A 70980-nucleotide genomic window follows, 5' to 3' on the forward strand; every position below is an offset into this window, starting at 1 on the left:
AAGTGTTAACAAAAACCTAGAAAGGGGTAACTGAGAAGGAGCATTTTCTTTAATAACCTGGGGAAGAGGTTATGCTTGTGTCTCCACAGGTCTCTGTCTCCAGTGGTCACCGGCAAGGTGTGTGCAACCACACCTGAGGCGTGAGAGGCAGCCAGCACTCAGGATCCAGCTGTGGGTGCTGTGAGTGCCCCTGTGCTGACAGTTTGCGGTCTCTTCGACTGATCATTCAAGCAGAATGTCTGAGTAATGTTTGCCACTGCAACAGAACAAACTACACTACAGTTGCCAATTCTTTTAAGAAAAAATGCTAACAGTAATTGCAACTCCTTAATGAAATATATAGGCTTACTAGTCACTTGTGCAAGATGTAGTTTAGACGAAATGTAGTTATTAATAAGGATAAGATGCTGTAAGAATGTATGTATTCCACTTTCTTTGTTTAGTAATATTAAGAATGAAGAGCTCAAGTGTTTAACCTTATTTAGAAACTCCCTTGGTTTTCCTCCTGGAGTGCTGGCCAGGCTCCAGGTGGAACCCAACAGGAGGATGAAATCAGATGTTTCCGCTCAAAGAAAGTTGCCAGTTATTTTGGCCTGTTGATTTAGGGGCTGGACCTGCTTGCAGCGACTTTGGATGCCTCACCTACGGATGGACGCATCACGTAGGGTTTCCAGTCTGTGAGGAAGGGCACTCTGAATTCTCGCTGTATCCAGGGTTCCCTAGCAATTGCGGATCTGAATGTTAGTACTGTACTTTCCTTACTGTTTATTTTGTAGTATTTAGTCATATCCCTTGAATATGGGTAGTACGGGATGCTTTGTCCTTAATAGGGTACCTTTGACAGTTTATTGCGGTGATTAGGAATAGTACTATTGATTGTAGTAATTATTAAAATAGCATATAGTTATATGGTGAGAAATATTAGTAAATTTATGCTTGTGCAGCCTGCACAAAAAGAAAAGGGGGAATTGCTGGAGAATGGCTTGCAGAGCAAGGCCATAGATCTGTGCAGGAGCGGATTACAGCCATCTGAGGTAAACAAAGGAAAAAAACCAGGGCACAGTTATGCTAACAAAGGACTGTTATGCTAACCAAGAGAGAAACTGAGGTACAGAGTGGCCTTGATTATAATGGAAAACAACCTTGGGAAAAAAAAAAGGCAGGCCAGAAGAGGGAAGATGTTGTGACATGCCTGAAATGCCACAAGGGGCTGGGATATGATAATGTAGCCTTTTACATGTATCCAATAGATCTGTGAGTAGTATGCATGATTATTGTAGAGTGCTTATATAAGGGGTGATTTCTTTCAATAAAGTTGAAGCTTGCTCTATCATTCACACTGAATCGGCTGCTTGCTTCCTCCGTCTTCCCCAATTTACCTTCATGTGTATTTCCTTTTTCTTTTGCATCAAAAATTCTTGTTCTCCATACACACAGCTTTCTATATATTGCTTTGCACACACATGACTTTAAGAAGTTATTCCAAGAATAACTCAATGAAAAACAGATACTGAAAGAAAATTTCAGAAAACAATTGGGTTTTCCCACGGATACTCTTTACTCTTTTCCCAAATTTGCCTGAAACCGTGAAAAAGTGTGCATGATTGTACACACATGGTTTGGGTCAAGCATGCCACCAAGTCTGTAGGAATTTTGCAGTCGACTATCCCTAATTGATGAGATCATGCAAGTGCATAATGTGATGCTGAAACAAAGAGTTGTGTTCTCTGGGCCGTGCACACTGGCAGAGCGTAACACAGAAGCAGATTTGCACCGTAGCTTCTGAGAGCCTAGTCCTTTAATTGCATACGGCACTCATGCAATTACGTATGTACGCTGGTGCTTCTGCAACCCCAACCTTTTTAAACAGTTACTGGTATGTCAGATCTTTATTTGACTAGGGGAGCTGGCAATCAGCAAGTCTTTACGGAGAGCTGGCAGGCCTTGCGCAGGCCGGCTGGGCCTCCCTTGCCCGCCGGCGGGATGTCTGGATGCTTTGCCCCCTCTCAGCCAGTGCCGAGCGCAGGGGGCTGTGCCACTTCCCGGGCATTGGCTCGGTGGAAGGTCGCTGAGGACCCCCGACCCTCCTGGAACATGGTTGCCACCGCCTCGTCGGGGGGAACCCGGGCACGGGATGAGGGGGGGGCTGGAGCCCGGGGCTCACGAGGGGAGGCGGAGGGCAGTCCCTGTGCCCAAGGGGCAGCCTTTCTCTTGGGCAAGCACCATGGCCGGTGGGTGGGAGTGAGCCCCGGGAAAGGGGCCCTCAGCCCCCGCGACCCTCCTGCTTCTCCCACCTTTGGGCATCTCTCAGGCCACAGGCCGCCACGCCCAGCCCCGCCACAGCTGGCCGCACCCCTTGGCCATAGTAACAGTTGACGTCACAATGTCACCAGCTGACGTCACGACGCCACGGAGCCCTGTAAAACCAGGGACCCAGCAGCTGAGCCACCACTTGCCGAGCTTCCAGGCCCTCAGAAGCCAAGCATGCTTGGAAGGAAGAGGAGCCGGAGCAGCGAGGCAGATGGCCGCCCACCTTTGCCTTGGGCAGCACAGAGCCGCGTCCCGCAGCCTCCCGGGATGAGGAAGCAGTGGCAGTGCAGGAGGAACGTCATCACCCCTCATGCCACAGGTGCGATAGAGCCCGCTACTCGCACTGACTGCAAGCGGCACCTGGCTGCAGGCCCGCCAGGGTACGGCGTGGGGGCCAAGCGTGTGTGCCTGCCAGGGAGCGGCCGGAGCAGCGAGGCCCGTGCCCACACAGCACCTTCGGCCGGAGTAGAGACAAGGTTCCCGCCACCGGCAAAGACGAGGGCACCTCCCAGGAGCCTGAAGGATCTTGAGAGGAGGAGGAGGAGGAACATCGTCGCCCTTCGCGCCAGGAGAACTGCTGTCCGCTCTCATGGAACCAGCGTGGGCCAGCACACAGCCGTGGGCACACGGGGGAAGAGCACGGGTGACTACCCGCCGAGACATGGTGTGAGGCCCAGCTGTGACAGCGCAGCCAGCGGCGGCGTGGAGCCCATGGAGGTGGATCCACCTCAAGAATCATCAGCAGCGGCCGTGGGATCTACCACAGGGGTCGTCTGCGAAGTACCCCAGCTATCCAGGACCCCTTGCTTCAGACAGCTCCAGCAGTACCTCAGGAGCACACGGCCAGCTCCCTCCCAGCCGCCCAGGCCTCACAGCGCGCCAAAGGACAGCGTGCAACCCACGAAGGTGGATCCAGCGGCTCCCTACCAGCTGCCCAGGCGTGACAGCCCACAAAACGACGGCGTGGAGCCCATGGAGGTGTGTTAAAGGATTTCACCAGACTCTGGGTATCTCTAGGCTTGCTTGATTAACAACTCAGAGTTGGACCATCACCTCAGTGAGTGGCAGCACCTGCCAAAAAGCGTCTTACATGATTCTTCATAACATGTCATACAATACTAACTCATCATCCATTTCAAAAGGCCATTATAGTCCACAGCTCCAACTTATCCCAAGTTAATCACTTATCTTTTGTCATGCCTACAACTTAATGCCTAAGGTGAATCTTGAATGATTTGCCTTGACTGGGTTTTAAACCAGGCATGATGAGGGTTGTACAGGGGACCAGTAAGCAGCATATGCATTAAATTATCAGTATTGTTCTGGGAGCACCTGTGCATACTGGGTTGTGCTGTCAATATTGTTTCTAGTGCACCTGTGCTCTATTAATCCAACCTGTAAGACAATAGCTAATTATTAATTATTTCTACTATTAATAACATCCTAAGGAAAAAAGAGCGTTCTAAAGCTTAATCCTTTTGCAGGTGGATCTACGGGCTCCCTACCAGCTGCCCTGGCCTGACACCGCACCAAAGGACAGTGTGGAGCCCATGGAGGTGGATCATGCACAATAAACAACAAAAGAATAAAAATGCTTCCTGCCTCTCTTATTTGGCACTTCGGCGACTACATCTGCACTCCTGTTACCTCTCCTGGCTTCTGCCTTTTAGTAGGAGGCTCTTTTTCGGAAACATTCCATGTCCGTGCCCACCTTCGTGCTTTGGCGGTGCCTTACCTTCTGGGTTTTTTAAGCTATAACATCAATAACGTGACGCTCCTTTTTTTTTTCAATGGGGTAAAATTATTGTCATAAAGGTGCTGAGCCCTACAAATGTATTGTTTCCAAATTATCGGTCTCACTTCAGTGCCAGGGAACGTTATGGCGGTCATTCTGGGAGTTACTGAAAAACATTTGAGAGACAGGGCCGTCACTGGTCATAGCCAACCCAGGTTGACAAGGGGAAAGCCCTGTTTAACCGAGAGCAAACTCTGTGCATGTCCCGCAGGCTCACCCGCAACATCTCCCGCCAATAAGCAGTTCTTTGGTTGATGGTCGAGGGTTGCGTGGGCCCTTCTTTCCCATCCCCCACCACCGCCCCTCGTGCAGAGGTGCCATCTCTTCTGTAGTGAGCCCCGAGGGAGAGGGGAGGAGGGGGCCTGGCTTCCATCGAGCTCCTGCCCTCCCCCGATGCCAAGGGACCTCCCCAGCAGCTGTCCTGCCTTCCCCAGATGGGAAGGGACACGCACCCATTCAGTTCAAGCCAACTGCATGCTCCAAAGTGTAAACTGGCAGTTTGCAAGTGGTGATGACTTCTTACAACAAACAATTCTCTTTTAGAAGTGTATCTCTGGTCAAGCTCAAAATACATTGGTATCATATGTCTTTCAGCACATTTTTTGCCTCTGTTCTGCCTGATAATTCTTTCATGTCCTCTACCCTCCTACCCCCAAAGTATCAATCAATTCCATTGGACACGGACCTCCTGAACTACGATGAATATTGGGGAAGGCAGGCCAGCTGATGTTCAGAGACCCACAGAGGTTGGGAGAGACTCTTGGAGGTCTCCAGTGCAAGCTCCTGCTCAGAGCAGCCCCTCTTGCACCCCGTTGCTTGGCTCTTTGTTCAGCCGTGTTTGGATGCTCTCAAGCACGGAGGCTCCACAGCCCCTCGGGGCCTTGGGGCCATGTCTGAGCAGCTTCATGGTGACAGGCTTCCCTTTATCTAGCTGGGATTTCTCCTAGGCCTAGTGCCGCTCGCTCAGCTGTAGTCACCAGTCAGGTCCACCCCTGAGCCTTCCTTCTCTTCGTGAGGCAGGCCAGAGGAAGCTCCTTTTGCCTGCCCTTGTACCATCTCAAGGGCTTTGGGCCAGGCCCACAACAAATCTCCTCGACTGTGGAGACCAAGAGGGGACAGAGGAGCCCAGATGATGAGATGACTAAATCGTAAAATAACAGCGTTGTCTTTTCCAGGAGTTTGCTCAATCAGTATTAACTAAGTTGGGGAAAAAAAGAATATCGGAGGCTGATTTCTATTGGGAAATCCATTTCTTCAGCCCTATTCAGCCAGTAACCAAGAGGGTGGATTTCCATCTGATCCTTTAATTGTGTTTCATTTTTACCTGTAAGTATGATTTCCTCAGAAAGAGTTCATTCTTCAGAGCCCTCTTTGCAATCATGTACTGGAGTTTTATTTTAAATAATGTTTCTGAGAGCACAGATCCCCTTTGTGAAGGCCAATTCAAATTAAGCCATTTAAAACTTATTTACCACATGTATTCTCCACAACCATCTGTGCATACTTATTACTTTGTCAATCAGCTGTTGTGTCCGTTCTGTATTACGGCCTTGTTTAACAGGTTAAGCAACTTATTCCAGCACAACATCACTATCTGACTCTGTAAAACATCTATCTGTCGCCCCATCTGGGAGTGCTCTAACAACAGCCTGTGGTGTGGTTTTCTATATGCAGTTAACAAAATCCATCCTCGTTTACTTGAATTTGTAGTCTCTTTTCCTCTTCCAGTAGGTATCCTTTTCATGTAATTTAGAACATCTAATGGTTTGGCTTCTTTTAGACAGCTCTCCCATTGTCCTCCAACCTGAGCCCACTCCTGGGCCTGTGAACTACAGGGAGGATTTTTCCATCTGGGAGTATCTGGTGGACTTGACAAATTACCTTTGAACTTAAATAATGGCATTTTTTGCTGGATCCCAATTCTGACACCAATTTATGTTCTACTTATTAAGGATACCAATTCAACTCAGACACCAGAATGAAAAGAGTAGGTGTATTTTACTAGTGATAACTAATTAATGTAACAGTGTAATACAGAAAACACGCTACTGCATCTACTAAAAGCAGAATAGTGCACTTAAAGCAGCAAACAGGAGAATACAGGGTGATGCATCAAATCATTACTGCATGAGAGAAAGAATTAAGAAAAATACATCACCACTTGCATATATTATCATCATCCAGATCCGCAGTGGCTGGGCAGCCCCGGTTACAGCGAGGGTTTGGAGAGCCTGTCCCGGCAAGTGGGAAATCCTACGCGGTGCGTCCACCCGTAGGTGAGGCTGCCAAAGTTGCTGTGAGCGGGTCCAGCCTTATATACCAGAGATCGACAGGCCAGAACAGCCGGCACCTTTGTTCTGAGTGGAACATTTCTGTTTTCATTCTCCCGCTGGATTCCACCCAAAGCCTGGCCAGGGCTCAGGGGGGGAAACCAAGGGAGTTTCTAACAAGGCCAGATACGTGGGTTCTCAGCCTTGCACAAGGCCAAACAAGGGAAGTTGGATACATTCTCTCCTCACTGCTGATTATATTTTGTCTAAGCTGCATCTTTCACTAGCGAGTTTACATAGTTTGTTAATGATTACACACTAAGCAGCTTCGGCTTGGGGCCTGTTGTTCAGGCTTCAGTACTTCAATGTTCTAGCACTTTTTACATCAGAATAGGTGGGTTGTTATAACTTAGTACTATACCGACTAGCACAATGGTTTTCAGTTATAAAATATACAGGATTCATCTGTAGGTCAACTCTGGCTTGGGACAATTGTCCAAGCCTAAGCACTTAAGTATTTAAAAACAAAAGCTAGGTGATTCAATGTGAAAATGGCAAAAACTACACTCCAAATTTAATCACAAGAAATGAAGAGCTCACAATGGCCTATACAAACATACTAGCTCCAGACAGTCAGATGTAGAACACATCACCAATTTAATTGTGCAGACCTTGAACCTACATGATCTAGAAATGATCCGACGTTATCTGTACAACACAAAGGCATTCAGGAAATAGTCCATCATGTCCAATATCAAACACGATGCATCACTAGGCACAGATACCAATATTCACAGTAGAACTGTGCCAGTGATGGCATTACTCAGTTTTCACTGTGCTGTGAATCCAATACATTGTCTCTACAACATATACTATGTCTTACTGCAAAACAGATTAAGTTAATGTTTGGGGAGATAAATATGAGGCTACATTGTTTAGAATTAAGTGCAACGTGTAGAAAAAAGTGTGAGATTGTGGTTTTACATACTGCTTTTGATGTTCCACTCGCTGGCTCGGTTCGAGTTCTAGAAGAAGAAATAAAGGTGATGAGAGCTTAGAACAAAGCACTTGTACCCAACCAAAAGCAATGAAAACAGATTATAAAACCTCAACATCAAGACGTTATGTTCTGATAGTCTGGTGAATTGGAAATTTATTTGTATACATAAACTGTTCTCTCTTACTGCCTCTGTAAACTAATGTCCATACAAAAAGCTAACACACTGAAGCCTCTCACAAAGACTACAGTGCTTTATGGGTACTTACTTAACACGTGTTTTGCTGGTAGTTTTAACTCCTCTAACAGGGACTCTTCTAACAATTACTGAGGAGTTCTTAGGAATCAGGGCATTATCATCTGTGTATTCTGAGAACACCACCAATACAGAAGAAAACATTAGTCAGTTTGTAAGAATGTATATTAATATGGAATTACATAGCACTTGAGAGAATCCCTTTACAGACATAAAAGCAAAATTTTATATGCAACATCGCACTTCTGTCCTCTCAACACACTAACAGTACCTTTCAACAAGTCTCCAGGTTTGAGAATCAAACACCAGCAGCAAAACCTTTTCCCTTCTTTTCAATGCCAGCAGCAAAATGGTCTCAATTTTGAGAGTCTGCTAATGCATGAGGTTCTTTCCTGACCTAGCTTAACATGCTTTTGCTTCTGTTAGGCTACAAACCCAAGAGATCTTTGGACAGAAACAAGCCACTGCAAAGTCTCACCTGCAGAAACCAGATTCTAAAGTCTCACCAACTTGCCCCTCGACAAAGCAGGCGCTCGGCTAAAGCATGAAAACTCTGTGCCGTTGCTTTCAGAGCTGTTCACTAAAAATGATTCCCCTGTGCTGCGAGTGCTGGGGACTGACAGAACATAGAAGAGACTCGCCATCTCTCTGTTTCTTGAGCTTCATCCATCGACAGCCACCCTTGTCAGCTGCTCAGTGCTGTACATTCAAATGGAAATGGAACTGGCAGTGCTAGAATTTGGGTCACAGAAACCTGAGGGGTTTTTTGAGCTTTCTTTCACAAGTAGGGCAGAACTGGCTCAGACTAAAGTGGTATCTCCTCTCTTAAGTTAATCGTCTAGTCTGAGTAAGCCAAAGGGACTTGTATTCTTTCAATTCACTTTTTGCAGAGCAGAGAGACTCAAATGAAATTAATTACAAAGACAAGTCTTCTGAACAGCCTTTTGAAACCACGGTGTGCCTGAAGGTCTCCATGCTTTGCCTTGGCTTACACCCTGTTAGTCTTTTGAAGAGGAGGAGCTACCTGAGACACTCTGAGTAAGCCTCAAATGTAAAGACGTCTCCATGAGAAGGGTTTTTATATTGTACATACACAAGCTGGATATGACCCAATGTTTTAAAAGTACTATCAGCAGCCATTCCCTGTAATCTGCCTACAGTTTTAACTATTGAAAGCCCTTAACCTTTGGAGAACAAATCAGAATGATGGCCTGAAAGGCAAAGATGCTGTGAAAGTACTACTAATGACAGAACCCAAAGCTTTTACGGAAGTCATATCCTGAAAACAACATCTAGAGCTCTGCTCAAATGGAGAATCTCACCATTACACAACTACCTGTCAAGATGAGACTGAGATGGGACTTTTTGATGTCGGAGGAGCTCAAACAGCACTGAGGCCCAGACAAGCAACCGGGAGATGATGCCAGCTGCAGCTCTGGAAGCCCAAAGCAGCTGTTTCCACCTGCTGAACGGAGTCATACAGAGTGGGTGTTCTTTCTGGTCCAGATCACAAACCACTGGACTGAGATTTCAGAGGCACAGGATAAGCAACAGTGGCTCCACAAAGAGGCAGGAGTTTGCTACGCCTGTGCCCAGCTGAGGGTTGTGATAGGTCTGCAGAAGATTGCAGGTGGCAGCACCTCTCCTAGAGGGAGGCTGTATATATGAGCACAGCAACCAGTGCACTTATTCCCCAATTCTGCAAGCCTGCAGAGGTCAGCTGGAACACGCACAACAGGTTTACGATACAAAAAGAGGAATAGGTCCTCTTTTGTATTTTATGATAATTCGTTGACCATTAGAAGAGAAGCACTGACATCTGCCTTCTGAACAGACTGTCCTTGCATGCAGATATATACAAATAGAGAGAGAGATGTTTGTTTTCAATCTGCTTGTGAAGTGCACAAGGAAGAGACCTCCAGCCATCCAATACCAGACTGACAGAAAAATGAATTCCCCTTAAAAGTCAATCAGTACGTGTTTAAATGGATCAATGGCAAACTGAAGAGTGACAATAACATGGTGAAGTAAAGACTTCTCTTGCATAGGACACTTATTACAGCACATATTTTTATGTGGGACTTGAAGTATCCCACTAGCTTGGTCACTGAGGCAGAGAATTTGTGGAAGAGGGTTTACAAACAGCAGAGTATGCTGCCAAGTTAGTTGTGTGAAGGGACCTGACACCTGTTGGCTTTCATACATTGATTTTTCCTTCACCTCAATTGAGTTCATTTTGGTGATGAAATCGTAGTAAAGGTTAAGTCAAACAATGTAGACTTAAAGTTAACTTTTTTGGTTTTAAATAGGAAAGGACTAAAGCTGGAGAGTTATTCCTAAAGTCCCTGGAAATTCCTGTTCGCTTGCTTTGAATTTAACAGCTGCCAGCTTAGTCTAACAGCTCTCAGACAAAACTGGCACCTCCCAGCAGGAACCTGTTCCCCGCAGAGCCTTGGCAACTCCCAGAAGCTGCAAAGCAGTGTCACTCTGCCTCGCCACGACTCCACATCTGCAGACTGAGCGGTGACATCACGCTCAACAGGGCTACTTTTCACAGTTGTCCAAGCAGAGCTCCAACAGAAATGTTCAACAAAGCTGGAGCCAACACCATTGTTGATCCCTACTCCCTTCTAGCACAACACTTGTTTTACTGCTAGTGATGGCCAGCAAGTGGCTACTGGGCTTTTGCAAGCACTATAAGTTGCACATCAACCACAGTCTTCTACGCCCAGCTCCGTGTCTAACAAACAGATCGGAAGGTAGTTGGCAGCTACAAAAGAATGGTTCTGTGAGGTCCCCACTCAAACCACAGCGACTGATTGTAGGGACCGTCAGGGCTGTGGGGATGTGGGGACATGGGGGCAGTGTGGGCACGTGGGCACCGTTGCTGCCACCATGATGGGACCCCAGGACCCTTGGGGTGACAGGGGTGACAAGTCCCCAGCTGGGGGACACTGGCAGGGAACACAGGGCAACACTGGGTGACCCCCAGGGCCACTGAGGTACCCCTCCATTCCCTGTCCCCATAGAGGGGTCCCAGGACACTTGGGGACACTGGATGACCCTGGGGGGGGACACCTAAAATTCTTAACTTTTCATACCAGTAATTTCTTGGTGCCTGTCCTGGTTCAGCTAGGATAGGGTTAAGTTTCCCCAGCAGAGAGAGAGGGAGAAGGGATCTCCAGGCAGGTTATTCATACCATGCTGGCATCATGTCCAGGGGCGGGAAACTTTGATTTTACTTTCTCTTTGGCTCTTTGGTGGCGGGACCCACGCGTCGGCTTTGTTCCATGACCATTTGCGGTATTTCTCTGTATATCTTTTGTCCTGTTTACTGTTATTGCTGTTTATTGTTGTTATTATTGCCACTGTTGTTGTTGTTCAGATTGTTTATCACACTGTTGTATTAAATTTCTTCTTATTTTACCCCGGGGTTTGTGCCTCACTCCCAGCCCGACCGGCCACGGGTGGGGGAGAGGCAACGGCAACATGCTCTCCAGTCCCGGCAGGGCCTAAACCACAACAGTGCCATAAGAAAAACACTGTGCTGAGAAGGCAGTACAAACACACGGCAATATTTACATATGTACATTTTGTCTTCCCTTAGATGAAGTTATTTTGTAATTTAAAACCTTAGTGGAAGGATTTTTGCTTTTATCCTGATCAGACATTTAAGTGCCAGCCCTCTGCTACAGCTGCAGCAGAAGTATTCAAGCTGTTTCAGCAACAAATTAAACTTTCACTTTCCACTTAGTTGTCATTTTTTCCCTTCCTCTTAATTTTTATATTTAAACAAACTAAGTTTCTAAGTTTTCACTTACTTGGGGAAAAACAGTGCTATCCTTCTCCTGTTACGATAAGCTACTGATTTGAAGGGCACAAGGCTGAGACGCCCACAAAGATAATTAGAAGAGTGGGAAGAATTTGAGAGTCATAAGTTGGATGTTCTTTGGCAGGCCAAAACTGAGGAGGAGGAAGAAGACCTACAGGGAGCACAAGAGAGCATCTGGGAGCCAACAGGGTGATGGGGGCATAAGACAGCGCTGCACTGCTGTGTCAGGCAAAGTGTTTTCAGGAACCGTAGGGGAGAGTTAATGCCACTGACAAGAGCACAACTCGTCTGACATGGTGGCCCTGCTGGTCCTTCACGTGCCAGCTCTCTGGTTTGCTCCTGGCCTGCAATGACAGAGAAATTCAAGCCTCCTCTGAGGGCTGGCTGCCCTCTGATGCCTGTAGGAAAAGCACCGCATGGTTTTATTGGTGGGAATTGCCACAGGAAGTATTCATCTCCATTAAGTGCAGGGGACTGCAGCTTGACTTAACCTCTGCTTCCAGGAGAGGGAGATAGAGTGAATTAGGTCTGGAGCAAGATCACGAGCATCAGGTCATGAGCAGCCTTGGCCCTGGGTGTAACGAATCACACTGAATGCTGCTGCCTTGTTTTGCCTAAACATCTCTTTGTCGTGACTGAAGCTTAGAGGTGGGCTGAGATGGCTGCTTGCACTCACACTGTGGACACCTAAAGTTAGGTGAGATTAATTTCCCCAGGGAGACTGCTGTATGTGACCTGGGCATAAAGGACAAGTATGACCAGTTCAGAGCATTTCAGATAGGGAACTGTGTTTAAAAAAAACCAAAACTAAACTCACAAACACACCAAGGGGAAAGCACTGCCCCTTGTAAATTCTGATTCTTGTAACGCTAAATATTACATACAGGCAGATAAGATTTGTCTGCAATATTTTTCCATATTTTTTTGCCACATCTTGAGGTTGCATGATACATTCTTTTGGAAGTTTTGGTTGGAAATATTTGGACGAGCTCCATCTGAAAAGCATATTACATATATTCTAGGGATTTATAGATATATATTTTAGAATATCTTATGTGATCTCAATATATCAGTGTACCGAGACAAATATTTGCATGCTGTGTTTTTTTCCTGTTGGAAAATGTAAATGAGTACTAACAACATCTAAAGGTGTAATGTATCTGAGGTACATTGTCCCATGTCTCTCATAACCATAACACTCAAGCCAAAAGTGAAAGTTTTGTTCATACCTCATTTGAAAACAAAAAGTTTCTTTCTCTTTAATCACATAAAAAGGCTAAGTTCTTTTTACTTTTGTCATGGAGTAAGGGAGCACCAGGCATTGTGACACTGCTAAGCTGAATGCATCAAGTGAACCACTGGAGAAGTAGCCTACAGTAGTTACATATGCACAGGAGGTGTCTTAGTACATATGAGCTATGGCTGTGAAGGCACAGGAGAGCAATACCTGGAAGTATTCACAAGGTGTAATATTATATGTCCCAAACCTACTAGTCCAGTGAGTAGTGAAAGTTTAATCATACATATAGTTACAGTTAACAGAGACTTGGCCTCGTTACCATGCCAGTGAGTCAGCAGGGACAGCTTCCACTAGACCAGGTTGCTCAAAGCCCCATCCAACCTGGCCTTGGCATCCACAACTTCTCTGGGATGCCTGTTCCAGTGCCTCATCACCCTCACATTAAAGAATTTCTTCCTTAGATGTAATCTAAATCTACCCTTTTTCAGTTTAAAACCATTACCCTTCATCTTTTCCCTACACTCCCTGATAAAGAATCCCTCATCATCTTACCTGTAGGCCGCTTTAGGTACTGGAAGGCCAATATAAGGTCTCCCTGGATCCTTCTCTTCTCCAGGCTGAACAACCCCAACTCTCTCAGCCTGTCCTCATAAGGGAGGTGCTCCAGCCCCCTCAACATCTTCATGGCCTGCTGTTTGAGCAGGCCCATGTCCTTCTTACACTGGGGGCCCCAGAGCTAGACACAGCACTCCAGGTGGGTTCTCACAAGAGCAGAGTAGAGTGGGAGAATCCCCTCCCTCGACCTGCTGGTCACACTTCTCTTGATGCAGCCCAGGGTACAGTTGGCTTTCTGGGCTGCAATTGCACATTGATGGGTCATAGCCAGTTTTCCATCATACTACCCCCAAGTCCTTCTCCACAGGGCTACTCTCCATCCACTCATTGCCCAGCCTGTATTTGTGCTTGGGATTGCCCCAACTCATGTGCAGGACCTTGCACTTGGCCTTGTTGAACTTTGTGAGGTTTGCACAGGCCTGTCAAGGTCCCTCTAGATGGCATCAGTTCCCTCCAGTGTCAGCTGGACCACGCAGCTTCAGTCATCAGTGAACTTGCTGAGGGTGCACTCAATCCCACTGTCCATGTCACCAAAGATGTTAAACAGCACCATTCCCAACACCGACCCCTGAGGAACAACACTTGTCACTGCTCTCCACTTGGACACAGAGCTGTTGACCACAACTCTGAGTGCAATCTTTGAGCCAATTCCTTACCACTGAGTTGTCCATCCACCAAAATCATGACTCTTCAATTTAGAGACAAGGATGTTGTGCAAGACAGTGTCAAACACTTTGCACAAGTCAAGGTATATGATGTCAGTTTCTCTTCCCTTATCTACCAATACTGTAACCCTGTCATAGATGGCCACTGAATTTTTCAGGCATGATTTACCCTTAGTGAAGCTATGTTGGCTGTCACCAGTCACCTCCTTATTTCCATTGTGCCCTTGCATAGTTTCCAGGACAATCCACTCCATGATGTTGCTGGGCACAGAGGTCAGACTGGCCTGTAGTTCACTAGGTCTTTTTCCCTTTTTAAAAATGGGGTTATGTTCCCCCTTTTCCAGTCAGTGGGAACTTCACCGGACTGCCACAACTTCTCAAATATGATGGATAGTGGCTTAGTCAATTCATCAGCCAGTTTCCTCTGGACTGCTTAACACAGTCCCCCCTCTTTACCCAGTCTGTTACTCTGGTTTTTTTAATAGCCAGATGTCAGCACAGGCTACCAACCAAATCAGTCCACAGTGATACCACTGTACAGCTTTCTATCAGTTTCAGTGCTGGTCTCCCATTACTTGTTGATCCAGTATCCATAATAAGACTTGTCATTCTTGACTGTTCTTGTCAGTATTGCTTTGTCAACCAAAGCTCATTATACCAAGTCATTCAACTTCTGATCAAGACAAGATTCTTGATGCTCCAATGACATCATTTAAAATTAAGTATGGATGATGGTTTCCAGTGACATTGTTGATGCAAGTGGCTTGGTTTGTCAATTTTTCCCCATTAGACTAGAACTTCAAACCAGCAGTAATTAAACATCTTTCATTTCGGATAAGAATAAAATTGAACACAATCTCTGCCCAGTTTAAGCCTGTGAAAGAATGCGACTGAAATAAGGACCAGTGTGAGTTGGTATGTGTCTATAGGTCTGGACATTTCTCCCATTTATTCTTTCCCAGAAAGCTTTGGGCTATGATCTAAAAGGAAAGTTAACTGTTGTCTTTATCCTCAATTATCTATTATTATGTAGTTCGTTCTTTTAGGATGGATCTTTCTTCTGTGCTAACATATCCTTAACCTAAAGCCCAAAGTGGCAAGGACAGAAGATTAAAAAAAAAAATATCAGTTGCTAGTTCATTCCTCATGTTTTCTTATTTGTCATTTCAGCCACACAGAGACACTCATCTAATGAGAATTATTATAGCCCATATTTTGTTCTTCAGAACAATTTTACTATTTCCTTCCACCAAAGAAGAAAAACCCAAAGTCACTGAATACATATGTGCCTTTGCTGGCAGGAGATACACAGTGTGCAAGCTACATAGTGGACAACTCTAGGCAATGCTAGAAGCTCAGACCCCAGAGGCCTGCAGGAGGGCAGGATAGAATTATCTTCAGTATTCTGCATTGAAAGGGTACTCCTTGTGGGTTTTGCACCTGGAGAAAAATCAAAGAGGAAAGATTACTCTCAAGGCTGAAATAAATGCTATATAGCAATGAGTGTACAGAGGAGCCTTCAAGGGAGGCTCTGAATTGTGTAAATGCAGAATGACTTTTAAAGGCTTATCAGCACAGAAATGGCATACATGACCAACAAGTTCAAGTGTTTTTCTATTATTCAGGCACTGAACAGTGGTGAGACCAAGTTACTTTCTAAATAAAGAGTTAAAGTTCACACTACTTAGAGAGAAAACAGCAGTTTCTGTGTCCTTTCAGCCAATACTTTTTGTCTTGCTACAGGCTTCCAAGGTGTACATCTGCAAGCAGTTGTTCATTCCCTCCCCAACCACCTATGTAAGAGCTGACATCAGTTTATAATTCACAGAAAAAAATTACTGTAAGTTTAAAACTGCCTGATGCTCATTTCTCCAATAAGGACATAGCTAAAGTTATCAACTAGAACACTCCTTTTGAAATTCCAGGTTCCTCTAGAAAGGATTCACAATGAATACACAGTATGACTTCCATTCATTCTTCAGTCAGTAAAGTGAAAATATAACTCAAATAAGATGTTAAATAACAGATTCATCCCCTAAATTATTTCAGATTTCACAATATACCAATTTAAACATGTATACCAATACTTGTGAGATCAGAATAAATATTGGAAAATGCAAGAGTTTGAAGGAAACAAGCTGTCACTTACATGATCATTGAACAGACTCTCCAGTTTCTGTTTAAGCTGAGAAGAGCTGCCATCTCCTCTTTGGTCAATTCAAAGTCAAACACCTAGCAAGAGAAACAGCTTGAAATCACCTCTTTGAACAAATCAAATCAGAAGCAAGAATCACAAGATTAAAGAACCAGTTCACATCAGAAAGGGTGCTGGTTAGAAACGATGGTTTCATGAGACAGGAAAATGAGAAGTATCTGGATTTCTGAGAAACAAACAAAAAAGACTGCCAGTTGCAGTAACATGTGCCAGCTGCTCAAAGATGTTTGGTAAGCACCTTAGTGTTGCAGAATGCCTCTATCCGTGGAAGATGTATTTCTCCCCAATTCAAAAGAAAGATCTGGAAGACTTTCATATTTCAGTAAATCCAGCTGTGTTACTTCTGAAATCTTGATGTCCAGTATCAGGAAAAAAAAACCCTGATTTAACAGTCAGAAGAGCAACGTGGCTTATTGACACCAGGACTCTTCCCTTAACATTGCTTATTCTGTATTTTGAGGAATGTTACTGCGCTCAGGCTCTAAGCAAGCCCTGCCCACCACTTCATCCCCAAGTCACAGAACAAGAGACACTATGTAAGGTGGCTGATAAGGTTATCAGCATACTGTTTCCAAGAGCTCTCTATCTTTTCTCCAGCTCTAGTTTTCATTATAGCCCTAGCTACCAGACAGAGAAAAAAAAGCCCAGTTCTCCTGCTGGAGGGCCTGGGAAGGGCGAGAAAGGGCCATGCTTGCTATGCAGGGAGAAGGCACACCATGCCTGAAGGGCAGCACTCAGCTTACTTTAATCACTCACCTTGAAGTTCTCCACAATACGCTGTGGTGTAACAGATTTGGGAATTGCAATCACATTTCTCTGAATCTGGAAGCGAAGGAGAACCTGCAGGAACAGATCACTGAGAGAGGACGTCTCCTGCTCTGGAGGAAGCAGACCCTGTTCCAACAGCTGTTTTCCGTAAGCTTTAGACACTTCTGCAGAGATGCATTTCAAATCATTCCCATCCCTGTGGCTGAGGTAGTGCTTCCTGGAGAGCAGAGAGAAGTAGCGGAGGCCCACTTTCCTATCCAGTTTTGGTACTGTCTATTTTTTCTCACCTGGGCTTTTAGCAGTCAATGTGAGGCTTTCATTCCCTGCAAGAGGACCTGAGAGGGGAAGTGACATCTGAAGATGGGTCAAGAATCTTTTCCTGGCTGAAGGCCAAAGAAATACTAGTAGCATATATTGTAGGCCACAGAGTAGGCAACCTGCAATGCTTGTTTACAGAGCACTACAGTTCATAGGGAACACTGATAGAGGCTGAACCTCCTCTTCAGACAGTTTCCTTAATGGCCATGTTACAGGAAGGTGTACCCACTGTCCAGCACCTACATACCTGTGCTGGGGTTTTATTGTGCTTGGCTGCAATGTCTTTGATCTTGGGGTCATCCAGAAGGGAAGGTTCCTCTGGATTAGCCCTACACAGAGGGGAAAAAAAAAAAAAAAAAAAAAAAGAAAACCAGCAAAGAATCACTCCAGAATGATTCTACTTAGCATGAGTAATTTTAAAAAAAAAAAGTAAAAAATGTATATACACCTGCCCCATTACTCATTCAATTAATCTGAATGTTTAAACTACACTAACACATTTGGAAATTACCTGTCAGGGCGTCCAAGGGGACAGTACGCTGTCACAGTGATCCCTTTGGATTGGCAATAGTTGATCAGCTTCTCCTGGGTGAGGTACGGATGACATTCGATCTGCCAACACAGGAGCAGTGACCAACAGCTGTAGAACTACTGTGGTGTTCCCATACTCCAGAGATTTTTTTTCTGAATCCTAACTTCCTAATTACAGGCTGCCTCCATCTTAACCTGCACATGGGTACCAACTTTTCTATTGAGTCCTTAAGTACTTTTTTTATTTGTTCTGAGAGGCTTTATAAAATTCATCAGTTACAGTCAGACTGATAGCTCATGTCTGGATTCTTTATCCCTTCAGAGAATGCTTCATAGAAAAATACTCTAAAATTTGTAAAAAGTGGTTCAACAAGGTGAGGCAAAAAGGAAATATTCTGGTCCTTTTTGTAGTGAGGAGTATCCATGGAGCAGGACTTAAGAGTAAGTGCTATGTCTATTTTGTTCTTCCTTTTTCTATCCCCTCATATAACTGTAATCAGATATTTATAATCCCTGGAAACTATTCACCTGCTGTCACTTTGCAGCTTACCTGGTTATTTGCAGGCTTATGCTTCAGTCCTGGCTTGTTCAAGATTCTTTCAGTCTGCTCACGGTTAAAGTTTGAGATGCCAATGGCTTTTACAAGACCAGCATCCACCAGCTCTTCCATGGCCTAATACAAAGTGCAGCAAAGTCAGCACCCAGGGTACAAGACATGACCTGAACACATTCTTCCTGATGTGGCTTGTTTCCTTCATGAGCAGCACAGAGTAACTGTTTGGACTTGCCAGGTTTTTGATTCTCAAGCAGAAAAGTGGATCCTGTTAGTATGTGTGCCATGTCTTCTATCACACCAAAGCTCAAAATCACTGTTGAGACTTAAATTCACTGAGTTACACAAGGACAAGTTGACTATACTACTGTCACAGCACTGGAGGGCTATGCCCTAGGAGGAGGGCAGGATCACAACCTAAGTGTCTACTTCTGAAAAATCTGTTTGAGCAGTTCAAGAACTGCATGAGAACTGCAGTGAAGAACAATTGTATAATTATGGTTGAGTAAACAACTTTCTCTAGCCTCAGTCTGGTCTGCAGCTTCACTGAAAATGACTGTGTAATTCCATGACTTGAGATACGAATCCACAGTGGAGTAATAGCTTGACTAAGCATGAACATTTTTAAAAGCTACCACATACTTTTGTGAATTCTTTCCAACTAATTGTGCATACAAGCATGAGCCATTCTGTGACTGCTGAAGCTAACACCACTGCTGAGAAGACACGACTCTTCCACTGTGGCTGAACTTACCTCCCATGTATGTAGAATATCTGTGTTGCTGGGTATAGACATGCCTTTGTCATCTGTGGGAAACAGCTCCTCTCCTGCCTGTCAGTGACAAAGAAAATCCTTGAAAAATCTATTGAAAAGTTTGCTTAATATCACGAGAGCTCACAACCATGATAGTTTAAACTCCTAGTGCATGCAAGAACATTAATTCTTGTCTACATTCATTCATTCCTTTGAGGAGCAGGAGGAATTTAAGGCATTTTTGCCTGTGATCACTCCCATGAAGACAGGCTTTTCTGCTGGACCCCTCAAATGATGACTCACCCAAACACCTACAGGGAAACAAACCACTCAGAACTACAGCCTCCAGTCTCATACACATTCATTTCATGTATTGTTCTCTTGTGCCCACTTAGAAGGAACTGTTTTGTTCTTTTCCCAGAAGGGCATCAGGGATCTAGTTGGGTACTAGGAACACACAGCTTTGGCCTACCCAACACCAGATCTGCTGAAGAGAGGTACTATGTGCAGTGACAGTTCTTCTATAACAAAGCTCAGTGTTAACGCCACTAATACTAGGAAAATTAGAAGAGCCTTTGTGTACAAGTTATGAAAGGACACAAAACTGAACTATATTTAACAGCTGTTTGCTACTCTCACCATGAGACAATTTCACTTCCATGGTTTTGTTAACATAAAGCTAAAATAGGGTATGAAATAAAGATGAGCATCTCTAAAACAAGTAGGATGGAGACTGGACTATAGCAGGTCAGAAACATTAAGACTAGAAAGAGTCAGAGTGAGACATCAACTCCTTCACTAATCAGTGAAAGAGTTCAGGCCTCCAAGAAGTTTCACTTTTTGAATTCCTGTCTCAGAGCAGCACTAAGACTCCTACAGGCAAGGTCAGCTCAATCTGTACTGTATTAAGGACTTAGTGATTAAAAAGAGAAATGAAAAACAGAAATATTTTATTTTGCTCTGTGATTCTATAACACAGAGGGGAAGATTTCTGACAGGCAGCAAAGTGCAGCCATCCTTCCTGCAAGGGGTAATTCTGAGATGAGCATACATTGATTTATAAGAGAAAGGAAGAACAGCCTAGTTTATGCTTGCAGCTGGGAGACCTGCCCCTAGTTTTCAGACCATCATTCCCAGGATCAAAGGGGTATGCAAGCAATAGTCTCAGAGGCAAAGATCAAGAGCCTCGCTCATGTGGCCAGAGTAAAACTGAGCACCACAGCAGTGCTGGTGCACAAAGACACGTGATTGTCTTTCTCAGCCAGAGCAATTGTTGGGCTGTAAAGCCATGTAGCTCCCCAAAAGCTGTAGCCACAAGAAACAAAACCAAGGGCATTCCTAATGCTGTACCTTCAAACCAAAAGGCCAGTGCATGAGGTAGAGATCCAGGTAATCCAGTTTCAGGTCAGCAAGAGTCTTCTGGCAGGCTCCCTTCACCAGAGGTTTGTCATGAAACGTACACCATAGCTAGAGAAAAAAAAAAACAAGGTACACTGCAACCTCCTGCATTAAAGCTCTTGGGTGCTCTCCTGTACAGGACAGAAATGCTCTATCATCTTCTTAGAAAGGTGATGTGGAATGAGGTCATCCTAGCACTCTTCAGATGGGCCCTGCTCTGTCATGGGACTGGCCCATGACACTGAAGGCAGTGTGTGCAGTGGCAGCACAGGTATTTGAGCAGGATCATAACAGACAAAATCCTCTGGTTCTATTACTTAAGACATAATTTGTGCTCCCCCCTTTTACAGAGTGTCTGCCTTGACAATAGGTGGCTTTTAAATGAAGACATAGTCTGTCATTCCTGACGATGCATAAAACTCTTGTATTAAATTTAGCAGGCAAAGCCAAGAAAATATAAGCCAAGCCTCAAAGAAGGAGTTGGTACCAACCTTTACCAAGGTAAGTAGCAACTTCAGAATTCAGCTAAATATCCTGTTTTCTTTAGGAAGCAAGAGAAAGGGAACTCACCAACCACACCTCCTTTGAGACGTGTGCTGAGCAGATATGCTGTCCCAAGGTGCCCAGAACCTCATCTTCCTTACACAACAGAGACACATCTTTGCCAGGGCTGCAGGCCTGGCTGCTGAACAAGCACCAGGCACTGCCAGGCTTTTCTCTTCTGCTAGCTTTAGCAGTCAGTGAAGTGCCATTACCAAACTGGTTCTGTCTCTGTATTGGTCCATGATACCAACCTGCATCACAGGTTTCTACCTTGCTTGGTGCCACCCGGCCCACTCTAGCTTTTCCTGCTCCCCTTCCGCATCAATTGGTTTGCGGGTATGAGATGCAGAGCTAGGTTCCTCTTCATCCATCCCCCAGTACTTCTGGGACTCCTCAGCAGAGTGCCAGATCACAGCAGGGCTGTGGTGCTCAAGCTTCCTGTAGCTTTTGCTGGGGGAAAATCTGAGCTTGTTTTCCTTCAGTACTATCGGGTTGACTGGGGAAGAAAGCTGCCACCAGACAGTCAGGATAAGGGTGATTATTCTCCCTGCTCAGAGCTCAAGGAACACACTCTGCCTATCCAGCAGCTACAACAATAAATATTATCAGCAGACAGGAAAAAAATCAAACTTCATCAGTGTGTTGAAGTGAAACAGCTCCTGATACTACTTTACTATCTCATTTACATTATGAGATTCTCCAACTACTTTAGTTTCCTACTGTAGAAAAGGTAAAACCAGCTTGTCCATGATGCAAGACCATCTGTTCCATACCTTACTGACAATGAAGAGGTCACTTCGTTTCACAACACCTTCCTTGATTTTCTCCTGGATCCCCTCCCCAACTTCCTTCTCATTCTGGTACACGTAGGCACAGTCAAAGTGGCGGTACCCAGCATCGATGGCAGCCATCACTGCAGCTTCCACCTTACCTGGAGGGGACTGAAGGGGAACAGGGCATGATAGGTCTTGATTTGGGATTCTCACTTGCTGCTCTTTAGTTAGAGAGCAGGTAAACACTCAAAGGGGCTTTAAGAGGAGCTTTTCCATAAAGCTTTCCTGGGTACAAATCTCAAGCACAGGCACCTGAGCTTAAAGCCAGTCTCCAGCCATTCCTCTGTTCCTCCCACACCCCTCCCGGGCTGGGCTCTGAAGAGCCTTTGCAGAGCTGAGGCCCCAACACCAGCACCGCTCTCCACGGCCGGGCCAAGGGCTCCTCACTTCCCCACACCGCTTCTCAGAGGAGAAGCCGCCGGCAGCTTCGGGCGGGGATTTAAGCCAGCGAGGGGCCTCAACCCGGGCCGCCGTGACTGACGTCCCCGGGCAAGGCCCTGCGGCGGTGCAGGAGTCCGGGCTGCTGCGAGGGGGCGGCGGGCAGGAGGGACCCTCGGTGCCAAGCGCCGCAGTGGCAGCCCCGTACCGAGCGGGGTGCCCCGGCGGAGACCCCGGGGCCGGGGCGTCGGTGGCGCCGGGAGCGGCGCGCCCCCTCCGGGAGCCCCGGGCGCCGCCGCAGGAGGACCGGCCGCGGGCGCAGTTACCTTCCACGTGCCCAGCCCCAGGAGCGGCACCTTGGCGGCAGCACCCAGCCGCACGCAGGTCGCCATGGCGCCGAGCGCTCTACCGGCGGCCAGCGCGGCCCTTCCGGCGGGCGCCCCCGCCCACCGCGGCCGCGGGTAGCGCCCGGCCTTCCCCTCCTTGGCGGGCAGTCACCGCCCAGGCCCCGCCCCGATGGCAGCGCCGCCCAATCAGGAGCAACGCGGGGCAGGCAATGGCGGGCGGGCCGCTTGCCGCGTAAGGTGTGGGGGGACCCGCGGGCCGAGGGGCGGTTCCGGCCATCCCCCAGGCTGTCCGCAGCTGCCGCTCCGGCCATGCTCCGCAGCGCCCCCAGGCCGTCCGCAGCTGCCGCTCCGGCCATGCTCCGCAGCGCCCCCAGGCCGTCCGCAGCTGCCGCTCCGGCCATGCTCCGCAGCGCCCCCAGGCCGTCCGCAGCTGCCGCTCCGGCCATGCTCCGCAGCGCCCCCAGGCCGTCCGCAGCTGCCGCCCCCTGCCTTCCGCCCGCCACGGGCTCGTTTGGCGTTTCTCACCGGAGCCGATGGCCTGGGCAGGCGGGCCCGGCGGCGGCGGGCGGCCGCTGCCGGAGGAGCCGCCCGGTAAGGGCCGTGCAGGGGCCCAGCGGGCTTCACACCGGCTGCTGCAGGGCAGGCCAGCCGCGGCTCGGGCGGGCCTTCTGCTGAGGCTCGGCTCGTGTAGGCTCTTGGGAGAGCTGAAGTCACGTAAAAGTCGCGGAGATGATGACCCCCACCCCCGGGGTGCGCCCTGTGGACCTCTCCTCCTGGTGAAGTTCCTTATCAGAAGAGAAGTGCTGAGGGCGTCTGTGACCCGATCCGGCTTGTGTTTGTGCAGGGTTCAGCTCCTGCAGCGCCCTGACCCTGTGCCACGGGTCCATGTGTATGTATCTCGCTTGTGATACGTTGCTGGGGTGTTGCAACACCCTGTTGCAGTTCACCCCATCGGTTACCAGATGGAGAGCTTGTTTCATTCAGTGGCACTTTAGCCCACGGTTTGTCACTGCTAAAGCCAAGGGTTGTCCCAAAATAAGTCAAGAAACAGGAGTCCCAGGGTAGGCCATGAGGCAGAGGTCTCTGGCTCTCAGCTCATGGAGCTGCTCCCTCACTGCTGGCTGGGTGATTGTGAGCTGTGAACCACGGGCCAAGGAAGGGCTGAGCTCTTTGGCTGGAGCAGTGTGTCCCCAGGACAGTGATGGTGGTCTGGGCTGGTCCCAGGAGCCTTGTGACCCTGTGTGCTGATGAAGGAGACAGTTAGAGAAACCTCGGTATGAGTTTACAGAGGAAAAAGTAGTTCCTTTTCACATACACACACGAAGATTATGATATCTGTGCTTCACAGGCTGGCAAGTGAGGCACAGGGGATAACAGGGAAGTTCACACAGGGCATGTATGGCAAAGGTGAGAAGTAAAATTAAGTCCCCATTTTTTCCAACCTTAACAGGACCATCTGGTAAAATTCTAGAGTTTCCTGTTTTTTTCTTTTCACTTTTACTTCTCCTTGTTTTATTAGTACAGGCAACAGGCACATCTCTATAACTTGTTTTTTAGTGGCCAATGCATTCACAAAAGAGAGTTTCATAATGCAGAGAGACACATGAGTGTAGAAAAGGTATCCTGTAGCTACGTGGTCATTGTGGATGTCATAGATAATTAAGTGTCATGAACTGATACATCGTTTTGCACTAAAATGGAATAGAATCCAGGTAATGGATGGGAGGGTGTATTTTAATGTTTGCACAGATGGGGGCAGAGTTAAACTTGTGTGTGCTGCTTTTGAATTTCTTCAATAATCTGTCAGCGGATTGAATTGCATGTTGCATTCCTTAGATTTTCTAATAATAAGAAGATGGAAATCTCTTTTCCTCTGTTTCTTTTCCTAAAAAGGATAAGAACAAAAACCCATGAAGGTGGGTTACATTTGTAATAAATAAAGAGGCATTGAAATTTTCTGGTAAAGACTCAAAAGATACAATCTGAGTTTTGAAGAGGAAATTAGCAATTACTACTTACATACATACTTTCTGAATTGTCTGATCCTTAAATTAAAGGCAGATAAAAGAATTTCCTTTTCCCTGCTGTGTTTTGCACTGAAACATATGAGACCGTTTTTCCTGCCTCAACTTACCACTCTGTCTCAAAGATGTTGCAAAACTTGTAGTTTTAAGCATTGTTATATGTGGCAGGGGAAATCAAGTCTATTTTCTCTATTCTGTTAACTGGGCACTTACAACATGTTGTATATCCTAGGGGAACAGAAAGACTTGTCTAAAATTTAGAATGGTTGGATTTACTATGACTGGAAGCACTCTAGTGTGCTCAGCACCTTCAACTTGTTTGTGACTGCAGCAATCAGTGGGGATTGTGGGCTGTCTACAGCTCATAGGAAGCAGTATGCACTGTACAGAGTTGGGTTGTTAACTACACATTTGCAGCCAGAGGCTACTTCCACTGGGAGATGGGGTATTGATTCAACAGCATTGGAGCAAGCTTTTTATTAAAATGTCTGCCAACAGTGTCAGCTCTCTGTTTAGCCAGTCTAAAGCCAAACTCTGTCTAATCTATTTTGTATATTGGCCCTGATGTCCTCAGAATGGCTGGACATCACAATCTCAATGCTGTGTATGTTTTCCAGTGCTTCATCATAGACATCCCTTCTGTTCCCCCCGCTGCAGCTCACAATGGCCATGGTGGTGGCTTGGGCACTATTGGGGGAGACAAAATTCCTCAGGATCTGCATTCCAGCCTTGGCCCAAGCATGTTGGTGTCTGGGGGAAGGAATCAAGAAAAGCAAGAAGAGTAAGAACTGAGCTTTTCCCAAGTACTTTCCTCAGTTTGTAGTGTAAACCAGTGGTCTCAGGCTGATTGAACAGGCACTGGGATATCATGCCAAGCTAAGAAAGCAGAGCTGCTAAAAATGCTTTATGGCCTTGCTTATACTTTTGCTCAGTGAACATGTGTCACCCTCTGAAGAGAGATGGAATTCCCAGGAGTAGTCATATTCTGACATTTCCACAGCATTGGACACACAAGATGCCTGGAGGGAACTTAATGGCTTTAAACTGCAACAGGGGAAGTTCTGACTGGACATTAGGAAAAAATATGTCAAGAAAGAGTGGTCAGACAGTGGAATGGGTTGTCCAGGGAGGTGGTGGAGTCACCATCTCTGGATGTATTTAAGGGTCGTTTAGATGAGATTCTGGGGGATATGGTGTAGGGGAGAACTTTATAGAGTAGAGCTGATGGTTGGACTTGATGATCCCAAGGGTCTTTTCCCACCTGAATGATTCTGTGATTCTGTGAACCGCTGCCAGTCTGGCTCTGAAGCTGTAGTAACTATTACTGTTACAAATAGAGGAAATAGGGGAAAGCCTAGAGAACATCAGCTTGAAATTACCCTGAAGAGGAACCTTTTAACTTAGCAAAACTGCAGGAAACTACAGTTTTGAGAGCTACATCAAATGGGGTAGTTTGCTGATAAAGAGAAGGGTAACTTGCCAATAAGTGGGTACCTGAGGGTAAGTAAGACAGGAAGAGATAGTTAATAAAACTCTCAGGCACTGGGTAGCAGACCCCTGGAGGCAGTAGAGGAGGTGTTGACAGCAGACAAGGGCAAAACAAGGCATGTTCACATTATTCCCAAAGTATAATATGGTTACATTTTCTTCTGAGTCTTATCAACATGCAAATCTTGAGCTGTTTCATTACATTGATGCAAATGCCTTTTTTGGACACATATCAATTGAGGTATGTTGTATATTGATTTAGCTTAAATGTATTCCTTACCACTTCAGTTGAAACAGTAGAAAGCACTCTTCAGCTGTGGGAGTGCACCTCCCACAGACAGCATTAATTTAACAGCACCAGTTTTTGAACTGGTTTAATTAAACTGCAACTTCCTTGCACAGGTCAGGACTGGCTGCTGCAGAAGCAGAATCATGTCAGTGTCTTTTGTGTCTTCTCTCAAACTTGTAAAAAGAAACCTTCTGATCATCGACTGAAGAGGTGGATTCATGTTGGACTGGCAATTACTTTGCTTGATTTTCTCTAGGTCAAGCCCTTTGACAAGAGCAGGAACCAAAGCATCAGCAAAGGCCATACCTTCTGTTATTTCCGTGGAAGAATGGGCTTTGTAATGAGGGGATAAGCAACTTAAGTTGAATTGGAAGGACACCATGAACAGCTTTCAAACCCAACTCATCCACAAATGGAAAATTTGCCCATCCCTGTCCTTACCTACATTCCTGTCCAGTTCTGCTGGTGGGCACGGTTATCACAGGAATGAGATTTTCCTCTCTTGTATATGCAGTATGTAGGTCTTCCAAAGCTCATCACTTTTGAGAACAGCCTGCTATTTTTCTTGCCAAGTAGAGGCTCTTGTCCTTGTGGAAAAATATTTTCATGCTCCATTTCAAGTTTCAGCAATCAGCCGTGTCTAGTTTTGACAAGAAAAGGGGTGCTTTAAGATGCCTTTAATGCCTTAAGAATGGTGGAAAGGATATGTTTTCCATTTGTGAAACACAAAAGTGTTGAAAATATTTTCTTTATGTTTGAAGAACAAAACAAAATTAAGCACACAGTAAAACCAATTAGTTCATCTTGATCATGAACAACATGAAAAATACCACTGTGGAATCTGTGCAATTAGAGCGGAATAGAAATTGCTTTATAACCTGAACTCGTATACAACAGGGGATCCAGATTGTTTTAGCTGACTGAGGTACTCAGGTTTTGTGAATACAAGAGCAGAACCTCATGTGGTCACATGGCAGGACCCGTGGGCAATATGAACGTTTAGTGGGGATGTGGAAGGTCAGTGATTCCCACAAAAGTTTGGCTTATTGTCCTTCATTAATCCATGGATCTACAGTTATTTCGCTGTATGCTCCAGGTTTGCTGTAGGGTTGGTCAGATGGGCTTCCGCACTCTCAGTATCTGTCATTTCCAGAAGTAATTTAGGGCATTCAGGGAGGAGGCCATGAGCCAGGAATTATTCTGGCAGGATGCTTCCAGCTATTATCTTGTCTGGGGACACCTGCATGTCCTGTAACCAGAACATGTCTGTAACCCAAGGGGCTGAGAAAAGATGGTGGTCAGGTGTGGGTTGTTGCAGAAGCCAGGAAAATTAATTTGGCTTGTGTATACTCCCAGCTGCCCCCATAAACTAGGTGTAACTGAGAAGACCAGATACAGTGGCTTCTTCATGTCTAAAGTTTGTGAGCACCTATAATCTTTAGAAGAGCAAGAGACCTTGGTCCGATAGTATGGGCCTCATTTGATGGTATATTTCTAGAGGTATTATAAGCCCCCCACTCCTCCCAATAGATAGTTTGTTACCAGGTATATGCTACTTCTGCAAATGCCTCTTATGAAGGGCAGGACCATAGTTCCCAGACTTTTTTCTCACAGGTCCATTGAATTTATCTTGGCTCAGTCACTTATTTGGTATATCGCAGATGCGGACTTTGACGGGGAAGAAAAATGACGGCAGTACTGAATGTTTAAACGAGTACTTGACCTATCCAAAATGCTAAATGTTGGATAGTGTCTCCTATCTCTGGGAAGCAGAGAAGTGTCTTTTTTTGTAATATAAAAAGGAGATACTGAATTACAGGCAAAATATTTTTTCCAGGCTCTTCTGTGGACAGCTAGATCTGATGGCAATAGAGAGGAATAGACTAATTCTGAATCAAAAAACAGTAGAAGTCAGGCACAAAATTATTTAAATTAATAATTTCCATGTAAGTAAAACAGGTGTGAGGTGAAAATTAGAATTGAAAAAGTCTGGGAAGTTGGATATCTTGACTCTCCATCTATGCATGATTTATTAGTCCTGTCTGCCTTTCCACTCATGCTTCTTTTTTGTTCAAGAAATGAGGGGAAGCATGAATTAACTTGTGATACACAGCTATTCATTTAACAACTTCTAAAGTTTCCCAGGAAAACATCCTGTAAAAGAGAGGCTTGATTTTGTTGCTTTTTAAAGTCAGGAGCAACCCCAGTGAATTGTGAAAAGTTACAGTAAAGTAGAAGAACAGTGTGACTCAGTCCTCTTTATATTACCTAATCATGACACATAGGACAGATTTTTTTATATAGGAAACTCATTTTTGCGCACCATTCAAAACCAAACTAAACATATCAGGCCTGTTTTGTGAACTGGTATGCTGCAGGAGAGCCACATACCATGGAAAGAAACGTAAGAAGCGCAAGACAAATCTTTGTGATTTGTAGAGTGTTTGTGAGAAAATAAACCTAATAAATACAGACCAAGATAGCTCTGCACACACACATCAGTGAGTTCTTAGTTAACCCCATGGCTCATTGTAACATGGAAGTAAAAAACATTAGAGCAGCTTTTCTGAGGTGAACCATTAATTTTTCATTGACATTAGTACAAGTGAACTTGAATATGTCTTGTGTGTGTTTGTTCTCCCCATTCTCTGCAATGACACTGGAGTTCCCATTTTACCCTTTTGGTTACATTTTCCCAGATTCTTATGTGCTGTTACCATGCTCTAGTATCAGCACTATCCAGTTTGTTTTCTAACTAACTTATCATGCTTGACTAGACACCACCTTGCTGCTTCCTTTTTTACAGAGGCCCTTTAAAATTATCTCTTCCCAAACGGTTTCTTAGTGACGTCTGATGTCTGCAGCACTTTGTTTATCACAGGAAAGAAAAGGCAGATTCATCACATTATTTTCTTTGCTTTTGATAATGTTGCAGTAAGTTAAGTTGTACAGTACTATGACTAGAAAACAGTGAAATGCACCAAACCAAAACCTGCAATGTAAACCACTCCAAACCCACAAAATTTAAAAGTGAACCTTATAGATTTTCAAATGGTGTTTCTTGCTCTAGAAATGGGAAAACTTTTGTTTGTGAGAAAAATTTTTTTCCCTAGCTGTTGGCACACCGTACAACTTATTTTATAGCTGTTTTGGGGGGTTAGAACTGTATCCATGAGGTCTCCTTCAGTACATTGTGTTCCATACACTCTCCTGTAGCAGCTAGGCACCTGTTGTGGTAAGGTGTTTATTTGATGATGTCCATGTAATGGTTTTGAGGGTATAGAGAATGTAAGGTTTTTTCCCAGGTGTATGTTTTCAGCTTGGTATGTGCAGAAATAAAATACTTTTTTGAGCTAAGATTTCAGAGGAACAGAGAGAACTCACATGTTTTACTTCAGAATAACATAACCAGTATCTAGCCATAGGGATTACATAAGAAATTCAGTTCCCACTTCAGGTTTGTAATATGATGCCTTACATAGCAGCTTCCCTCCATCTGTTTTGCATATAGTGAAGGCTTTTATGTATTTTCTTCCTCCTTCTCAGTCATTTTTTCAGTACTTAATAATTCAGAAAAATTTCTGCATTTACTTAAAGATTAAAGCTATGATTCTGGTGACAAATGCAGGGTTAGTTTAAGTGCTTACACACTCACTTCTCTTTTTTTTTTTTTGACAGATTTTCCTCCCAAGCAATGGAGTTAAGAGTTTTAAAAAAAAAGAAAAAAAAAAAAGTAGAATACTTTATTTACCCTTCACAGGGACTTAATGCTTCTGGTTTTGACATAAAGAGAATCTATGGGTGAAGTTATATATTGCCTCTATACCCAAACAGGATGAAAGCCGCACTGTATTTACATATGAAAGCAGCATTCTATTAGGCACTAGTAAAACAAAAGGTGAAAAAGGCCCTTTGGTGAGAGCTTAAATTGTAACTGGGTGACTAACTGGTGTGCAAGGTAGCTTCACTGCTCAGTCAGGTGCACCCCCAAGTTTTAGGTAATAATAGGCTTGGTTTAAGATGTGGTGGTGTGATAACCACTTGTCTGATTAATGCAAGACGTGGTGAGTGGCTCTAAGAAAAGAGACAAAAGTAGGACTGGTGCGTCCTTGCCTGCTACATGTTCTCTGAGCTCTGATGGAGAAGGCTTTATTTGCCTTGTATTATAGACCGGAGTCTAGTGTATAGAGATGTGTGGAGGAATTCAGGCCAACAGGACTGTGCAGCATGTCATGTGAACTGTGCTGTGGTCTCAGGACAAGAAACAGAGCTTCCAGTCCATAATTACACTTAAGTTTGATTGAGAGTCAGCTAAACATGTGGCTTTAAAGAATAGACTTGGGTGAAAACATGATATTGATATCTTGTGGACTTAGAGTCTTCCTGGGATGGAAAAATTAAGTTGATTGAAAGAAGCAGTGAATAAAGTGCTCTTTTAAACTGGAAAAACTGAATAAGCAGAGGTGTAAAAAGAATACATAAGGAGACTGAAGACATGATGGATAAGATGGCAGGGGTGTTATAAGGAAGGGTATCCCTCCTGGGTAACACTGTCCTGCTAACAGGAAGATTAATACACCGTGTGGGCTTCCCAGGCCCCTGTCCGCATTGCAGCTGATTTCTTGCAAGAAATAAAGCTTGTGTTTGGTTTACAAGAGAACACATAACCACTGTATTGAGGGATAATGGGCAGGGAGATGGATGTAGCCAGTGCTTTTACAATGTAACAGTTCTGGGTCCTCTTGGGGAAACAAGGATGTGTTTATGTCTCTGCGTACTGTGTTGTACTTCCAGACATTTCTCAAATACAAATTTGGCCTCAAATGAAAGTGGACCATCAGAATAGTTGCAGAGGAATGTGAGACAATAGCATGGGTAGCAGACAGAGAAAAGATGGGATCTAGGACTTTTGTAGATGAAAAACTGTCAAGTGTTGAAAATAGCCTAAATGGGCCTGCATCCAAGAAAAAGGTGAGGATTCCCTGGACATGCATCTGGGTGGCAGAGAGAATGGTCATACTGCTGGCAGCAAACAAATATGGAAGGGAATAGGGAGAGTCTAGGAGGGAAGGCACAAATTCATGCAGTAGAAAAACACCCAGGAGGAAGTTTTAGAGAGGAGGTTTCAGAGTTATTAAAGAGTGTGAGGATTTGATTACAGAAGTTTCTTTTGAAGATTAAATTATTAATGAAGGCAGATCATTTATCAAATAGTTCTAACCAAAGAGCTCAGGGTCTTCTGGAAATTACAATGGGTATGTCTGCAGTGCTCTATGGCAAATACTTGATCTAGCTTTGAACAAAATAACTATTCTATAAAGAAGTACCAAGGGCAGTATCAGTAAGGAACAGTCCTGTTTGCCACAGTTTTCATCAACCATGAATCGTTCTTTTTTTGTTCCAGTTCTGTTTCCATCTGCTCCTGCCTTGCTCAGCTTCAGGCCTTTTTTCAGGATGGTGCAATTGCACTGGTGTCCAAGTGGAAGTTTATGTGTTGAGGAAAAAAGTTTCCTGAACTGCTTCCGCGATAAACATTCCAGCTAAACTCTACAGCCTGGAAGGGCTCCAGAGCAGAGACCCTGAAAAACATAGTCCAGCTGGTCTGAGAGATTAGAGTTGCCAAATGAGTGTAGCTGTCTGCAAGAAGTCATGTATGGGGATACAGCTTTGACTCTTGTCCTTGTGTAGTTCAAAATGTGAACCAAAGTCATTAGGCTGGTTTTGCCATGCTGATGAAATGGTCTCATTCAAAGACTAATGGAGAGACAAAATATGTATTTAATGGCTATGGAGGTCCTGGCATGTGGCACAGGTTGTTGGCTACTTCCTTGTAGTTATGACTATATGCCCTGTAGGCATATAATGTTTCTTTCTGTTAATTGTATTCTTAATGATTGAAGTACAGCCAATATATAGTGCTGATGCTCAAGAGTATTTTTCTTTCTGTCTCCAGGACCTTTGGTTCTTTTCCTTGCAAAGTCAATCAACCAGTTTGCCTGTGATGCACCCATATTCAGAGCTGTACCACTAGTATGTTTGTACAAGAGGAGACAGGTTTGATCTGACTGGAGGCAGGATGACTGCCGGTGTGTGATCATGCAGTGTGATGTGGGAGCATTTTTGTTTACCAGTTCGAGCTAATGGGTGGCAAATCAAACTTTTCTGGTACAGTGAACTTAAGAGTACTACTTTGATTACATAGGCTGGACTGGCTTTATACTGTAGGTTCTGGTTTTGGCAAAATTGATAGAGATGAAAGGTAATTGTTAACATTAAAGCTAGTGGGTGAGGTGAATAGGATTATATGTGTAACTCTAAGTGCAATTCACATCCAGTGGAAATATTTTGCAGAAGCAGCAGATTTAATGTGGTTCTCTATGGAGGTCAGGCATAGATCTTTTTATCAAGAAAAGCATTGAAAATATTCTCCCTGAGATGCAGAATGCTTTCCAGAGCTTCCCAAATAAATGAGGAACAAAGTCAGTAACCACCAAAGAGACACAGGATGCTGCCCACTTAACAGCCTGGCCACTCTTACCACTTAGCAGACTTAGTGCTGTGCTGAGAGCCTAGTAAAGCAGTGTTTCAGCTGGCTGGTCCTTCTTTCCCACTGACAGGTTAGGATCTAATCCCTATAACTGCAAATCAAAACATCCTTTTTTCTCACAGCACCTCTGCCCCAAATTTTGTTAAATTTCCTTGTGCTGCAGTTTTCTATCAGAATCTGAGTTCCCCATCTTTCATTTTCATGCATTATCATTTTAACCTATTAAAAATGGAAGACCACCTCCATTCTCTCTTGTAGAGAGGGTGCTAGAGCACATTCAGTGTACATTCAGTTTGTGGCCCTTTAAACTTTACATTGTGGTTGTTCCAGGGTAAGCACTTGAAGAAGAAAATGTGAAACTGATTATGAACAAAAGATGTGCTCTTCTTCTTTTTAAAAATAAAAGCAGACCTACGGCAATAGAAGCAGTAAAGGACACCACCTTCCCACACCATTTCTAGCCAGAGCTGCTCCATCTACTTGGTTTTGATCACTTCGAACTGGAATTACAGCCTGTTAATATGAGGGTAGCTAGCATGATCGTTAGGAAGACTAACGTCTATTTTTTTTCTCCTGATGATTTCATTATGAGTAATAGGATTTTGGACCCTCGCTTCTCACCAACACCGAAAGGTCCTCAAGACAGAAGAAAAAGTGAACCCTGCCTGGGGAACCCCCGCCTGCCTGACCCTGCGCTCTGTTTCCTCCCATCAGGGAACGAGCGAGGTGGGCTGGACGGCAGCCCAAGGCATCGGTGCTACGCACGGCGGGGGCTCTGGGCAGGGGGGGCCCGACGGCTGCGAGCAGCCCGGATCCTTCCTTCGCCTCTTCCGTGAGGCAGCGAGCGAGCGAGCGAGCGGGCGGGCGCCCGCCCTCCCTGCCGGCCGCTGCCGCAGCGCCCAGCACGGGCGGCGGGTGAGGCGGTGGCGGCGGCAGCCGCGGCCCTGGGAGAACAGAGCCCACCTGCTGCCGATGCCGAGTTGGCCAGGCCGGGGGTGGTTTCGGGGGTCTGGCTGCCTCTGGTCGTGCTCTGCGCAGGCTGCCGTAGCCCCGTTTCTCCGCGTGGGTGGCGCCGACAAAGCGGTCAGCATCGCCCATGCCACTGCCGCCTGCGTTTGCGCGTCCAGAACCACGGGAGGCACCAACATCTCTGCTGTGACCCCCCGCAGAAGAACGACCTGCTCTGGGAGAACGGGGACGCCACAGCGCCGGCACCCCCACACGCCGCTGGACGAGGAGCCGCAGCTGCCCCGGCCGGCCCGGGCTGGGCCCCCTTCCCAGCGCGCCCGTGGGCACCACGCCCCCCTGCGTCACCGCCCGAAGACCCGGTCTCATTGGTCGAGGGCGGTGCTCATCCTCTGGAGCAGCCAGTCAGATTCACGCAGCTTCGCGGGCGCGGGGCCGCCGAGGCCTCATTAAGACGCGGGGCCCAGCTTCCCTCTCCCGGCGCGGCGGCGGCGTTGCGGGCGGGCTGTAACTGGCCGCGGTGATCCCGGTGAGGCAGCGGGGATTTAGTCCGTTAATTCTCTGAAGAGGAGCTGGGGGGAGGGCGCCGGAGCCCAAGACGGTGGGGGTGTTCCGTCGGAGGGGCTGTGCCGGCGGGCCCCACGGAGTGGGGTTGCCGGGGCCTGGGGGAGACTCCCCGAGAGGGGGAGTGCCGGGGTGTACGTGGGCGCCCTTGGCAGGTGCCGGGGCCCGGGCCTGGCCGGGTGTGTGTGCGGGGGGATCCTTGAGGGGAAAGGACGGTGGTGCAGGGCCCGGGGCAGGTAGCGGCTCACTGAGGGGGCCGTAGCTATGAGGCACCTCGTATGTGTGTGTGTGGAGTTTCTGCCCTTCTAGTGGGTAAGTCTTCGTTCTTAGGGAAGGCTGAGAGGGACACAGGTGGACCGCAGACCTCACAGGGACTTACATAAAAGGGCTGAGCAGGTGAGCTTGCGCTGGTTAGTGAGGAGTCCTGGAAACGACTTCCTCTGGCAGTTAGACCTTAAAACTATGCTTGGCTAAAAGCTCTGCCAATGTAAGATGTTGTCCTAAGCACCTTGCTCTGTTCTTCTGTGCTGAGCTGGAACTCTGTGTTTCTGTTCTCGGTCCATGTATGCTGGCTGTATCCTCCATGGTGTCCCAGAGGTTTATTTCTGTGCACTAGAGCTATAGTAGTTGCAGTTTAAACAAATCTTGGGGAGCAAATGATATCTTGGGTCATCTGGGAGACAAGAGACTTTCTCTTGTTGGAAGTGCAGGAGCTGTATATTTGCATTTTTTTGGGAGAAGGAAGTTGGTAGCTTTCCCAGCCTGTACAAGGGGTGTGTACTCTATTTTCTTACAGCTCTGAGAGCAGATAATGGTTGTCATAACCATTTGCACTTCTGGCTTCTTTTTGTGTGAGCATTTAGTGTTTATTCTCTTCCTGCAGGTAACTAGCAAAGAGTGTGTGGTGGCCTCCATATAAAGCAGCTCTTGAGTATGTGCTGAGATTGGTGTAGGTTATTCCTTTGCCGTAGAAAAGGTGAGTAGGATTATTTCCATATGTTGCTCTAAGGCTTTCTAGCTTAAATGATTCCATAAGTAGAATGGTATTTAAACAACCCTGTGACTGCCAGTCCTTCCTAAATTTGTTTAAGAATGGTGATTCTGCCTATTCTTTTGTATAACTGGAGTTTATGGTCCCCAGATGATCTTGGGTCTTTGAGTCTTTTTTTAGTTATATTCATTGAGTTTTTTATTGGTTTTGACCAGCAGTAGCCATCTAAGAACTTGTGTGAACAGGTGCATCTCCTTTATTATTCAGTCTTAATTTGTTTTTGTAAAATATGCAATCTGTTCCTGTGGATAATACAGTCAATTAGTCTGAACAATGAGGTATCAGCAGAGAGAGAGCTTTTTATGGGACTATGTTTTGTGTAGTAGTTCATGTTGTGAACACACTGCAATATTTAGTTATACCTATGGGATGTTAGAGAAAGCATTTCCATCTAAAGCCAATGTGATCTGATACTTCTTTTTGTTACAAACCTGGGAGCTTAAAGGGTGTACTTTAGTATTGTATCTGATGTGACATGATGCCTGAACTCTAACCATAGTTGATTGCTCTGCTCAATGTGCAACTGATTATTATGAGTGTAAATAGTAGAACATGCAAGGGATTTTGTCTGGAATGCTCCTTGTACGCAAAATTCAGGCCTCCTTTGCATGAAATCACAGCGGACTTCCCTTTGTATTTACCAACTGTCTATTGTGTGTCAGACAATACCTCCTGATACTCTAAAAATCTCAAAGGCTTTTTAATCTTGAGCTGTACCAGTAGTTAAGAGCTGGGGAGGTGTTGTGTAGTGTCCCTGTGTGATGTAGTCTGTCTTCTGTGGGAGTGAAGAAGTAAGCTGCTGTTACAGTTAAGATCAAATTACTGAGGTTTTTAATGAATTCAACTTTTCTATGCACTTTTTGAAAATCTTGTAAAAATGGATGCTGATACTGTGCTGTGTGCTTTCCAAAACCTAGAATGCATGGGCCTAACCTGTCCTGTTGACCTAATTCAGGGTCACAGCAGGCCTGAATTTGAGACACTTGAGGACTTGGAGTGTGATTGAACCAGCTCCAACTGATTTGAGATGATAGGAGCTCCCATATGTATGTCTCTTATTGGAAACCCGATCCGAAGTTGGGCATGCAGAAATCGGACCTCAGTGTCCCACTGTCCATGGTTTTGAGAGCACTTGATGTGAGTATACATCAGTAGTCCCATGCAGAGAGTTGTATTTTTCTATTTTTTCCCTTATTCTGACCATTGCTATCTAGTCTGTGACATCTCAGGTCAGAGTGATCAGGTGAGGATTTCAGAGTTGCAGTGCTGTGTTAGATGGGCCTTTCAGACATCGCACAATCTGCTAGAAGATCTTTGGCCATGTTGCAAAAGCTTGGGTGGGTGGTCAAAATCTGTCTCCCATTGAAGACAATCCAGAGGTGGTGTTGCTTAGTCAACAGGAGCAGGGAAAGATGCTGTTTGACCTTATGAATGTGTAGCTGTCTGTTATTTAATGAGGACAGCAAATATGCCATTTGTGCCCACTGCATAAGTAAAAACATTAATCCTGGTGCCTCAGAATCTGGCATTCTAATTCATAGACATAAGAAGAAAAAATATACTTGAAAGTCAGGAAGGGGATTGAATAATCTGAGATCACTTCTGGATTCGGTGAAATGAGGACTCACTAGTTGTGTGTTGCATCCCCAGAGTAGCTGTGTTGTCACACTTGTGTGGAGTGGTGGAGGAGGTGGCCTGGGGAAAAATGAAGCGGAAACTGGCATAATTAGCAGGACAGGATGGGGATGTGAGGAAACGGGTTATGCAGAGCATGAGTATAGTGATGTCTCCTTTGAGGAAAGCTAGTAAGGTTTTGTGTATTACTGTTTCCAATTCTGGTCATCCTCTCCAGTTCCTCTGTCTGAGGATCACAGCTGCTGCCTGCACCTGCATTCCTGTGGCAGCAGTGTGGGTCTGGGCAGCTCTTAGGAGCTTGGGCTCCATGTCTCACCTCTAAGTTCACTAGTGAGAGTAAGATCTAATTCTCTGTCTGGGAGCCTCTGATGTTGAATGAGGCTCTGTTTAAGCATTTGAGGGAAATCTGTAGGCAGGAGCAGCTTGTGCAAATCTGCTGTTAACCAATTGGTTAAGTGGGCTAGTTGCAACACTTTGAGGAATTCAGAGACCTCAAAGGTAAAAACATACTCAGCAGACACTTGTATTTGATTGTTTTGATTCTTAATTGTCTACTCTTTGCTGCCATATGACTACTTGTAATGTATTATCTGTGGGATGTTTGATATATCTGTCTCATGTCTCTGTCCAGATGCATCGTTATTAGATGCCAGACCTGTTGTCATCTGTGCTAAGCTGCAACCAAAATGGCTAAGTACAGGCTTGTTCTTCTGAGACATGGGGAAGGAGCCTGGAACAAGGAGAATCGCTTCTGCAGCTGGGTGGACCAGAAGCTGAGCAGTGATGGGATAAAGGAAGCTCAGAACTGTGGCAAACACCTTAAGGCGCTGGGCTTTGAGTTTGACCTTGTCTTCACCTCTGTACTCAGCCGTTCCATCCAGACTGCATGGCTTATCCTGGAAGAGATGGGCCAAGAGTGGGTTCCCATTCAGAGTTCCTGGCGGCTGAATGAACGTCACTATGGTGCACTGATTGGTCTCAACAGAGCCGAAATGGCTCTGAATCATGGGGAGGAGCAAGTGAAAATATGGAGGAGAAGTTATGATGTTACCCCACCTCCCATAGCTGAATCACATCCTTACTATGAAGAGATATACAATGATCGCCGGTATAAATGCAGTGATGTCTCTCAGGATAATCTCCCAAAGGCTGAAAGTCTAAAAGATGTGCTTGATAGACTCCTTCCCTATTGGAATGAAAAAATAGTGCCAGAACTGAAAAGTGGCAAAATGATCCTTATCTCTGCTCATGGTAACAGCAGCAGGGCGTTGCTGAAGCACCTGGAAGGTAAGGGTCTTTCTTTTAGTTTTTCCCTCTTCTCCTTACTCAACTGCTTAGAGCTTTACATCTTGTTCTGTAGCATATGTTACTTACTGGGCAATGTAATACCAATGTCTGTGGTCTTCAAGTGAAAGTAAAGAGTTGGCCTATTGGAACAGAAATTAAACTGGGGGATGTGGAAGGGGGAGAGAATTAGTTAGGTTAATGTAGTTAAGAAAAGAGCCAGATGCTTTCACTGCGTTTCTCACTGCTCACTTTAAACTACTGTATTCAAACTAGCTTTGAGGTTGGTCTAGATAGAGGAAAAACTCTTCAGGCTCTAACTCTTTTTAGATTTATCTGGTTGCTTTGGAAGGTTTGAACTGATACTCTGTTCATTAAACAAGCGTTGCTGTAACACAGCAGAATAAAGTGCCTTGGGTTGTGAAAGACATTCTTGACTGTTACTGTGGTGGCTTTCTTTTGAGGCTTCATTCTTGATAAATCTTTACTTTAAAAAACTGCTATGACAGAGTTCAGAGAGTAGGTACTTGCTAAAGCTTATGCAAATACTGTATTTCCCAATATAGAAAATGCTTACCAATAAACAGGTAAGTTGGTAGCTTAGCATAAAGTTGCTTATTTTTTGGGGATGTGAAAAGGATGTGATTTATCTTTAAGTCATTGCTAGATTCTTCCCCCGCCTTGTCCTTAATGACATGGCTTCTAATTTAGGTCATCCTAAACTGGAAGATGGACTATATTAATTTCTTTGTGGGTAGAATAGAATTTAATGATAACATGTACAAATGCAGCCTACTGGAGTTGTAGTTGCAAGTATTCAGAGTGGATTGTGTCCGCTCAACTTTTTTAGTTATAAAACCCTTTGGTGTGTGCCTCTACAGCTCTGACTCTGCTGAGCACTTTTTGCATTCAGGCATGCTGGAACAGTCAGAACAGCTGATGCTTTAGCAGGAGTCAGAAGCCCAGGGAATAAGCATGTACAAGTGGCTTCTGGAATTATATAGGCTGTGAATTCTGGGGTACAGATCACTGCTTAGACAGAGGAAGGCTGGTCCAGCCCATTCCACTGACGTTGTCAAGGTGGTTGTCCACACTGTAATTCTATCATTTCACATAAAGGAAAAGGGGTAGGGGGATCTGCAACCACGGTGTCTCCCCTGCACACCCCGATCTTCCCCCCAAACTGAACCCGTTCCATGAAGCCATGCTGGCCCAGCCCTTTGGGGGTGAAAATGCTGGAGGACCACAACTTCAGCAGAGACTGTGGGCCACCTTTTGTGCAGGCATGCACCAAGGCTAGAGCTGACAGCATCAGTGACTGCTAGAGGTTACCTGTAAGTTGGTATGGCTGGATTCCCTGCTGCACTGAGATCAAAGAGAACAGTGTAACTTAGAGCAGCTGCAAAGCTTTTCTTTGGGACAATCTATTGGGTATAACTCTTCAGGGCTGCCCATACTCAACCGAAGTAGAACAGAACTGTGTCTCTTGCTGTCCTACACTCTTACCTTGTCCCTCCCTATGTGCTTACATAGGGAAATGTGAAGGATCCTTGGCAGATGATCTAGTTCTGTTGACTGAGGACTGTTCATCAGCTACTCCAGCTCCCACACAGGAGTAATTGTCAGATACACGATGGCTATTCTGCCCTTTATGCAGGGGAGATCTGGATTGCTGCAGAGCTGGCCTGAAGGGTGGTGTGAACAGAGCTTTAAGACCCCTGTTATTGCAGCCTGCTCTTTCTTTTCTTTCAGAGCTCCAGCCTCTATCTGGCTGGATCTAAGAGGCTCCTTGTCTGCATTGCTGGCTGTCTCTCCCTTTCTTTTCTGAAAGGGTGTGAGTTGAGCTGCTCTGGGGCCTTGCTGGAGCTGGAATTGATTCAACAGTGCTTAAAGTTTGTCAGTCTACTGTATCTATAGCACTCACTGTGAGGTGGGCTTTTTTGTGGACTACTTTTCACAAGCTTAGTGTGTCCTGCACTGGAGTGGAAGTTTCTAGGCCCCTCTGTAGCTGGAGCCATGGTTCTTGGCTTTTAGAAAATTGGGCTCCAAATGCCTCAGGCAACAATCCTACATGACTGATTGGATGTCTTAGTGATAGCAATAACTTAATCTTGGAAGATGTAGCCTGGAAACTTTAATTTAAAGTAAATATGAATGTTTTAATTCAGTTTGATCTGATGAAATTATTCTAATTGTTTCAGTGTGAAACAGTGTATTTTCTGAAAGACTTCAGAGCATGCTTGAAGCTGCTATTTCAAGGAGGTATTTTTTTGAAATGGGCCTGCAATTCTCAGTCTGAATGTTTTCCTTGTTATGAGTAACTGGTAAAGAGCTTGAAATGTGGATCTGCTTTCTACTTGCATGCAGATCATCACATCAACAGAATGTCAGGCTAAGAAGGCTTTGATTGTGCGTTTGGATTTTGTTCTTGTTTTGTCAGTGCTCAGAGTAGACCTCATTAAGATATAGGAAATGTCTGTAGGATCTGTCATGGTTTGCATGTGAGGACTTAAGTGAAAGCCCAGTAGTCTTTCTGGAAACAGTATTTAACACAAACTGGTCCACACTCTTGTATGCACTTGGAGGTTAGAAACAGCAGTCTGTCTGAGAGTTCGTTCTGTCTCAGTGTGCTGAATGACATTCTCCCAGAGGGTGCTGCTGAAAATCTTAGTGCTGTGAGCTGTTGATGTCCAGTGGGGATGCCAGACTGTGTTCCTTCTAGGTAATCCCACCAAGGACAAGTGTAGCTGTTTTGTCTGTCTAAGATACTATGTTGGTATCAGTTTTTGAAGTCTAACTAAGCTTATCGAGTCTTTTCAGAGGAATCATTGGCACAGCTAAAAATTGGCAGAACAAGAGGGCAGTTTTCATTATATGTTGTTAATGTTGGAAAGGCTCTCTAAAAGTAATATTTTCTTCTTCAGGCAGCAGTCTTGTGCTTGCTGGTGGAAGTATCTTGTCATAACTTAGCAACTGTTTTATTCTGTGACAACTACTGGTATGGACCATGATCTGTAACTCATGTCTTTAGACAGGCCATAATTTTTCTTTCATGGTATGCCATCTCTGATGCATTGAAAAAAGAATGACAACAAGATGTTAATGAGGAGGGTATCTAAAGTAACAATATCAGACTTGTACAATTGTTTCAGCATCCAGAGTAAAATCTTATGATTATGAAAGCATTATTTGCTAAAATCTGCTAAATAAGCATCCTGGGTGCACAAGGTCTATTTACAGGTGATTTTTTTTTTTTTTGAAGGAGTAGTTTGCTCTTTTATTTAGTAACTGATACTTAAGATTGAGAACCTCTTAGCACTGTCCCATTGTGAAGACCACATTAGTGTAATAGTTGTGACCACCTTGCCCAGTTTTTGTTGAAGTACTAATTAGAGACCAAGTGTAATAGACTAATTTTCCATGTGGCTGGCAGAAGGATTGATGGGCTGTCTCAACTTTTTTCCCTCCTAACCATTTAACCCTGAGGACTGACATTAAGTACCTCAAGACAGGGTCTTGTGGAAGGTCTGATTATAGAATTTCCTCCCTGTTGAAAGGTTGCCATCTCTTGGATATGGTATGGTGGTCACTGAGCCTTCTCAGGTTCAGGGTAAAAAAATGAGGGGAGAAATTACCTGGTCTCTTGAAGGATGCAGTTGTTGCACCCATTGGGCTTGTCTGGTTGTGGTCACAGAGGTGGGGCAGAGCTCTGGAACTAGGCTTGCAGGCAGAGTGTGGTGACTGGGAAGGCCTGATGCTGGTGTCACTGGTTGGTGAGCAGGGAGAGCAGTGCCCTCAAGGATTCTACTTTCTTGTCTTTACAGTGAGTGTGTTACTGTGCAGTTACTACAATATTCCAGTAGTTTAACATGCTGGAGCTACACGTTGAGCTGTAGTAAGGATTGTGTTGAGGACTATCTAGTAAGTTTATTTTACTGATTTTTGTTGCTTGACTTTAAGGAGATACTACTTATGTGACTGGTGTCTGAGGGTAGTTACAGAAACCAGCTTGAAATGTAACAACTTGCTGCTGCTGAAATGAGATAGTCTTGCACTCCCTGTCATTCATCCTAGTCTTTGCTCTCTGCTTCTCCTGCTTATTTCTCGTGAGGTCGTTGGGCCTTTTTTCAAGTTAACTTGGCCTGTAAACTGGCAAGAAGCAGCAAGGATAGGCAGCAAGGTATTTTTCAGTCATTTTGGTGTTTGAATTACCTCAGGAAAGGGGCTGGCAAGTGCCTGATGATAGTGCAAACAGCCTGATCAGGACCTGCAGCTGGGACAGAAAGGTTTCAGACATGAGTTGTTAGAGTGACTGGTTTTCAGAAATGTGGGTTTGAGGGACTCTCAATACTGTTTCAGCCAGAGATGGGAACCTTTTGTTAGAGCTCTGTCCAGGGGCAGTATGTGTGCTGGTAGGCTTCAGAGTTGCATGCTTAGAGAACTCCATTTGTCAGTGTTGCCTTGAGTTCCTGGTGGTCGTAGTGCAGCCTGGGTCTACTTAAGAGTTATGGAGCTTTCTTACCTAATGTCATAGTTGACAGCTAGTGCTGATAGTAGCAAGTCTCATGCCTCTTTCAGCCAATTTAATCTTGGACTGCTTGAGGAGTTTAAGGCAGGCTGGATTTCTCTACTGCATGGGAATATCATAGATTCATAGTTTGCTTTCCTACACTGTGTCATATTTAGATGGTCTCAGTAATGACCACAGTCAGAGTCAGACTGATCAGGAGATGTTTATGTAATGACATTGTATTGGGTCTGGCTGAGATGGAGTTTATTTTGCCTGTAGTAGCCCACAGTTCTTCATGCCCCGTGTTGGGTGTCCAAAAGAGCTAGAACTGTGGTGGGTTGATCTTGGCTGGATACCAGGTGCCTGCCAAGCTGCTCTGTCACTCCACTCCTCAGCAGGACTGCAGGGGGAAGAAAATAAGATGGAAAAACCTCATGGGTCAAGTTAAAGGCAGTTTTAATAAAGCACAAGCAAAGGCTGTGCACAGAAACAAATGTAAACAAAAGAATTAGTCTCATTTCCATCAGCAGGTGATGTCTACTCACTTCCCTGGAAGGAGGGCTTCAGTTTGCACAGCAGTTGCTCTGGAAGCCAAATGTCATAATAACAAATGTGTCTGTCGTCCCCCCCTGCCCCCCAGGCCCTTTCTCCTCATAGCTTTTCTTGCAGAGCAAAATGGGCAGAAGTCATATGGTGTGGAATATCCCTTTGGTCAGTTTGGGTCAGCTGTCCTGGCTGTGTCCCCTACTAAGATCTTGCCCACCCCCAGCCCACTGGGTGGTAGGGGAGAATGCTGGACAAACAGCCCTGATACTGTGTGAGCACTCCTCAGCAGTAGCCAAAATACTGGTGTGTTAACACCTTTCTAACTACCACTACGAAGCACAGCAGTATGAGGGCTGTTATGGGCAAAACTAACTCCATCTCAGCCAGGATGGGGAGAAACTCTGCTGCAGGCTGTGGAGCACCTTCTCCCTCTCCTTCAGTGACCTTGGTGTCTGCAGACTTGTTTTTTCCATTCTCACTCCTGTCCTTCGCTGCTGCACAGCAGTGGGGTTTTTGTGGGTTTTTTCCCCTTCTTAAATATGTTATCACAGAAATGTTACCACCATTGCTGATGGAGTCAGCCTTGGCCAGTGGCAGGTCTGCCTTGTAGCTAGCTGGCATTGGCTTTATTTGACACAGGGGAAGCTTCTAGCAGATTCTCACAGAAGCCACCCCTGTAGCCCCCCTGCTACCAAAACCTTGCCATGCAAACCCAGTAGAGACATAGAAAATCTTGGCAGACATAAGGGTGAAACAGATATAGATAGTATATTGCGGCCATGGTTGTAGCCCATCCATCTTCTTCCTTCTTTCCTTAAAATCTGCCCAGTGAGCTAACATTCTGTAAAGCTGTGCCCACTTACATTCTCCACCCTACTGAAGCTAGGTCCTCTGCTGACCTGCAGGGAGGGCAGAATATGGTCCTGAATATTTAACTTATTAGGCTGAAGCTTCAGTATTTTTGTTAAGCGTGTGGGAAGGATGCTATGACCCAATTTGGATCTCAATTACAAAGCGCCAGTTCTAGAACAAGCCCATTGTGGCTGAATTTATGCATGTGATCATCTGTGTTTTGTTGGATGAATCATCTGGCCTCAAGTGTAGTTGACATGCAGGGAAGGGAGGGGTGTAGCTTTTCTCAATAGCTGTTGTGTTTTATGTGTTGCTCTGACCATAGGAATAGAAGGAAGGAACTTGGTAAGAGCAGGTGAGAGGGAGGGAGAAGATGTGCCAGCCCTTTGTAGAAGTTAGGTGTAGGTGCTCAAAGTCAAATCCAGTGGGGTTTGCCTCTAGGACTTTCCAGGGTGCAAGTAGTGTAAACCACTTCATGGACAACCAGGTAAAGGTGAATTCTTACGCTTGCACAGAGATATTACTGGTCTCTGTGTTTGACCTAGTTCAGTTAAATGGAGCGTAAGTGAGCTGGGAAAGAATTCTCAAATGTGATTTTGGAAGATCTTTTTTGTAATAAGTGCTGTACCAAACTCTTACAATGTTCATGTACCTAACTGTTTCCTGCTATACAACTGCCATTAAGGAATAGTGCTTGACAGATGCTCATGAGAGAGAACACGGGAGATGTCCACTTGAGGAATGTAGTTGCCCAGTCAGCATCTTACCTGTGGTCCTGAGGAAGACATCCTGAGTACATCAGTAATGTATGTGGGTTCGCATGGCTGTAAGTAGGTAGGACCTTACTTTTAAACCTTCCTGGGGAAAGACTGCTTCCAGCAACACCCTACCCTTCAGCAGTGCCGAGACCCAGGCTTTAGTGTTATACTGGGGGGAAGAGTATTGCTTTTGCAATGGTCTTACTTCCCATTGCACCTTGTCAGCACTTGAGAACTTGCCCTGATTTAACCCTTCTTCCCTGTGAGATAGGATGGGATTGTGACACAGGCCAGTTCAGATGAAGTGCAAGAAAAGGTCACTTTACTATAGTTACAGCGCATGAAGTAACCGGATAGCGGATAGCTTGCACTTGCAATGTCTGGAGTGTAAGTTGATTGCTTTACTGTCCTCCTAACTTGCTGCGTGGGGAGTGTTCTGTGTGCATTTTGCCTGCAACCAAGGAGCTTGTGTGACAAGCCTGATCAACTTCTTGCTTCCCGAAGAACAGAAATACTATACAAATACAGTAACAGTACTGAAATAAAGCAACAGGACGCTATTGTTTCTTTAGGATTTTCATCTGACTTCAACTTGCATTTCTGGCATCAGCCTTCTGGCTGTGAGGCAACACTTCTATATGAGGAATAATTCTGAGAATGCCAACATGTTTGCTGCAGCTTGTTTTTCCTAGACTGCTCTGTTTTGCTTTGTAAATCAATACTAGTTGACATTGGTGTGGTCACTCTGCTTTGTAAAAAGCATTTCTGAATCAATGTAGCTAGTTGTTTTGTTTAATCCATCTTTAGAGGAAACCTTTAAATACTGGCTCCTGACCACATTATGTAGTTTGCCTAAATTGTCCTGCATGACTTCATGTGCTTTGTATATATCTGAATGGTTCAGTCTGGGAGACTGAGTTTGAGAGGTGGGCAGAACACTTCCTAGGGCCAGATTCTCTGTTGATAAACATGGTGACATGCATGTATTCTTGAAATCTATTTAAGAATCTTGAAATAAGAGTTCAGGCAGCTTGACTGCTTGTTTTGCAAACCAAAGTCCTTGAGAAGAGTGCTTGTGTCTGGTAAATGCACTTGGTATTCTTTCCCATTGATTTCTGTATGGTTTTAAAATTGTACATTCTCCTTGAGTGCTTTTCTGTAGGTCTGATTCTGCTGCCTGCAACAGGTGAATTATTTATCCCTTGTATAAGGGATTGTTTAAACTGGCAGAGTATGACTTCTTTAATGGACTGATGGCTCAGTATTTAACAAGGTGTAAGTTTCTTGCAAGGTTTCTCTTGCTCTGTGCCCTTCTGAAATTTAGGGTTAACTGTACAGCTGAACTAAGTGCTTAGACTAATCAAAACAAAAATAGGTCACTGCAAAAGTTGCATGCTTGTGTAGTCTCTGGGCAGGGGAATAACATAATTCTCACCTCATGATTAGTTCTTTGTTTTCTGACCTGTTGTTATCCCACTGTTGCCCAGTGGCTTGACTTTGTGGGTTTTCCTGTTAATATGTTCTGCTTTTCTACTTAATGTCAAAATCACTGGTAAATTTGCACCCATATGTTCTGAGAACCATCTGTTTTGTCAGCTGCTCAAGAGGATGTTTTCTTCATGCACCTTGGTCTAGTTTATATGGTGTCATCACTTCAGAAGCTTGATTGTGTTCATTTTGTAAGCATGAATTACTTGAAGCTGCCCTGCTTTACAACAGCAGGCTGCTGCTGTGATGTTGGTGCTTCTAAAAAGGGGACAAAAAAGAAATACTGATGTTCCCAATGATGCTAGCATTCTTTTGCCTGAAATTTCTGTGGAATAATGTATTTGCAGTCACTACTTCTTAATGAAATATTTAGACCTTTTGTAGAAGCTTTAATAGGAGGTTTGGTCTCAAAATTTACTTGGATGCTTCAGCGACTTGTGTGTTTGTAAAAAAAAAAAAAAAAAAAACAAAACCAAAAACAGCAATTTTATTAAGATTAGAGCTCCAGAATATTTGAATTAAGCACAGCTGGGTAAAATATTTTTTCCCCAGGTACATGTTATTTAGTGAAATGGAAAAATATAGGAGAATGCTCCAAGTTGTACAAGTTGACTTTCTCACTTTTCTTCCTTTCTCCCTCACTTGAAAGTGGAAATGAATATCCCATACCTAGTAATTCTGAAAATAGTACTGTAGGCAAGATACTATAAACTTGCTTTTGAGAAATTAGATGTGGGCAAACGGTGATTCTTACACTAGAAGAATTAAATATTGATTTATAAGACAGCTTGTGTGAGAAGCTTTGTAGAAAATTTAAGAGAAAAATTAACCTTGGTATTGTGCCTTTTTAAAGAGGCTGTTTGTATTGGTTGCTTAGCAGAGGTGGTTTCACGTTGGAGTAGCACTTTGCACTCTAATCCTCTTTTGTGATGAATGAGTTGGGAGGATATGGAAGAGAACCTATTGTCCTCAATGTCCTGTTTTAAATGAAAGGTATAATCTCCAGGGCAATCTCTTCCTGTTTTTCACACATGTAGACTGAAAAAAAGAAACTGTCTTCACCTTGGTGGGACTTCCCTCCTTTAGCTGCTCCTAAAGCACTAACCAAGCTGAGTACTATCTGGCAATTGACTCTTGAGTAAGCTGGTGGTGTTGGAGGCTGTTTTAAGACAAAATAATCTCAGAAATAAGGCTGAGCTAGATAGACAATTAGGAAGCTGTTCACTAGGTGTAACTTTTTTTCTTTTTTCTTTGTCAGGCATCTCTGATAAGGACATCATCAATGTTACTCTCCCCACTGGTGTGCCCATACTTCTTGAACTTGATGAGAATCTGCACCCTCTCGGCCCTCACCAGTTTCTGGGTGATCAAGAAGCTATCCAAGCTGCCATCAAAAAAGTGGAAGATCAAGGGAAAGTAAAATCTGCTGAGAAGTAAAATCCCATTAACACAGCTGTTTTCAAAGTGTGATGATTGATGTATGACTGCTAGATTGCACTGTGTGAAAGTCTCAATTTCAAGCACTAAATAATTGGAAGGGACAGTTGTTGAGTCTCAGGTTGGTAGATTAACCCTTTGCCTCTCAAAAAACTGGAATTTAGATCTCAGCATGAGGCTATAAATTCTGAAAAACTGGAGATCCATCAGGTAATGGGAACTTTCAGGGCAGTCTACCCCAGATGTAGGGTTGATGGGTGGCCCAGTACAGAAATGAACGGATATGTTATTGGTGTCTACCAATAATCAGTCCTAATCTGTGAAGGGAAAAAGCACCAGTTTGCTAGACTAAGTCCAGGTTGTTATAGGCAGTAAAACTTTCTCACCGATAAAGTGGGTACCAGGTAACAGAGTTGCTCAGTAGGATTCTTCTGTGTCAGTGGCCATGACAGTTTGTTCTGGATGGAGTTCCTTCAGTCTTTTAGAACACTTTCAGCTGTACAGCTCTTTGCCTTTGATATTTTGAGTCTTCCAAGGCCAGTTCATGGTCCAGAGAATTTTGTAGAGATGCTCAGACTGTTATAGTTACCACAGTTGTCTTTTGTTACACTATATTCCAGTTTTTAAATAATCTAGAAGGAATCCCTTTTCCTCCACCATCTTTGCAAAGCCTAGCGTGACTGCATTTCGTTGACTTGTAATAATAGGATTTAACTCAGACTTTAGTCAACAAACGAAGGACAGAGGTTTCCTGCTCAGTGTTTAAATTATCACTTAGCTCTTAGTGAGTGACCTGAATAGCTCTGAAACACTCAAGTAACATGTACTAGAGGTTTGATCATCTCTTAGTCAAGTTGTTAAAATAATTCCTGTCCTCAGTAAAACTAAACCTAGGAAAATCTCCCTCTAAGCTTTCCTGAGTTGTAAAGATCCCTTGATAATGTTCCACAGTAATATTATGTGGCATTCTCTCTATCAATTTCTCTGCAGGGCTGGAAGAGATACACAAGGCATGTAAGATGTGTTACTGGGTACAGCTCATTTGGCCATCATGCTGGCAGGGAAGCATATTCTGCCATGCCTGAAAGTGTTCTATAACATTCTCCTCATAATCATAGCTTGATTCTTGCTGAGTGTTTGGCACTAAATTCGAACAGTTCATACTGTGGTTGGGTGTAGTGTAGCTTGTATGGCAGTTTATTTTCTTCATGTATACAAGCATCAGGATAATTCCACTTTGGAAGACTTGCTCTAATCTTACTTGCAAATACAAAATTGTTACTTAAATTTAGATCTGACCCAGTGTTTCAACACCTGAGCATCTGGATTCTGATCTCAGTTACCAACATGGCTGGCACTTGTGTATGTATTGTTTGAGCTAAATGTGTTCTCAGCATGGCCCAGCTACAAATCTCAAGAGAAGTCAGTGAGAAATCCCTTAGTATGATGATAGTATGAACTTTTAAAATCATAGGGTAGCTGAGTAGCTGCTGCTTTGTAGTGAGCAGCTCTGTAGCTCACTTCATAAGTGTAAGAGGATTTTTTTCTTTTTTTCCTTTGAGGAGAGTGGTGTTGAGAGTATGGTGTGACTCTGACAGTCTCCCTGCTATAGAGATAGACTTTCCAGGTCTGGTGTCAGTTCACATTAGTGTCGCACATACTCCATAAAAGACTTGCTAGATGGTAATTTGTCTTGCATGATTGATGCTTGGGCTTCCCTTTGGTTTTGTTTTTGTAGCAATAGGAACAAAGTTACATATTTCTCTTTTAAACATAAAGCTGGTAGGTTTCCTCTGGCTTTGTACGAGCAATGATATTTCAGTGTTTTTATCTGAAATACTATTAGCAGCTTCCCTACTACTGTTTGATACTAACTTACTCCTTTCTGGGTTTTTAGTTTTCTGTGCATAGAGTAACTCTGAATCTTAGTTGATATTTTACAAGTCAGTGTTACAAAGTTACATTGTTGATCTGCAACTGCTCACCTATCAAAGCTCTGAGAAGGGCTGCTGGCACTTGAGTGCTTGGGTTCTTACCCAAACATTCTGCAAGGTTTCAACTTCAGTATCAAGTAAAAGTTACTGTAGGTTTATTAACAAGGCAAGCAGAGCCACCTGTTGTCAGTGGGAACTGCCCGCATCCAGATGCGTAGGCTTACAGGCCTTGTCTATCTGTCCACATCCCTTTGGCATTGTGGTATTGTAATGTAGAACTGCTTCAGGACTTGAGGTGCAGCTGAAATATTTGGAAATGAACCCAGATGAACCGGGAGACCTGTTCTCTCTCCTCCCCTTTTAGAGAATTTATGATCTCTTCTGGGGAGGGAGTGGGGAATGGAAAGATGGATGAGTGAATGTAGAGAGCGTTAATATCTCTTCTTGCAGCCAAGTGGATGAAATTGACTGTAAACCGCTTTTAAAAGTCATGGATAGTAAGAAGAGAACAGCTGTTTCTGCAGTGCTGCTTAAGACATCAATAGTGACAGTGCGCTGGGAAGTTTGACTTCGTTTGCTTTGTGACTCCAAAGTGATGACAGAATTTTACGTGCACATCTAGCAGCGATACCACCTCACAAAAGTATCAAATGGAACCAACTGGGGATTCATTGTGCTCTTTAAGATTATTTTAATGCCTTGAAATGCTTGCTTCTGAATAGCTGTCTGATTAAATTCCTGATTCAAAACGTGTATATTGAAGAACAGAACCCATCTGCCATCAACAGTTGTATAAGGATGCCTGATCTTCAGGCATAGCTACATTAGAAGGAGAAATGAGAATCTTGCAGGTGGCTTTAGAGATCAGTGGTTGGAAAACACTTTGTCCATGTTTGAGTATGCCTCAAAGCCCTATAAGTTAACTGGTGTTTCTACACTTGACATGGATATAGTTGATTTTGTTTATGCATTTTTAACTTGTGGTTCAGTAGCAGAAATAGCTCTAGAATACTCTTGAAAACCTTTGTAAATATGGTGGAGCTGGCAGGTTCTTTATAACTCAATAAATTTACCTGAAATAGAATTTAACTTCGTTTCAGTTTTTCTTCTACTCCCTTCCCCTTTGCTGCCTTCCCAGGGCTGACAGGTAACTAAAACTGTGACCAGAAGTCATCAAGCAGTTGTTAATCACATATCATGCAGTCAGTTGGGTTAAAATAGTATTAGAGCAAACACTGACTTATGTTTACATATAAGGAAGCTTAGCTGGAAAGGAATACATACCTGTTAGGAACAACAAATGAAACAGTCCCACAACAGTAAAGCTTCACTGTTTCCCATGCTTGCTTTTCTTTTTAATAAGAAACATTACTTTTTGATGGTGTGTTTAAAATTGTAGCTTCTGGAGGCAAAACCAACCCTTTCATTCTCCAAAGTACTTGGTGTCTGTGATGGTTTAGGCTCTGCCAGGACCGGAGACCATGTTGCTGTTGCCCCTCCTCCACCCTCAGCTGGTCGGGCTGGAAGTGAGGCACAAACCCCGGGTTAAAATAAGAAGACGTTTAATACAAGTGTGATAAACAATCTGAACAACAACAGTAGCAATGATAACAAACAGTAATAACAGTAAACAAGACAAAAGATACACAGAGAAATACTGCAATGGTTATGGACAGCTTGCTCGCGTGCTTCCCATCACCAAAGCCACAAAGGAAAAAGTTCCCATGCTCCCGCACTGGACCTGATGTCAGCATGGTACAAATAACCCACCTGGAGATCCCTTCCCCCTCTCTGCTGGGGAAACTTAACCCTATCCTAGCTGAACCAGGACAGTGTCAAGCAGAGTTATGACTCAAATGACAAGTGCAATGAACTGCAAGCCTGATGAGGACTGCTTCTTGTTATTGACCTTCACAGAAGGCCTTGGCTACTGTGGTAATGGGAGGTAGTATAAAGGTCCTAAAAAAGTCCTAAATTTGGGTAGAAATGAGGAAGACACAACTGTGTGGCTTAAAACAGAAGTGTACTGAAGAAACTGCCTTCTAAAAAGTTGATCTTATGATGGCGTTGAGTGGGGAATAGAGCAGATCTGTCTGAGCCATTTGTGTACTGACAACATTTGCAGTTCATGTGGGAGTGTTGCCAGCCAATTCAAAATTGTACTGGTGTTTTAAGGTGTTATTTGATGCCCCCCTGCCTTCCCCCAGTCACCTTTTATACTTTGCTCTGCCATGGCTGAATTCTACTGTAGTTACACCTCAGATTCTCCTGGAGTCCTGTCCACCATTTTCTGTGTTGGGAAACTGCCTCGTCCATCTTCTGTGCTGACTACACCCTCTTCTCAGCCTTAAATTCCCATGGGCAGGAAAGGAAGCAGATACAATAACTGCTGCTCAAGAAAGCTTAGCTGTGGTTAGAACAGATTCACTGGTTCAAATGGAGTATATAAGGGTTTGGAGAGAAGAAAACCCCCTTTAAAAGCTGTGCCAAACAGGTGTTGCTGCTTCTTCCTTGTGTTATGGTGGCCAAAGGTTCTGGAGTAAGTGATTACAACAGGAAACTTGACTTCAGCATCACACAGAGGGCAGAATGGCTATGACAGGGCACTCTTCCCTCCTACCTCCTTATTAGATTGTTATTCAGCTCCCAGACCTCCTTGGGGCTATTATAGCAGAATTTAGTAGCTGTGTTGTCCCCACTCTACAGAAGGAAGGGGCAGAGTGGGAAGAGGTTCTTTGTTCTTGCTCTTCATATTATGCTGACAGAGCAGGGGAGGGCAGCAGATACCAGTTTTCTAAAGATGTTGCTGTGCTGCGCATTCAAGCTCAGTACAGTAAAGTGTCCTGAAGATGACCTGATTGCTGTTTTTTAAAGGATGGGAGGGTGATCTACAGCTTACAGATGGCAACGCAGATGCTGTGATTACTCTGGGGTTTCTGAAAGCAGTTGTGGCCTGAAGTTGTGGCTTCTGAAAGCAGTTGGGACCCCTGGCATTAGAAGTGCTGTGTCTGCAAGAATATGCTTCATTAATATAATTCTTTTTCCTAGATCTATTCCAGCTCCCTCTCAGCATGGTATGTGAGCTTGAGCCATTTCCCCACCTTCTGTATGGCACTTGCATGAAAGAAAAGTACTAGTACATATTAACTAAGTAAAAGAAATTATCTCTTCTAGAAAAGTGGTGTGAGCCCAGTGACAGCAAATCTTAAGTTTTCGTTGCTGTTGGCCTTAGAGGAGCCAAGTAGCACTTTGCCATCTCCCAGGTCAGTCATTTTGAGCCGTTAGGAACAAGCAGCACAATGGAGTATCATGGAGGACACTGCTGCCAGTGCTGTTTAGCAGAAGTGTCTCTTTCAGTTAAAGACATCTTTTTTTCTCCTTGTTCTTGATGCTAACCTAGTAGAAGTGCTGGAAAGGAGGAATGTGCATTTGCTGGTAATCCCATAATCTAAATTGGGGATGCTTTGAGGAGTTAACTACCTAGTGAATACTACTTTCCTGATAGATGCTTGTCAGACTCTAACTCTAGTGTACTAGGATGAAAGCTGAGCTAGTTTTCTGTTTCAGATGTGTGGCTCTCCAGCTGTTCTGAAATTCTGTTGATTGTGCTTTCAGGATCTGTAGAGAAGGCAATGGTACTGGCTATGCTAGGCGTGAGCAAGCAGACATAAAGATTCGTAACTATCCCTAACAACAAAGCAATTTCTTACACAGATTGCAACTGTAGATGGATTTGCAGAAATGCAAGTGGGCAACAGGTGGAGCAAGTGCATTGTGGCAAGTATGTAAGTATGGAACAATTGTACACTCCTGTGAGCAGATAGGGATAACAATCTGTAATCAACCTCTCCTGAAAGGTAGCATGTTTTAGCTCTGCCACCCTATAGTTTAACAAATGGTGTGAAGGTGAATTAATTCTGGTGTGGAATAAATTGCAGTCATCATCTAAGTTGCTTGTGCAGACTGGCAATTAGTTCTATTTTTGTCTTGCATCAGCAGCTTCACTAGACCGGATAAATTCAATAGGAGCAAGATTGGCTATTTGCAGACATATTTAGTCTGGAAAAAAAGAAAAAAAACACCAAAAGCTCACAATCCCAGTCAGTGATAACACATTACTAACTCTGTGTCAGGAAAGGTCAAGGGGAAGTCAGTGTTCCATGAGAAAAGGAGCTCAGCAATGAGTAGATGCCAAATAAATTTTAAAAAATAATAGAAGTTGGAGGGTGCCTTAGGTTTCAGGAATCCGATTTCAGATACTCTTGTACTAATTTTTTCAAAGAAGAACACTTGTGTGTTCTTCTTTCTCCCCCACCAGAAGTTGTGGAAACTTAAAGGTATTTTAAATGCTTTCAAATCGAGCGTTAAGGGAGGCAGTCTAAATGCCCTCTTATCAAGTAGAGTGAGTGTGTAGAGGTGTAGCTGATAGAAAAAGACCCCAGCAAAGCAAACTCCTAGTCTTGTACTGTAAGTCCCAATATTGCTGCCTTCCCTAACATGTTTGTGTGAAAAATGCTTGTTAGTGATATGAAACTCCTGAGCTTTATTTTTGCACTTGCTGTATAAATTCAGCCCATGCCTGTAAACGAATGTCTTTGTAAGTACATGCACGCACACAAATTTCAGTTTAATGAAGTACTGTGGGAACTGAGGCTCGGTTTTTGTCAGGCAATAACAAAGCAGAATCAGCTTTCAGGTCTCATTTCCCAGATGAAAACCTTAGGAGACCTACTGAAATGAAAAGTATTCTTTCAATACTAGAAATCTTATGTTCTGTGCTTTCTCTTTCATGTGGTTGGCTCAAGTGGTTTCCATAGCCAGCAGCTAGGAATACCTTCCTTGAAGCTGTAAATCCTTCATGTGAGCTGCCGATAAGGGATTTCTGGGAAGATCTGAGAACCATTGTTTCATCACCTCGTCTTACTACTGGGAATAACTGAGGTACCTATACAGTGTTTATTAGTAATATAAGGTCAAATATTCCTCTTAATTTTTAAACTGTATGTCTTCTCTTATTTATAGGTAAAGTTAATTTGCTCTCAGAGTCCCTGTTACAATTCATAATTTTAATTCTTCCTGATGCTGTACTGGGCTTGATCTGATCCCAGTCATGTGCTGGCTTATATAGATGAACTACATTTTAACATTAAGTAACATACACTGGTAATATCAGATGCAGTCGGACACATACGCAAATAATGATTACGAATACACATGGTTATTTTTATGCATATATAAATGGATAAATTGGTTTTTATTTTTCTTTTCTCTAACTTTTCTTAAAAAAAGTAAGACTTTCTGTTATCAGTCCTATGCTCTGTCCTTGTTCATGCCACTATGTTAAGTAGGTTTCATGTTGGTACATAAGTCTGAATTCCCTATTCTAAAGTGCAATTTGTAAAGTGGAAAGTGAGATCACCATATCAGCACTTCTGATCTGTAAGCTTGGTTCATTTTGCTCAAATCTAGAATTTGCCTATAAAATGCTAACATTTTGGTGGTGAAGTTTGTATTTTTAGCTGAAGTACAAGTATATTTTGTACTTGAAGTTGGGCAGATTTTAATAGATCTTAGAACGGAAAATTCAGGCACATTAAGGTATCCTCTTGGTGTTTTACCTTCCCCAAAGTATCAGAATTTATGATTGTAAAGGTTTGATTTGTTTTGAGGCTTCCCTCAGGGAATTAGCTAGAATGTGATTTATTAGTGTGATTTTTCTGCAGCACAGGAATTCTGCATTTTGATTTATCTTAACTTATGAACTCAGTAAGCTATGGCTTTAAGTGTAACAAGTTAATTAAATTCTGTAAACAAATTATTATTCATTAGGAGGATAGGCTAGGGATTTTGGTACTTTCTAACATGGTAAGTTAGAAGTTGTGGATTCAGTTTTGCCATACGCACCTTATCACGGGCAGGTCACTTCTCTCATCTGTGAAATGGGGACCTCAGAACTTCGTGGCCTCCTATGGCTGCGCACTTTCATTAGGAGCTGAAATGCTCCAAGCAGACTTGTTCAGTAGGATGTAGAATTTCCAGTACAGGGTTTGCTTCAACAATGTGGCGCTTGATTCAGTGCCTAAATGTGAGTGAAGCTCCTTTTGAAAATCTTTATGCACTTTAGAGAGGATTTGCCTGCAAGGGTTTAGTAGTCAGTGTTAAGATTTTTTTTAAAAAAAAAAAAAGGTATGAGAACCTATTGGTTTGGGGCAGAAGTCTCCTGTCATTTTCATGACTAAATAGATGGGCCTGCTGGCATCACTCTTGACCAACACCTTTGTGAACTGTCATAAAATCAAAACTTTGTTAACATTTAGTATAATACAGTGGGTTTAGGCATGTTCTTGAACTGCCTCTATGAAGAGGGTTCTCCCAGATGCAAGGAGTATTGTTGCCCTTCTTTTGGCCTTTAGTTCTGGCAATGCTTTTGCAGTGGTTATTATTGATGTAGAAGAAATTAGCAATTCCCTCCCACTTCTGCAGAGGACAACCATGTCTTACTTGAGCAATGCACTAAGCAGTGGTGGCTGTATTGCAAATATGTACTAGGGCAGATTCCCTTAGCTGTGTACCATCTTTCTACTCTGTTCATACCTCAGTCTGGGCTATTGCTAAAGATGTTCAGGAAAAAATAACTATTAGTGGTGTCTAAAGGAAATATATTTGGTCCATATCACCCTGGGGAAAATGTAAACACAGTTATTTCTCAAAGAGAAGCATATGACCTTCAATATCAATGTTTTAATAAAATTATTAGTCAGTATAACTATAACAATGCTTAAGATTTTTCTGTGTCCCAAGTTTTTAATTTAGTGCCACTTGAACTTGCAGTCTGTTATGGACATGATTTTCATTTCTTGTACATAGGACAGTAAAACTGATGCCTGCAGTTATTCTTCTCTCTCTTCTCAATTACAATTTAAGAGAAAAAAATTGGCTAGCTTAATACTTAACTGGCTTCATAAATACAGATAATTCAATTTGAATTCAAGAACTATAAGATCACAGAATTGTAGAACAGCCCATGTTGGAAGGGACCTTGAAAGATCATCTGGTCCAACCTTTTGCGGGAAATGGAGCCTAGATGAGATTATCTAGCACCCTGTCCAATTGCATCTTGAAAACCTCCAGTGATAGGGACTCCATATGTCCCTGGGGATATTGTTTCAGTGATTGTTCTCACTGTAAAGTTTCTTTGCTTATACTGAAATGAAACTTCTCCTGGTGCAACTTGCACCCATTGCCCCTTGTCCTCTCTGTTTGGCTCCTTGTGAGGTTGGAACTTCAGTCGTCTTTGTAGCTGCCCTTTACTGCGGAATACTGTGATGAAGTTCTTGCTGAGCCTCCTCTTCTCTAGGGAGAAAAGACCCATCTCCTTCAGTCTTTCCTCATAGGGCAGGTTCTCTAGCCCTTTGATCATCTTCATGGCTCTCCTTTGGGATCCTTTCCAGTCTGTCCATTTTTTTCTTGAATTGTGAGGATCAAATGGACACAGCACTCCAAATAAGGCTCAACAAATGCTGAGTGTGATGATCACATCTCTATCTTTGCTAGTAACACCCCTGTGGATGCAGCCCAGGATCCCGTTTGCTGTTGTTGCTGCAGGAGCACACTGCTGACTCATGTTTAGCTTGTTGTCCACGAGGGCCTTCAGGTCCTTTTCAACAAGGCTGCTCCCCAGCTGCACAGATCCTAGCCTGTACTGGGCTCCTTGGTTATGTCATCCCAGGTGCAGGACTTTGCACCTGTCCTTGCTAAACTTCATACTGTTCTTGGTAGCCCACTATTCCAGCCTGTCTAGGTCTCTCTAAGATGGCTCTTCCTTCTGACGTGTCTAACTCACTGCCCTGTTTGGTGTCATCAGCAAACTTGCTGAGGGTGCTTTAAGTCACATTGTCCAGATCACTTATGAATATGCTGAATGGCGTGGTGCCCAGTATCCATCCCTGAGGGACTCTACTTGTCAATCTGAGTAAAAACTGTTGACCCTCACCTTCTGAGTGTGGCCTGTGAGTCAATTTCCTACCCATCTGGCAGACCATCCATCTGATCTATATCTTGGCAGGTTGTCCAGGAGAAGGCTGTGGAAACAGTATTGAATGCTTTGCTGAAGTCCAGGTGAACAGTGTCCACTGTTCAAGACCTAAGTCCAGATTCCAACCTGGTTTTAACAATTGGTGTTTCCAGAAAGCGCCACCGATTCTTTTAATAGATATATATCAGGCTACTTTGAAAGGAGAAAGTCTTATGCCTCAGAATTAAAACAAATAAAACCCCCCACCTAATAAATATGTACATAAATCCATTTTATGTATATACTCAGTACCTCCTGTTATGGGTAGTCTTCTGCTATTGACTAATTCTAATCTGAAATTGCGTGCACTGGGATTAGGCCTACAACATACAGGTTTTTCCCTGTGGTGCAAATCTGCAGAAGGGCAAAATGGGTTGCAGTAGAAATTACTGTATAACTCCATTCCAAGTTTAAGTGGACCATTTTGCTTGTTAGCATAGGAGCAAAAGGTAAGTATCATGACTTTGTGCATGATAATGCGTGTCATTTGCCATATTCAATAAATCAGCAGTAAAGTTGTTAGAGTTTTACAGATGAGGAAGTACTTTATCTCCTATATCCCTCTAGTTCCTTATTTAGTTTCTCTATCCTTCCCTTCTGCTACCCTAGAACTCACATTCTAGAGGAGCTTGGATTTTGGTGATGATTTCTCAGTTTAGAAAGCGTTAATCAGATTTGGTCAGAATCCATCTGAAATACTGTCTTCTTTGTTCAGAACAGGATATAAATGAAAAAAACCAAATACCAGCAAATGTCAAAACCATTTCCATAGAAAGCTGCTGTCCATGCAGTAAAGAAACAAATGACAGTTGGCTGAAAACTCACATGGTCCTTCATGTTTGTTTGAGAAGTCACCACCTGGGTCTCGGTGATCCCTTTGGCTATCGTTTTCTTGCATCTTTCCAGTCTTGTGGTTCTGCCCCATCCCCTGATGTGGCCCTGCCCTAAACTTCTACATCCAACCACCTAGTACCTTCTCCAGCAGCTCCCATGCAGCATACCTGCACCTTCCTCAACAGTGTGCCCTGCTAGTTTCAGACCTGCTTATAAGAGGTGCTTAGATGGGAGGAGACAGGGTGGAGTGTGGAATGGGTCTGAGAAGGAGATGTAGCCAAAAAGGCCTGAGAAATGCTGTGCTGAGGTATGGATTTCCAGCTGGATCATGTTTTATATTTCTCAGTCCTGTCTGCATTCCTGTATGCACAGGGGAAAATAAGGATTTTTATATTTTAACTGAAGAAAGCCACCCACATGAGAAACATTGTGACCCACTTTCCTCTTAATTTTTCTCTGCTTGTTTTGTTCTTTCTCTTACTCCAGTGAAACTCCCACAAGCAGCTGCTCATGCACAGTGATTTTTCATAGTTGACCCAACTACTTGCACAGCAGGACCAATTGGATGCATTAGGAGGGTGCTATGATCTGATAGGTTGTTGCAGAGTGTTTCTGTTATGTGTGGGCTCAGCAGTGCTACATGACAAATTACTTTTTGCTGCTGTGGCTTGCCAAAGACTTCAGTTTGTGCCTCTGCCACTGTTTGTGAGATTTGTGGTTGTTCATCACCTCATGGATCAGATCTTTTGCTAATGATGTCCCTACAAACAGTGTCATACTTACAGGCACCAGTTGATGTTAATTCCTTTGGGGTCCAAGGGTAGTGTGCCAGGAATGAAGAAAAATTGATTGAGTAAACAAAGGGAAAAAATTGATTACAGAAATATTAAGGGTGTTATATTAGATATGCCTGTCCTCCTGAAAGGATAAGTTGAAGGCTGTCAAAACACTGCAATGTATTTTCCAGTTCTCTGTGGCTTTGCATTTGGTTTTCATAGAAAAGGCTTCATAAAGCCTGGTTCAAGGTGCTTAATAGGTTTGCCTCCAATGTCCCTGTTTTTAAGTGTTGAACGCAACGATTTCCACTGTACTCTGCATTTCTGAAAAAACAGGTCAAAACAGGTCACTGGAAGAGCCATCTAACTGGATGCGCTTGAATACGTGATCTTGCACAGCTCTCTGAGACAGTGGGGGGGGCTGGGAGGATGGGGCCGGGAAGTTCCTTTGTCATGCAGGTCCAGTTGCTCGACAAATGCTTAGCCCTCATGTGTTCACTGACGACAACAGAGATCCTGATTGAAAGCACAGTCTCTCTCTTTGCACTCATGTTTTGCTGTGTTCACCTCGCTTTTTATAACCTGAGATCCTGATCCTTGTTTTCCTTACAGGAAGCCTTGCTGACTGCAGAGGGAGAGGACCCGGCTCACCAGAGACTCTCTTTCCTCTGGATGCAGAAATAAAGCAGCAGACTTTGAAAAGTAACCTCTATCTCGTCAGCATGTTTCTTTCTAGATTCCTGGGAGGGCTCTTAAAGACAGCAGCCTTGATGGACAGACAGGAAGAGGGCTAGACATTGCAAAGCATGAATAATCCTAAATTCTAGCCTGGTCATTCACCTAATGGAGCTCTGAGTAATAAAATGAGGTTTCTGAAACCTTCTGTTTACAAGGGGTTTGTGCATTTTGGTTTTGTGTGTGCTTAAAATTAATTTGTTTTTAAAATGGAGTTCCCTGCTCTTCTATCCACATGCATGTGGCCCCAGCACCCTACTTGCCCCCGTAGCCTTTGCTTGCTTTGTGAAAGCACTGGCCATCCTGCAATCATGTCAACAGCTACCCAGGCTGCAGGTGTGCTGTTACTCAGAGTGAGCAAAAAGAGGTTTTGTTTGGGTCCCTGTAAATGAGTGGATAGCACAAGAAACAGCTTTGTGGTGTACTGAGCAGGACAGGAGAGTGGAGAGAGCCGATGTCCACGTTTCCCGCCTCTGCTACCAAAATCACGGTCTCCCTGTTGCAGCAGCATAGGCCCCAGTTCTGACAGTACAGATCCCTGTGGACAGACCCATCCCACTGCTTGGAACACTCTGGCATGGACCACTGTCTGTTTGTTTGTGTAGTTGTAATCTGTGGACAGTGATCCTTTCCAGGAGGATTTCTGAGGCAGGATTTGCAGGGATTAAAAAATCCATACATATTTACTCTATTTGTGACCTCTCTAGTTCTTACTACAGGAACTGTTATAAGCATTTACAATGTAAAAGCTGTAGGAAAAGAATAAAGCTCAGAAATTTCTGAGGGCAATCTACATTGCACTGGTAGAATCATGCTGTAGGTGCCAGGCAGTATCACTTCAATAGTTCACTCATACAAGTAAACGAATGTCCAAAACCAGCCTGCAATAGGCCAGTCTGACCACTTCCAGCTCTACAACAGACATGAAGATCATTCTCACAAGTCTTTGTAATGCTGTTGCAAATGGCCAGGGACTTTTTCAAGTTAAACAACCATAATACAAAGTTAGACCTGAGGGAAGAGATCCTGCCTGTTGTGATGCAGCACTTCAGGGCATGTTCCTGATAACAGTGTTTTCTTTACTGAGGGGAACTGATGGGACAGGCTTTACCTCATCTCCTTGTACATGTCTGCAGTATAAATATCCCACTTGGGCAAGGCTCTCCCTTAGCTCCTTTTAAGAAGAGGGTAACAGGCCTTTTTAGGATGTGAGTCATTGGACCTATTTTAGACATTTAATTTTTGTGAGATTAATGGGGGCTTCCCACTCTTTATTTGTTTCTCTCCAGTGACTCAGGGAGCTCCAGTATGACTAGATCTAATTTAGCATGTGTTTTACAGAAGACTATCTGCACAGAGGCATCACCCTGTCTGATAAGGCCTGGTTTTGCAGCTGCAGAATTGATTTTGATGTGACACGTTACACGCAAATAAAACCATGGACAAGTAAGTTTATGCTCTGTCATCTGCTTCAAAGCTGGATTTTGCTGTCGATAATGACCCAGTAAACTTGGTTTCATGTATGACTACAGCTTCTCTTTTACCACATCCAGGGCCATGGGGACAGCTTCCAGCATTCCTTACAGGTTCATACACTGCCCAAAAACACCCTGAGGGGATGTCTGCTGGCTGCCCTTTTTTGCTTGCTCCTCAGCTTCAGTGTGGGCAAACCCATGGTGTCAAAAGATCCCTTGGGGATATGGTGGTACTCCTGGTTTCAGGCTGTGATTGCACAAATCAGAAGAATTACATTAGGGGAAATACAGTGTGACTCAAAAGAGAAACAGATCCATGTTTTTTCTTAGAAAGTCAGATGATAATTTATATTACTTTGGTTTTCATCTACTGTAGGCTCCAGCAGGTCCTGCTGGGGAGATGGGTCAAGGCGGAGGGAACTGGGCTCTTTTCTCTCATTATCAGTGTTAAATGTTTTACAGAATTCTGACGTTGAAAGCTGCAATCCGAATGGTTGAGAAAAAGTTCAGACCTGCGCATACTTAGCTTCCAGAAAATGCTCATATGACTTTCTCTGATTAAAGTGGAGCAACCACAAGGGAAATTCTTAGGACAATTTCAAATTCTAAATAGAAATGTGTCAGGAAATTAAAGTAATGAGGGAAGACCTGTGTCTAATACCCATAAAGAATCATTTGACCAGTGTCTAGATTTCAGCTGCATGATGAATCTAGGCAAAACACCAACATTTTTTACAATATTAATGTCAGCACCCAATCATTACTTTGCAGTCAGTGTAATTGGATGCATCTGATAATTAAAGGCTCAATCCTGATCCCATTGATCCTTTTAGAACTCCTTCCTTTATGCTGCTGACTGCGTCAGCGGCTGTATTTGGTCTGTATGTACAGGTAAGAGATTTCAAATGATGAGAGTTCCAGTCTTCCTGACAGCAACGTCTCAGTTATCTCTTCAATGATTTTGGTTTCGGGAGACAGTGGATACCTACCTGACATTAATGAGTAAATGTTCACAAACTCTTGCTTCAATCTGTGATATGACTTTACAAGTAACTTCTTACAAGTTGGAGGTGAGTCTTCAGCACTGGGCCACTAATACTCTGGATCTTTAGAGTTCATGAAACCTGCATGGCAATGCTGACACATAGCACATCACCACTAAATGGGACATCTGGTGACTTAAAATTATGATGGAATACTTAGGTCTATTTGCAAGCCAGAGAGAACAAATAATACAATTGCAAGCTTATACTCTACTAGGATTTCTTCTCAGATTAACGTTTCCAGATATTCACTGCTAGAGAAGTTTTCAAATGAAAATTCTATTCTGTGTATAAATATACACTCTGTCCTATGTATGACAGTATAACAGTAATTGTAATGAAAAATCATACATACTGAGTACACTTGTTACTTCATTAAAATTGCCTGTTTTGCTGTGTTTGCACATAGTGGTTTGATGTTCTTTAAAGTGAAAAAGATTTAACTTTATTTAAAAAAACACCACAAAGCTTTTTGACATTTTTCATCTCCCTACCCCAACCAGTAGAAATGATGGATTTCTTAAAATGCAAAGGATTCTTTTTCTTTTTTACTGTGGGCTAAGAGCAAGCATGAAACATGTCAAAGGAGGTAACAGATAATTATCTATATATGTGCATATATGTAGCAGCATACACATTTTTACATTTTATATATAAGAAACTTTGGCGGTGCAGGGTTTCTAAGGGGCTGTACCATGCCAGCTGTAGCAGCAATACCAGTTGCTTCCCCTCTCTGAGCATTATCCCATTGCTTTTGGGGTGGAGAAGCATGGAGCAGAGCTGGAGCTCTGCTGTTGTGAGGAACAGCTGGCAGAAGCCCCTTGAGCATTAGTGCTTGCTTGCTTTGCCCTTGAGCTCAGATAACTGTTTTATTGGTCTTCCAGGAAAGCTGTGAGTCCTATTTGTTTCTCAAACATGGAGGGAATGAGAAGACCCTTAAAAAGTCTTGCAAGTGTTTTTGCTGATGATGATTATGGAGCCGTTGCTGTGTGCTTGAAGGGCCTGGGATGCTTCCAGGAGGGCTAGGTTCCTGTATGTACATGGGAACAAGCTGAAGAGCACCTGCAGCAAGGTGGGAAGATTTATTTATTGTAGTTTTTCAAAATAGCTAGATAAATAGAAATAAAAAGCAACTGAACAAGTTACTCTCTAAATACCTCCTGGTCAGGAGGAGTGAGCATCAGAATGGAAGACAGATGATTCTGTAGGGAGCCAACTGAATCTTGCTTGCTTGACATCTTTTGCTATGATTTGCTAAGTTTTTCTCTGCTTTCTAAATATGTTGTAAGAATTCTTCTCCCAAGTTCTTCTCCTCTCTTTTCCATTCTCTTCCCATGGAGTATTTACGCAGGGGCTTGGGGGCTGCTTCATTCAAAGTTAGAGATTAAGATCATATGTAATGAGGCCTAACTTGTGAATCCTCCACCCCTGATGGCATTTAAGGGGGTTTAAAATGTAGCAGACACACTGGCATGGTGCATGACTGACAATCCTGTTTTCCACATGAAACAAGGCAAAAAATTAGTAGGTGGAGAGAAAAAGCATTTCCGCCAAACTATAAGATACTGAGTATATGTACCTCTTCCCCATCTATGACCCTAAAGACAGTATAAAGTTTGCCAGTGAGAATCCAAGCAAACATGAGTCAGAAATCTTGTCTTATTATGTCTACAGATACTTACTGAGATAAGAGAGAAAAAGGCAGTTTGAAGTCTGCAAACCGCCTGCTGCTGCAGAAAGAGCAATCTTCTTACCATCTCCTGTGTGACTTGGAAGTCTCTCATCTACTGTTGTGAAGACTTGCTAAAGTTTTTTTCCCCTTAGAGCATTTCAGAAGACAAAAGTTTTTCATGCATTAAAAAAAGTGAAATGAGAAACCTCAACTTTGAGGTACAAATGTTTTGTTTATAAAAACCGGAAATTATTAATTTTTAATAGAAAATTGTTTTAAGAAAACAGGAGAAAACTCAGTTTTAATTCCAGGCTTCTTTGTCCAAAAGGAAAACATTTTGTGAGGGGGGAAAAAAAGGTTTTGTAATCTTCTACAAAAATACTTGGCATTTTTTGATCATTTCTATGTCTTTGTTTGCATCTCGCTCTGTCTCTTAATTGCCAGAATTTAGCCTCCCCAGGATGCAATATTATTTATCAAGGAATTTTGTTAAATGTGTCATACTCTCAAAGGAAGGTGGCAAAGAGGAAGGATCCTGTTGCAAGATAGCATTCCTGGGGGTAAGTTACTCTGCTAAAGCTCTCTGCAAGGCAGATAAATATGTTATAGAAGAGTTTCATGCCACAAAGAATATTTGCAGTGAGCTGTCTTTTCCTTTCTGAAAAGTACAGTGTATATGTCATCTTGCCAAATCATTGTTCTCATGTCAGCCGCTTTCCATGTTGAGAAACTGCATATCTCCATATAAAATTGCAGCTCTCCAAAGACAGCTGAAAGTTCAAGATGTTATGGGTTCTGAGGTGGGATAAGTTGCTGCTTCTACACATGCGTATGGTTGCGGAGAAAGGGGACTTTTTCTCCTTATGTTTCACCAAAGACTCACTCTTGCTGAGTCTCCAGTTACGAAAGAAACTGGTTTTGATACTGTGAAGTCTCAGGAAGAAGGAGGAGAGGATGCAGTTTGCCCTAAAAGAGGAGGGGCTGGGAGGGAGGAGGCAGAAGGGTCAGCGGAAGGGTGGCAGTTGATGTCTGAGAGGAGGGTGACAATTGAACTGCAACTGAGGCAGAGAAAGTGGGGCTAGAGGAGGCAGCACAGATCCTGAGATTTGGCATTTCTTTTCTGTTGGCCAGCAAATGGCTCTAAAGTGGATTTTCTCCTTCCTTTGGATGGGGTCTGTGTTGTCTGCCTCCTGCTGGTGCAGACCCTAGCAGTCCTCTGTGTGCCACAACACGGGGGGCTTCCAGAAGACATGGCCTGTGGTGTCTATGTTGGTTTTATGGGCGGCTTGGATGGAGATGCCTGTAAATCCCATGTGTCCTTGTGACAGGTGATATTTAGGCCTGTATCAGTCATTTATCAGTTCTCCATGGGCATAGGAAGCTGATATGGAAGGTACATGATTACAACTGAGCTCTGGAGCCCAGGGTCTTCTTACAGATATCTGTGCTTATAAAGCACAGGGCATATGGCATATGCAGAGGAGGCAGGTTGCTTTAGAGCCAGTGCTCTGATAGCATCTCCAACAGTAGGAGACATGGGCAAGCAGTGAGTTTGTTCTTGGACGTAGCCTTGGGACTGCTCTCATGCAATGGTGTAGATGCATCTTGAGAGGAAAAGGGGCACCTACTTTGTTAGCTTGTGTGGTGCGTGTCTTTGTGTGCTGGTTTTGGCTAGCATGGAGTTAATTTTCTTCATAGTAGCTGGTAAGGGGCTGTGTTTTGGATCTGTGCTGGAAACAGTGTTGATAATACAGAGATGTTTTTGTTATTGTTGAGCAGCACTTACACAGAGTCAAGGCCTTTTCTGCTTCTCACACCATCCCACCAGCGAGAAGGCTGGGGGTGCACAAGAAGTTGGGAGGACACACAGCTGGGACAGCTGACCCAACTGACCAAAGAGATATTCCACACATATGACATCGTGCTCAGCAATAAAATTAGGATGGAGGTTGACCGGGGGGGCCACTGCTCAGGGACTGGCTGGGCATTGTTCAGTTATTGGTGAGCAATTGTTTTCATTTGCATCACTTGACTTTCTTGGGTTTTATTTCTCTCTCTTTTTTATTTACTTTTAAAATTAGCTTTTATTATTTTCCTTTTCATTACAATTTATTGTTCAATTATTATTTTATTATTTTGTTTCAATGATTAAACTTTTTTTATCTCAACCCACAAGTTTTCTCACTTTTACCCTTCTGATTCTCCCCCCATCCTGCTGGGGAGGGGAGTGAGTGAGTGGCTGTGTGGTGCTTAGCTGCCAGCTGGCTTAAATCACGACAGTTCTTTTTGGTGCCCAGTGTGGAGCTCAAAAGGTTTGAGATAATAACAGATTGACCAGAGCATATTAGAAGGGATTTATATTTATTAACAGCTGTGGGTCATGATATTGATTCATCTGTTCTTGATATTAATTTGTCATCTGATCATGATGGGTTTTTTGCTGTACACATTAAAGATTGGTGTTGGCTTTTGCAGTTTGCTGTGCTCTGTAATGATGTTTTGCCTTGGAGATTTGTTATTAAAACAATGACCTTGAGCTTGGGCTTTGTACCGAAGACATTACTGTATTTTGGATCTCACAGAGACAATTAACAATTATACTTCTTCCTCTGAGAGCTTTTTTGTGGAGGAAATACAGAATGGCACCTTCACCACCTTTTTCTGTGATGTTTTCGTCCTTGTTAACAATTACTTTTCAGTATCCTGAACATCTTTGGGTAGTTAAGATACTTCTATTGGTATTTCTTAGTAATGTTGGTTTGGTTTGGTCAAAGGTGAACAAGCAATTTAGGAATATGACCCAGGCTTTGCGACAGTATGGCCATGGGTGGCAAGGTATGTGGGAGAATATGGGTGGGTAACTAGAAAAATTCTCACTTCCCGTGGTCTGGAACTTCACTTCCAAACAACTGCAGGATCCTGATGAAGTGATAGAACGTTTGGGAAAAAAAAAAAAAAAGTGGCTATTCTGAAGAGGCCCAACTTACTGCACTGTGCTGGACCCTGGCCAGCATCTACCAAACACTGCTCAATATTATGCAGTGCCCTCAAGGAGAAGAAAGGATCTCTGGATCTGAAAAGATACCAACAGACACTATGGTTAAACCAGACACTGTATGTTAGCCCTGTAACTAAAAAGAAACAATGGAAGCAGAAGTCAGCTCATTTAGTAAGGGGTGAAGAAGCTTCTCCTAAGAGGGAGCAGGAAAAAGAATCAAGAGGACACAGGCTTTTCTGCAGCAGAGCAGTCACAAGAACAGGAGGAGGAAGAGATTTAAATTGTAAATGAGACAGCAACCACCTGATCCCTATCCCTAAGTGAGCTGCGAGATATGTGAAAAGGCCATCAACTTTTAGCGATCAACTAGGTGAGTGAATTCTCAGCTGGTTACTCTGATGCTGCGATAGTGGGGCTGGTAGTCAGAAGCTAGAGGGTAAGGAAACCTGGCAGCTGGGTTCCCTTGCTAAGGGTAAGGCCATTGATAAAGCGATTGGGAAAAGGGCAGGCATCCTCAGTCTTTGGTGGCAACTCCTATCAAGTGTGAAGGACAGGTATCCCTTCAAGGAAGAACTTGCAAATTCACAAAGCAAATGAACCAACATTGAGGGAAGTATCCAGTATCTGAGGGAATTAGCCATGGTGGAGGTGATCTATAACAACCTGGATGATGACCATGTGTGCAAAGACCCCAGTGAAATCTAGTGCACGTGGTCTATATGGCCAAAGTTTATACAAAATCCACTGACATCATATGCCAACCCGGGTGATAATGATCTGGACAGACACAGAGGCACCAACTATAGAGGGACTGGCCAGACAACTCAGAGAATATGAATATGAAGATAATCTCACTTTCTCCATGCGGGCCTGCATCTTGACTGTGAAGAAACTGACCCAAAAATTTTCCAAGCGATCTGAGAAGGATAGGTCCTTTTCATGAACTCCAACCAAAGTTTCAGCTATTACAAGTCAGCCTTTGTCTGTTCAAGTGAGAGGGTACTGGTAGTGCACACCATGTGCAACCCTGTGGTTCCTCCTGTGTGACCAGGGGGAGGACATGAGCAAGTGGGACGGTGAGCCTACCTGGCGTCTAGAAGCTTGGGTACAGGAACTGCAAAGAAAAACAGCCAAAAAGCATCCATTCAGGAAAATTACTGTTCCAGTGTCTGTTGGTCACAGTAGAAGGGCTGATAGTACTTTTGACCCTGATGAAGGGACTTCTGTTTTGCAATTGCAAAAATTAAGTAATGAAGACTCCAACCAGGATCCCAAGAACTGTCTGTGGTGGAGGCTGAGGTAAGCCTAACTGGGAATGAATGGCCAAACCATCCTATTGTGACTGGTCTGGAGGATCCATGTACCCGTGCCATAGACTACATCAGGAGAAGGTACTGCAAAGACCAAAAAGGGTACCAGTGGGCCTTTGGTATAGCTGCTTTGAGTACAGAGAAGATTAAACAGCTGTCTAGCTTGCCTGGTCTCTCAGAGGATCAGATGTCTGTGGTGGGGTTGCTGTGGGTTAAAGAACAGCAGGTGCCAATCGCTATCATGATACTGCACTGGTGATAATATTGCACCAAGACGCTCTGGTTCCCATCGATAAGTTGATCTGGTGACTGGAGAGCCAAGGAGTGATCAGTAAGACTCATTTGCCCTATAATAGTCCTGTATGGCCAGTGCAAAAATCTAATGGAGAGTGGAGGAAAACAGTGGACTGTTGAGGCCTGAATGAAGTCACACTGCTGCTGAGTGCTGCCATACCAGGCATGCTAGATATCTGATATGAACTGGAGTCAGTGGCTGCCAAATGGTATGCAATTGATATCACCAATGTGTTTTTCTCAATCCCTTTGGCAGCAGAATGCAGATCACAGTTTTCTTTCATGTGGAGTACCCATTCAGTACACCTGGAATCAGCTGCTCTAGGGATTGATACACACTGCACTGGAACAAGGCGAAGCTCCTGAACATCTGCAGTATATATATTGAGGACATTGTTGTGTGGGGCATTGCAGCAGAAGTGTTTGAGAAGGGGAGAAGAACAATCCAGATTCTTTTGAAAGCTGTTTTTCTTGTAAAGTAAGGTCAAACGACCTGCACAGGAAATCCAGTTTCTAAGAATAAAATGGCAAGGTGGATGTCATCATATCCCAGTGGTTATGACCAATAAAATAAGAGCTATGTCTCCACCAACTAACAAAAAAACCCCTCAAGCTTTCTTGGGTGTCATGGGTTTTTGGAGAATGCATATTTCAGGTTATAGTCTGATCATAAGCCCTCTCTACTGGGTGACCCAGAAGAGGAATGACTTTGAATGGGACCCTGAGCAACAGCAAGCCTTTGAACAAATTAAACAGGAGATAGTTTGTGCAGTAGCACTTGAGCCATTCTGGACAGGACAAGATGTGAAAAATGTGCTTTACACCACAGCAGGGGATAATGGCCCCACCTGGAGCCTCTGGCAGAAAGTGCACCAGCATCAGTAGCTCCTATCCCAAGAGACACTGCAGTCCTCCAGCTTTCTTACCTAGCTCTCTCAGAACTGATGTTACTCTGTGCTAGAGCCTTTGTGCTGGTAATATCCAGAAGGACTTTTATTAATGACTGAAAATGGCATTTACTCTTGCAAGAGAGAACCAACAATGGCTACACAGAGGTGCTTTTCATGCCTTCAAGACAGAAAACAAGGCAGCTTTCTGCCATGGGGTTGCAGTACGTGAGGTGTCCCTGTACCACTAATAACTTAGAGGGAGAAAGCTCTGCACAGTGGAGCTTGCTCTGGAGAAGTGCTTTCACCAGTGAAAATTACTGTTCCTCGGGAAACAAAGCCAGTAGGCGTGCAGTTTGTAAAGGTCCCTTGAAGCTCCCAATAACAGCATTCTTGAGAGTGGGAACTAAGAAAGAAAGGGGTGGCAGAAGCCCCTCTCAATTTGAAGAGCTTCACCATATCAGTATTACCCAGGGAATTCCCCATAATTTTTGACTATTGATCAGCTACTTAAGCGTGACACTGCACTGCCGGAATAAGCCTAAAAGACAGCTCTCTCCATGATTTTCTGAGGGCTTACAAGTGAAGTTGTGCTGTCCCAGTTCTGAGACTCACATTATAGTACTTTGGCATACCTTCTACTATCTAGATACTCTTGCTCCATCTAGTGAGTAAAGGAGTAGAGTTACTGCTCATCCTTAGTTTTGGCTGTGCAGAGGACCTGGGGAAAAGTAACATAATTTATGAATTTGACCAATGCAAAAATGGGTATTACTCAGGAAGATTCTAAGTTAGATTTTTGTTGGAAAAGTAAGGATGACAGTGATTTTAGTTTACAGCTGCTCACTGACATGTCTTTTAAATTATTTTTAAAAGACTTGTGGGTTTTTT

At 43.9% G+C, this 70980-nt stretch overlaps 2 protein-coding genes across 6 annotated transcripts; one reads left to right on the forward strand and one right to left on the reverse strand.

The window, feature by feature from the left end:
• Window positions 1-14888: 14888 nt before the first annotated feature.
• LOC141958495 (aldo-keto reductase family 1 member B1-like) lies at window positions 14889-22760 on the reverse strand. 2 transcript variants are annotated; one of them, XM_074901307.1, is made up of 10 exons: window positions 22598-22760; window positions 21834-22001; window positions 20470-20586; window positions 19120-19197; window positions 18363-18485; window positions 17793-17893; window positions 17529-17610; window positions 16952-17035; window positions 16130-16212; window positions 14889-15420 (listed from the first exon to the last, which is right to left on the reverse strand). In XM_074901307.1, exons 1-10 carry the CDS (start codon window positions 22661-22663, stop codon window positions 15378-15380), a joined length of 945 nt encoding a protein of 314 aa, XP_074757408.1. In that variant the 5' UTR covers window positions 22664-22760; the 3' UTR covers window positions 14889-15377. The 2 variants fall into 2 exon arrangements, with proteins under 2 accessions (XP_074757408.1, XP_074757409.1); XM_074901308.1 differs by lacking the exons at window positions 14889-15420; window positions 16130-16212; window positions 16952-17035 and adding an exon at window positions 17058-17298.
• Window positions 22761-34280: 11520 nt separating this feature from the next.
• Window positions 34281-51080, forward strand: BPGM (bisphosphoglycerate mutase). Of its 4 annotated transcripts, none has more exons than XM_074902187.1 (5): window positions 34282-34461; window positions 35380-35472; window positions 36465-36684; window positions 37814-38469; window positions 47879-51080. In XM_074902187.1, the coding sequence occupies exons 4-5, from the start codon at window positions 37869-37871 to the stop codon at window positions 48055-48057; spliced, it is 780 nt and encodes a 259-aa protein (XP_074758288.1). In that variant the 5' UTR covers window positions 34282-34461; window positions 35380-35472; window positions 36465-36684; window positions 37814-37868; the 3' UTR covers window positions 48058-51080. The 4 variants fall into 4 exon arrangements, with proteins under 4 accessions (XP_074758289.1, XP_074758288.1, XP_074758287.1 ...); XM_074902186.1 differs by having other exon boundaries at window positions 36503-36684; XM_074902185.1 differs by lacking the exon at window positions 36465-36684.
• Window positions 51081-70980: the final 19900 nt, after the last annotated feature.

The sequence above is a fragment of the Athene noctua genome, chromosome 3 (assembly GCF_965140245.1).
Source record: "Athene noctua chromosome 3, bAthNoc1.hap1.1, whole genome shotgun sequence".
In the NCBI taxonomy this organism is placed as follows: domain Eukaryota; kingdom Metazoa; phylum Chordata; class Aves; order Strigiformes; family Strigidae; genus Athene; species Athene noctua.

Bases quoted from the DNA above. Each gene is read 5' to 3' on its own strand.
- BPGM (XM_074902188.1), top strand. From the start codon at position 37,869: ATGGCTAAGTACAGGCTTGTTCTTCTGAGACATGGGGAAGGAGCCTGG. The intron at 38,470-47,878 runs GTAAGGGTCTTT...TTTCTTTGTCAG, and splicing joins GTTGCTGAAGCACCTGGAAG to GCATCTCTGATAAGGACATC.
- LOC141958495 (XM_074901307.1), bottom strand. From the start codon at position 22,663: ATGGCGACCTGCGTGCGGCTGGGTGCTGCCGCCAAGGTGCCGCTCCTG. The intron at 20,587-21,833 runs GTATGGAACAGA...TTTTTTCTCTAG, and splicing joins ACCTCTTCATTGTCAGTAAG to CTATGGTGTACGTTTCATGA. The intron at 16,213-16,951 runs GTGAGTGATTAA...TTCTCTTGCTAG, and splicing joins GTATTGTGGAGAACTTCAAG to GTGTTTGACTTTGAATTGAC.